Below are 72,089 nucleotides of genomic sequence, written 5' to 3' on the forward strand. Positions count from 1 at the left end.
GGGTGGCTCAGTGGTAAAGAATCCGCCTGCCAGTGCAGGAGACACAGGAGATACGGGTTTGATCCCTGGGTGGGGAAGATCTCCTGGAGGAGAAAATGGCAACCCACTCTAATATTCTTGCCTGGAGAATCCCTGGGTAGAGGAGCCTGGCAGGCTAGGCTATTACTTCTCACCTCTTCTCCTCGGAAGGGTCACTGATTCTGTTTGGAGAGCTTGCCCTTGGGCTATGCTAAGATCACTGGATCATCTTTATGGGACAAATGCAGTTCAGAGATTTTGACTGAGGACTCAGGCATATGGAGATGTGATATTGGCTATATTCAAACTCTTTTCTATGTACTTTTCCACTTATTTACTACTTTAGGCCTCAAGATTTCTCTCTCAGGATATTAGCTCCCACTTAGAAATAGTTTAAATAATTTGCCCCAGGATGGCACAGGTAGAATGGGGTAGGCCTGGGGCTTGAACCCATGCCATTCTTCTGCCTAGCTCCTAAGTACACAGAGATCTATTCCCAGGTTTCCGGGAATTCTTTCATCTCCACCCAGTTCCTATATTCTGATGGAGCATCTTTGTACCTTCCTTCAGGCATGAGTGTCATGATTCCAATCACCTTTGTCTTGTTCTCCCACATGTAAATCATGCCCTGGAAATATTGATTTTACTCCAGACACTTCCTAATTCCTAAGCGTGGTTTCTGAGCTGCTGCTTCAGATAGTTCAGTTGACAAAAGATCTACCATCGCCCAATGCTCAGCCTTCTCTTGTTGAATTCAAAGACCAGATCCAAGACTGATCAAGGAAAGAGAAGATTTAAGCTTTGCCTGCCCCACCACCAAAGATCTAAAATTGTATTGTTTGATTAACATCTCAGTAACCTGACTGAATGTGACATTTTAAAATTCATAATGAATGATTTAATGTTCCTTCTGTGTGTTTTCCTGATTCCAAAATTATCAAAAGGTGCCAAGTTTAATTCTTCATGTTTTGGTCCCAGAATTATTCCTTTATTGTCAACTCTATGGTCAAAAGAAACCCTTGGAAAAATAAAAACTATAAACCCAATAAAAAGGAGGGGAAACACAAATCCAGTAAGATATTAAACAGATTCAAGTCCTGACTGTTCATTTTAAACCAAAAAAAAAAAAAAAAAAAAGATTAGGCTTCCTGTAGTTGCTTTTGACTGACCTTTTTTTGGTAGCCAGAGTCAAAGACAGTCCATGGGCTCCTGTGTTGTCTGATCTCACAAATAAGTACACACAACTATGTCATTGAGCAGGCCATTTTGATTAGGCTTTAGTCGTTCACATTTATTAATTCTGTCCAAATATTTACTGCATTCTTAGTATGGCCAGTGCAGGAGAGTCTCTGCTTGAAGAGTTTGTAGCCCAGCAGTACCACAAGTCAATACCAACCACAATGTAAGGTAACGGTTGAGAAGATTACAAAGAAGGAATTCTTTCTACAGTCTATATCAGTTTATTTATGTAAAAAACTAAAGTATATGGATTACTCAGCTTACGAACAACTGTATCTTAATAGCTCAATTGCAAATTAGCTGTTTGAAACCCTCAATATATTTTCTTCGATCATAGAAATTGCAGCTGAATGACATGTTTTCTCTTCAATGGTCTTGACATTTAAGTCCTGGTGGGCATGAAGAGGAAAATGGTAAGAAAACAAAAAGAAAGGTAAGAAAGAGAATGCAGAAACATGTAACAGTGGCAGTAATGTGGTCTGACTCTGATCCTGAGCAGGTTTCTGTGTCTCTCTGAGTCTCAGTTTCCTCACTGTGCAAGAGAGAATATTTCCTAAGTCTTGTAAGCAAACAGCATCTGGTGTCGTCCAGTCCTCTTTCTTGAGCAGGAACTTTCTGCAGCTGCTCCATTTTCCAGTGCTCTAATTTACAGACATCTCCACATCTCTATCTCCATCAGCCAAAGGGAGCCCATTCCCTCAAATTATCTTTCACCCAAATTACCCGCCTTTCCTTTCCAGCTATTCAAAGCTCTGATTAACTCAGCCTTGTTGCTCTCAGCTGGCTGTTAGGACAAAAAACAATCTGTTTGAATCAACCCACACAAATGCAGGAAGGGCTTGACAGTCTCTGAACTCTCCTAGAGTTAGTGGCATTTAAAAAAAAATTGCTTATTATCCCACAAGCATGTCTCAGTGAGGTGATTTCAGCCAGCCAGCCAAAGTGAAGTCAAAACTCCAGGCACAGTGGGGGAAAGATATTTTTGGGCTGGTGAAGGTCAGCTCGTTCTGTGCACCTGTCCCTGGTCAGCTCCATGCTGAATTTCCTTTTTTCAGTCTCATTCCTTTCTTTACTTCTGAACCTCCAATTTCTCTAAAGCTTTCTGCCTGCCTGGATGGCTTTTTTGGCAATAGCACCAGGGGGTCCAAAGGTGAGGAGACCAGGGAGGAAGGGGCGTTTGCACACGCTGTTGATATTTCTGAGTCTTTTATAGGTAGGGGGTGTCTCTCCTAGCACATCGGTTACCCTTTATGAATCTGAGATAATAGCTCTGGGATTGTTGAGATGTGAGTTTGGAGGGCAATATTCATTGGCCGTGAAAGTACAAATTCATGGAACCTCTAAAGACTCTCTCTTAGGTTTCATAAGACTATTGACTTACCAATATTTTTACCAAACTGCAAACCTTTTATGTTTGAACTGGCCTAGATCTTGGAGATTTCTTTGGTCCAGCTCCTCATTGTAATTTTTTTCAAGAATTTTTGTTTTAATCTGGACCATTTTTAAAGTCTTTATTGAACAGTTAAAATATAGATTCTGTTTTATGTTTTGTTTTTGTTTTTTTTTTGGCTGCAAGGCATGTGGAATCTTAGCTCTCTGACCAGGGATCGAACCCACACCCTCTGCATTGGACAGTGAAATCTTAACCACTGGACAGCTAGGGAAGTCTCCCTAGTTCCTTATTTTAAAGACAAGGAAGCCAAATCACAGAGAGATAAACATGTAATTGCTTCTGCATTATATCCTTTGTGTCTTCTCAGAGTTGTAGGAAATGACAGAGGTGAGGTCTGTCCATAGTAATCAGTTGAAAACAGGTCTCTCCGCATCCCCCACATGTTAAGCCTTAGGAAGAAGCTGATGCGTAAAGGAAAGCAGAAGACCTGACCTATGGCAAGTTGTCTGTGGTGTGAGATGAGGCAGTGTGAAGGGAAACTTCGATATTTCACGCTCAGACGTTAATTGGAGCACATCACTCAGCTCCCTGCCCATGGTTGGAAGTACTGGTTGGGAATGGTCAAAATGGCACTAGAGCAACCCATGGTCTGGGGAGCTCACCCTATTATGTACAGGGCTGGGACTGATGCATCATGCCACAACCCCTGATGTTCCCTGCTCATAATTAAGGACAAAAATTTTAGTTTCATTTTAAAAAAGGTTAAAATTGACCTTGACTCTTTAACTCACAGAGTAGTTGGGAGTATCAACAAGGTCATCTATGTAAACGCAGTTCATAAACTGAAAGTGTACATAAGTGCAAGATGTAATAAAATTTAAAGAAAGAAAGAAAAAGTCATAAGTCAAGTCAAAAAACATAAGTCAAGTCAAAGTCAAGAAAACATAAGTCAAAGCTGGAGAGAAAATAAATCCAAGATTTATTTGGATTTGGTCAGCTCTTCCTCTGCTGACCATCTTACCCATGGCTTTTTACCACATCTTTCCTCCATCAGAATTGATCAAGTTTTCCTTCAGGCTGGCACAAATCTCATGATGTCAATCCACTGGTAGAGGTTCATTTTTCTTTTAATGGCTGGGATTTAAATGCACTGCTGGGAGTGGGGGTTTGGGGAGTGTGAAGGGTCAGGATCAAAGCTCAGTGGATATCTAGTTATCATGGCTCCTTCACATTGCTCAGAAAAGTGAAGGTCAGTGGGCAAATGCTCTAGTGCCTGCTGGGGATATCTGACCCTAACCACCTAACATGGTGAAAAAATTACATTAATATTTGTATTGTACCCCCAGCAAAAACAGTTATAGTCAGCCAAATGTCAGTGTGACTGAAGCTTGCGGTCATCATAGTGATGTGAGGCAAGTTCTTATAGAGCCTGGAGCCTTTCTCTAAATGTTGTAATTATATTACATCATTATTGATCTTCCATGGAAAATGCCATGTCATTTCTCCTAGTTAACGCTTAAATTTCTACCTCTCTCTAGCTTGGCATGTGAATTTAATCAAACACTAATTGTTGCAAAGAAATTCAAGAAAAAAATAATTTTCAAGGTTTTGTCCCTTGGCATATTAGTACTTGATTCTTGCTATCCAAATTTCACATATAAACAATAATTTATTTATTACTTGAAATTTCTCCATTATTAGAGATATATTTCTTCCATTGTTAAATGGATGACATTATTAGATGTATTGATTAACTTCTCCATTATTCGGTGTATGACCTGGCAGGAAGGAGAGGACCCTGAGAATTTCATGTGGGATGTTCATTGTCTCAACTGGGAAGGGCTTAGACCACCTCCCTCTTATTTCAGTGGACTGCTCTCCTCAAGGGGCTGAGACAAGACGAGGATCTTCCACAGGCCCCTAAGGGGAGGAGGAGGGCTGGAGCACCACTGGTACCTTCCCGGGAGTGCCGTGCATTTCACATTTGCTATCTATCTTCTTCATCTTGCTTTGATGTAGTTTTTGGCCTTCGTGTGTGTTTGTAAACCATTTCAAATCTTTCTCATGAAAAGTGCCCGTGGAAAATGACCTCCTAAGATTTTTCCAGGGAAAATTGGATTTGTTCACCGTTTCGCTCTTTCTACTTCCTAGTATTATGTTATTTGAGGATAATTCTTTGACACTTTGAGAATTTACATCCATCGTGCTTTGTTAGTTTCAAGGAGTTTATGCTTGGAGAATGTGATCATCTTCTAGGACTATTTCACCAAAATCTCATCCTCATATTACTTAGTTATTAATACTGTTTACATTTTTGATGGAAGTAAATACTTTCTGGATGTAAAACTTCAATGGGGGAGATTAATCTCCATAGAGCAATGGTGATAATGCACTCTCCCTTAAAACTCTTATGCCAGACACGTGTGTTATTTGTCAAAATCCAGGCTATTTGAACTGTGGCTAGGCACCATGAAAAACAAACAGGCATAAAGCCCTCAAAGAGAACGGGTTGTAGAACATAGACTTGAATACTGCCAACATTAACTAGGAAGTCCTCCAAAGTTCATGATTTCTAAATGGAAGTAATGTGGCTCCCTTTGAAAAGAGCTTCAAAACATCAAATACTTAATCTTATTTTTTAAGAATTGGTCTGTAAACATGCTGATTCTCAGCCCTCTCATTATTTTTGCTTCCATGTGGTCAGTAACAGAAGAGAGTCTTATTACTCAGGATATTTTGAAATTTCAGTTTCAAAACCTTCTGAGAAACAGGCATGGTGATAGCAGATGAAAACAGAGGGCTTTATTGTTGTGAATCGTTTAAAAAGTATTTTCTTTTAATGATAAGAAGGATTTGATCCTGTGTTCGATCTAAAGTTGGGTCCTCATGCTAAAAATCGATGTAAGACGTTAGGTCTTACATGGAAAGGTGGGCCCCACCTCCACATCTTACATCCAAGTTGCACCTCTTTCCACCGATGCCATGCATGCATGCTAAGTTGCTTTGGTCATGTCTGACTCTTTGCGACCCCATGGACTGTTACCTGCCAGGCTCCTCTGTCCATGGGATTCTCCAGGCAAGAATACTGGAGTAGGTTGCCATGCCTTCCTTCAAGTGACCTCCCCTACCCAGGGATGGAACCTGTGTCTCCTGCATTGTGGGCGGATTCCTTACTGCTGAACCACTGGGAAGCTTCTTTCCACTGAGGGGGCCCCACAAACAGAGCAAGGGAGAGGAGGTCTGTTAGAAGAGAGTGACTTACCTATAACTCACCAACCCCCCTTGCCCACAATGCAGTCTGTCTACAGACCTGTTGATTCTGCTTCCAAAGCCTCTCTTAAGTTGCTCTGTCCACCCCGCTCCAAGTCATCTGCCAAGTTCAAGCTCCCCACCGTCCCATTCAATCTGCCTGCCCTCCGAGGAGACAGCTCCGTGGTCCCCTGTGGACCAGAACCAGGCAGTCTCCATCCTGAGGTCTGAGAGATGGAGGAGAGGTACTCACTAGAGATGATTCGCCCTCCCATCCCCACCACTCCCCTCCCGTGACATCTAAGCGCTCTGGTTGCCCATGGGACAGGATATCACATCCTCAGTGGCTGTAGCCAGGCTTGTCCTGTCTCTCTGCCTCCTGTATCCCAGCCCTGCTCCTCCTGTCCCACAAACGAGCCCTTCTGGTTGGGGCCCTTGAGGTCTGTGGCCCAGGGTAAAGAAGAGGAAAGAGAAGGAAGAAAGTGAAAACAACTATTTGAATAAACACTCCATGAGCTAGTGGACCACACACAGTAAAAACTAGAACGTGAACAAAAATATCCTTTCTCGATTTCCACAGAATTTACCTGTTCATCTCGTCAGGGCAGACTGGGTAAGTTAGTCACGATGTGTTTATAATTTGCACAGTTTGGAAACAGGGCAGCTGTGTGGAAAAGGACCTTCGTGACTGAAGGAGAGACTTTTGACTGGGTTCCTGTGTCTAATGTGTTGCTCTAAATTCCTGACCCAGTTTCATAAATCTTCCTTGTCACAGGGACACAACTATCCATTTTTCACTTTAGGTGGCACTCTCAATATCCTGCTCACTGTTTTTAATGCATGCTAAGTCAGGCTAGTTGTTACAAGCCCGGAATTGTGAATCGATCAGTCACTGACCAATTAAACTTTGTTTCTTTAAAAGGTGACCACATCCAGTATTTTTATTTGTGGATCATGCCATTGGGATGATTAATTGGTTGGAAGCAGGAAACCCGGGTCTCACTGTGAAACTGCACTTGCCCGGCAAGCGCGCTGTGTCTTGTGTAGGTTTGATGTTTGCAACGACTTTTCAGGGAGCAGAAGGAAATGACATGTAGACTCAAGCCCTGATCCCAGCCTCAGTTATTGCTTTAACAAAAAGATTAGACATGTCTGCTTCTGTGCATCACTACCCCAGTATCACAACCATTTGTTTTATCTTCTAATTGTTTTATCTTTTGAGGTATGCTTATCTCAGATTGCTGTGCAGTGCTGTCAGCAACTCCTGGGAGGAACTGAGACTCACACCTGCCTCTTTCTGAGCATCTGCTGCCATGTTTTATATCTAGCTGAATCTCGATTAATGTTTTATGGCTGAAATAATGGTTACCTTGTAAAAATATCTACTCAGCATAGACACTTGCTGGTCTTCATGTGCTAGGCCCCGGGTGTCAGAGTCGGAGAGAATCTCAAAAGGGGGATTTAAATAAAGTTTGTTTCTCAATGATCTGATTTTTGGTATTTGATTTTAGGTTTTAGAGTTTATGACAGAAGTCCTAAGGATTAGTTTCAAATTATCCTGAGAGTTGAGAGCTGGAGGGGGCCTTCGGTGATTAGGTCAAGTTTACAGATTCAGAGCTGCGGGACCTGGGAGGGTGAGTCTGGTCCCATGGCCCAGAGCTTGCTGATGTCCAGAAGATTAAGAACTTGGAACCATCACTTCCTTTCTGGGGCTCTTGAGTTACGTGGGAAATAAAAGTGAACCGAGCTGAGTCTCTCTCTTCTCATTTTAGTCCTGGCTCCATGGTGGCTTTTTACTGGAGATAGCTAGAAATATATTTTCAGCTTTGATTGGATTTTAAAAGGATACTAATTAAAACCTTAGATATATGACAAAGTCTCTGGGGGGTAGGGACCTTTATGTCAGTGTATGAATTCAGAGATCAGGAACCTGTTTGTTCTAACATGCCATGTGAAAGAGCCACTGGATCCAACCTGCCTCCTACCTGTGGAGAATAGGAGAGGATACATCTGAAGGAAATATTGAGCTTTGGAAATTAACTTCATTATCCATAATAGGAACAAGGTTACTTATTTGGTACAGTTGGCAATTTAATTCTGTAATTTCTCTCTTTTGCTTCTATCAAAACCAAAAGCCTTTACTAAACAGTTCTTCTGAGGCTTCTGACCACTGCCCTGACTTCCCCACAAGAGCTAGTACTGTTTCCTCAGTAAGACTTGGCAGGTGAGGATGTCTGTCCCCCTGACATGAGTCTTTCTTTGTTTCTTAAATTATTTTGATTGTTTTAGTGTGGCTGACATTGGCAAATGTAAAGCACATTTAGAACTGAGAACTTCTCCCTCCTTAATTTCTTGGTCAGATTTTAGTGTCGAAAAATTCGGAAATGACCTGAAATAATAGATCAGTACGTGGATTCCATGACCTGTGGCAAATATCACCTTCAAAATAAAATGTTAAAAAAATTCTCAGTATGTGTATTTTCCTTTCAACAAACTCTTTATAATCGTAGGTTGGTGTTCGTTTCCATATTTCCTGTCTGCTTTTTGCTACCCTATTTAGAATTCTAGGTTTTAACCTCCCTGTAAGAAATTCTCCAGAGTTCTTTCTGGAAGAACCATGGAAGGGATATGAACACTGGCTTAAATTTCTTCTTTTCTGGGGTTACCGGATTTTTTTCCTACTGTTACCTCTTTGGCAAAATTCAAGCGCTGGGCTAAATTTTCATTATTATTCAAAAAGGATTTTTTTTAATTGATAAAAGCCTAACTTGCCCTCCACAAAATGAGTTTTGCTAATTAAAAGGCTCTGATTCTTAGTCAATGTTAACACCTGTCGAATACCAACCAAACATCTTAGTGCTAAACCCAGGTGGTGGCATATCGGTTGATTGCAGAAATTCTTTATGAGGCATAAACAAGAAGGCAAAAATTAATTATTGCTTACTGGATTTGAATGAATAATTACTCTAGTTTCCATCAGCATCAAATGAGAATGATTTTCAAAGTCAAGCTGTCCAAGAAAGAGTCTCAGTGGTTTGGGGGCAATGATTTTGTAAGAATGTAGAAGGATGCATATTTTTAACATCCATCATTCTACCCATGCCTAAAATTGTGAATATTACTGCTTAAGGCACCAGCCTTTATCTTCTCTGAGAGATAATATTCAGAGGAATAGTAAAAGAGTGGCACATGGGACTTAGAACATTTTCTGAGCCATCCTTCTGACATCTTTATGAACACTTCATCCATATATTTATGTGCGTATTTTATTTATTCTATGTATTTATAGCTCTGCTTATTTCACAAAGGATTTGCTCAAGAATTATTTCAGCATATAATAAAAAATAAAGAGGGACTTCCCTGGTGGTCCAGTGGTTAAGACTTCCTGCTTCCACTGCAGGGAGCAAAGGCTTCATCTCTTGTGGGGAACTAAGATCCCACATGCTGCATGGTGTGGTCAAAAAGAAAAACAAGAAAAGATATGAGAGTGTGAAAAATACTTTAAAAAATAAAGAAATATGGCACATATGTTTTTTTAACTTGGAAAACATTTGCATTCATTTTTACTTTCCCACATCACCAGTCATGGATATGAGTAGCTAAATTTTCTACCCATCAGAAAAATACAACACTCTTGAGTGATGATGTTGTCCTATGGAGAATTCTCAATCTTTGGTTTGACATATGTATTTTAAACTTGAATTTTTTAAGGGAAGAAACATCTGTACTTGCTATTATGTTGGGTAAACCCAACCAATAACTATGAAAATAGGTAATTATTAAGCATAACCCTAAAATGATTGTAAAATACATCTGGGTATTCTTTGCACACTACCTTCAAAACAATGGAGTCTGATTCCTCTCTCCTAACAAGTGCTGAACTCATGACTTGCTTCTAATGATTAGAACATGATGCAAGTGATGCTGTGTGACCTGCGAGCTCCTGAACTTGTGGGGAAACACACTTTGGAAGCCCTGAGTCAACACCCAAGAAGTCCTGCTCCTTTGAACACACCAGGCTGGAGAGAGGTACCCCAGCTGTTTGGGTCTTCCCAGCCCTGACACCAGTCAGATGAGAACTTTGGCCATATCTTAGCCTGAGTGACCACCTGACTGCATCACCAGAGAGGCACCAGAAGCAGGATGGATCAGCCAAGCTGCCCTGGAAGTCTGACTTCCAGAAGCTGAGATGGGGAAATGATGACTGTGTTTTAAACCACCAAGTTTTGGACGATTTGTTGGGCAGTGTAGACACCTGGAACAGCCATCACACTGAGCTGGGTAATTGGAGGGGGTTTTAAAGGCCAAAGTAATAATGTCCCTGTCCTTTAAAGGTTATATCATCAGGAAAATGTCTTTTAAACCCCACTGATCATTCAGTGTGCCTTTGCTAGGGGCTAGAGAGGGCAATGGCACCCTACTCCAGTACTCTTGCCTGGAAAATCCCATGGATGGAGGAGCCTGGTGGGCTGCAGCCCATGGGGTCGCTAAGAGTCGGACACGACTGAGCGACTTCGCTTTCACTTTTCACTTTCATGCATTGGAGAAGGAAATGGCAACCCACTCCAGTGTTCTTGCCTGGAGAATCTCAGGGACGGGGAAGCCTGGTGGGTTGCTGTCTCTGGGGTCTCACAGAGTTGTACACGACTGAAGCAACTTAGCAGCAGCAGCAGCAGCAGCAGCAAAGAACAATTTGGAACACATCCAGTAGAGCGTCTTCAAAGCCTCTGATGACAGCTGTCGGCTGAGTTGGTGTCAACCCTGGCCTGGTTTAATTTTGGAAAATTGGAGCAACTCGTCCTCTGACTTTGGGCCTGGCCAGCACTGAACTCTTGATCAGTGACTCTGTGTGTTTGTATCTCTGTCTGTGTGTTTTGTGTATTTTCTTATTTTATCCAAAGGCATAAGTAATAGTCCTCTGGTTGCTTTATGTACAAAGTATCAAGTTACTAGGGAGAAAGTATTGTTTATCAACTGAGCTTTCAAACAGGTGTGGGATATTTCTGAGAAAAAGAATGAATAAAACAAACAAAAAAAGTGGCCATGCTTCCCCTTTATCACATGAACTTTAAACTAAGTTAAAAATAATATTTAGTGGTCTAAAGGCCTAACTGAAACTTTCTAGAGTAAATTGGTGAGAATTTTCATAATTACTCCTATAACTATAGTATAAACTATAGTTTATACTATAGTTATAGGTTTTATTTAAAAAATAAAATTTAATTAACGATTGCCACCAAATCTCATTTCTTTCCGGGTAGGCTAGTCTGCATTATGCTGCTTTGTTGTTTTAGTTGCTAAGTCGTGTCTGACTCTTTTGCAACCCCATGGGCTATAGCCCACCAGGCTCCTCTGTCCAGGGCTTTCCCAGGCAAGAATACTGAAGCAGGTTGCCATTCCCAACTCCAGGGGAGCTTCTTGACCCAGGGACTGAACCTGTGTCTTCTGCATTGGCAGGCAGATTCTTTACCACTGAGCCACCAGGGAACCTGTTACGCTGCTTTATTCATTCTAAATTAAAAACAAAATCCTATCCCCCAAAGATAAAATTATTTATAGTATGAGTAAAGAGTATTCTATTTCCTGAGTTGTGTGGGATTTCTCTCACACAGTTTTGATGCCTCATGGGAAAAAATCCACAGAGAACGACGGCAGAAATCTTTCCTGGTCCAAACCTCCCCTTCTCATCAGGGAATACACGTGTTCAGGCATCTGTCTCATTGTTTCCTTAGTTGATTCATGTGAGCAAGAAAATGAGCTGCGTTAGAGACTGTGTTAGTGCGTTAACTTAGTTACTTAACATATATGTTAAGACATATATGTTGACTATACTGACCAAGAAATATTTATGTTTCCAAACAATAAAACAAAAATATTATTATTACAATATTATTTTAAGTATGAAGGTGAATACATTCATTATAAACCCTGTATTTCTTAGACACATAGCAAGTTCTGTAGAGAACTGTAGGTATTTGCTAAATACTTGCTGTGGTTGACAAGCTGCCTTTGCACTGAGGATTGACTGTCCTGCCCAAGCATCACTCAGCAAAGTCACCTCCAGAAAAGGTGTAGACTTTGCAATGTTGGGGCCAGGTTGGTGAGGAATTTCATCCCCAGGCACCTTTCTCTACACCCTACTCATTCTGGACAGAGCAGGGTCCCCATTTCCAATTTTCATAATTATATAGAAAGGTTTCATGTTGGCCTCAAAAATCCAATAATTTAAAATCTAACAATTTTGAAATCACATATTGGTGAATTTTGACCTAGAAGAAGTGATCAATAATTAGACTAAAAGAATACTGTCCTCATTAAGTAAATGTTTTCAGAGGTTTGTAAAATATTTGACTAAGACTTTTCACTGCAAGGGACAAAAGAGAGTCATCAGTTTGTTTCACAAAGAGTGAGCATGGCTTTGAGACCAAGGCTGGATAGATTTCAAAATGCTCTCAATGCAGACCCTCACAATGTTTTGAGGGGATAAGACCTGAAATCCAGCATGTGAGTGGTGTGTTCTATTAGAGAGGCTCAGAGAACATGCTTTGTGCATTTCTATTAAAAACAGCTCATCTTTATTGATCTCTGTGCAAAGCATTCATCTAAGAACTTCAGGTTATTCCTTTTGACCCTTATAAAAGCCCTGAGTTTGTTATTCTTATCTCCATTTTATAGATGATGATAACTGAGGTACAGGGAAGTTAAGTGATTTGCTACCCGTCGTAGAGTCACCCAGGAGAGTCAGGATTCCAATCCAGGCAACTGGGCTCCAGACAAAGTCATCATTGTATCTTCCATCTGTGGAGCAGAATAGTTACTTCCAGAGGCAGTGGTGGTTGGGGAGGGAGGAGGTAGTGATTTCATCTAAAATAAAACAGAAGTAGCCTTTCCTCCAGGTAATTTGCGGTCCTTCTTTTATACAGAGGAAATTCATCCTGCTTCTTACATAGAAATAGAGCCTCTGAGTGTGAAGGCATCCTTTACAATCCCAATATAGCAACAGCCTCAAGCTGTTCTGAACTTGAGAATACTGGCTGGCTGACTCAGATTGACAGTGATGAACATATTTTGGCTGACACTTTATCAAAATTTGGGTTATTTATCTCATTAATATTTTTCTCTAGGCGGAATCTATTTGTAATGCTCTTTCTATTTATAAAATGGAAATACTTCCTTTCTTGAGTCAGATGACTCTCTGTAACAGGTAAGCGAGAAGCCGGAGACAGGTGGTTTAGATGCCTTCTTAGCATCATTTAAAAAAAATGCAATCTCTTTGTACAAAGATGTAAGTCTAGTTGGGAGCAGTGCTCCCTGTGTACCATTTTGGTTTTCTGAGCAGAAGTTGCCTGTGCTTCTAAAGCAGGATTTCCTGCTAGGTACACCACTATTCCAAACACAGCTCCTAGGAGCGAGGAGGAGACCAGGCTCTCACACCAGGTTCCTTTCCATTGATCAGGCTTTTCAAGGGGTGATATCAAAGCTAGAAATCCAACCCTGAAACAGAAATTTGGGCTCCTGGTGCTGTAGCTGTTTCTTTCTTTTTTTTTTAACTCCCCTCATGGGCTGCCTTGTTGAGAATCTTATACATGAGCCATATATTGTGACATAGCCCTTCCATCTTGAAGACTGAAATATACTGAAAATCCAAAGATGAACTTTAAATATATCTTTTATAAAGTGTGAATATGGTTTTAAAAAGTATTCTCAGGGCAGACTTATTAGTCAGCCCCAGGTGTGGGCTTGTGCATTCCAGTTGGAGCATGTCCGTGCCTGTGGAAGAAGTTGGAGGAGATGAGTTTTAAACAAGAAAAACAAAACCATTCTTGAAAAAGGAACATTTCTAAAGAGGAAATTCACAGTGAATGCTCCTGAAAAGTTTTGTTGTCAAGATGTCTCATGCAACAAATGTCAAGTCTATCACCATTACCTGGATAAGTTAGCCAGAAGTATTTTGTAGATTTGCAGTTATTACCTCACCTTCACCTTGTTAACAGGTAAATATGTTGATGAACAGAGACCTAGAGAATTGCTGTGCTTAATCACTTCCTTCCCACTCTGCAGCACTATTAGATGGCTTCTCCTTAATTATCATATCCTTGGAGATGTGAAATGCTGTATTATGGGAGGATCTGCAGGGTACTTAAATGATGTGGGTCATGTCTTTGGGGCATTTTAACTCCATTTTAAGTCCAAGAGGAGATGGGTAAACATCCTCAATTTGAGTGTTTGGTCAGGGACTCTGCTGGGCATGTTATGTTCCATCGGTGTGTCCAGTGCTCATTTCTCTGTTGTTCACACACACACACATAATCCTGATCCCAGTCCTGGCTGCACTAGCTTTGGTGGTGTGTCTCCCTATATGGTGGACCAAGTGGGACCATGTTAAGTTTGAAGAGTGAGGTGCTGAGGTTCTGCAGGAGGGAGAAGCAGAGGCTGAGTTCCAGGGCTTGGGAGGGAAGGAGGGAGGAGCTGGAGGCCGAGACACAGATTGGGGGTGAGGCCTTTGCAGGGGGTTCCCAGGGCCACAGTCAGGAGCTGAGGTCTCAGGAGAGTTGTTCAGGGGAAGGGATTGTCAAAGGTCAGAGCACTTGAAGTACTTTAACCACCAGGTTAAAATGTGGTTTTGCTGACAAACCATTAGCCAGACTCATCAAGAAACAAAGGGAGAAAAATCAAATCAATAAAATTAGAAATGAAAATGGAGAGATCACAACAGACAACACAGAAACACAAAGGATCATAAGAGACTACTATCAGCAATTATACGCCAATAGAATGGACAACGTGGAAGAAATGGACAAATTCTTAGAAAAGTACAACTTTCCAAAACTGGACCAGGAAGAAATAGAAAATCTTAACAGACCCATCACAAGCATGGAAATTGAAACTGTAATCAGAAATCTTCCAGCAAACAAAAGCCCAGGTCCAGACGGCTTCACAGCTGAATTCTAACAAAAATTTAGAGAAGAGCTAACACCTATCCTACTCAAACTCTTCCAGAGAATTTCAGAGGAAGGTAAACTTCCAAACTCATTCTATGAGGCCACCACTACCCTAACACCAAACCCTGACAAAGATGACCACAAAAAAAAGAAAACTACAGGCCAATATCACTGATGACTTTAGATGCAAAAATCCTTAACAAAATTCTAGCAATCAGAATCCAACAACACATTTAAAAGATCATACATCATGACCAAGTGGGCTTTATCCCAGGGATGCAAGGATTCTTCAATATCCGCGAATCAATCAATGTAATACACCACATTAACAAATTGAAAAATAAAAGCCATATGATTATCTCAATAGATGCAGATAAAGCCTTTGACAAAATTCAACATCCATTTATGATAAAAACTCTCCAGAAAGCAGGAATAGAAGGAACATACCTCAACATAATAAAAGCTATATATGACAAACCCACAGCAAACATTATCCTCAATGGTGAAAAATTGAAAGCATTTCCCCTAAAGTCAGGAAGAACACAAGGGTGCCCACTCTCACCACTACTATTCAACATAGTTTTGGAAGTTTTGGCCACAGGAATCAGAGCAGAAAAAGAAATAAAAGGAATCCAAATTGGAAAAGAAGAAGTAAAACTCTCACTGCTTGCAGATGACATGATCCTCTACATAGAAGACCCTAAAGACCCCACCAGAAAATTACTAGAGCTAATCAATGAACATAGTAAAGTTACAGGATATAAAATCAACACACAGAAATCCCTTGCATTCTTATACACTAATAATGAGAAAATAGAAAGAGAAATTAAGGATACAATTCCATTCACCATTGCAACAAAAAGAGTAAAATACTTAGGAATATATCTATTTAAAGAAACAAAAGACCTATATATAGAAAACTATAAAACACTGGTGAAAGGAATCAAAGAGGACACTAAGAGATGGAGAAATATACCATGTTCATGGATCGGAAGAATCAATATAGTGAAAATGAGTATACTACCCAAAGCAATTTATCGATTCAATGCAATCCCTATCAAGCTACCAACAGTATTTTTCACAGAACTAGAACAAATAATTTCACAATTTTTATGGAAATACAAAAACCTCAAATAGCCAAAGCAATCTTGAGAAAGAAGAATGGAACTGGAGGAATCAACCTGCCTGACTTCAGGCTCTACTACAAAGCCACAGTCATCAAGACAGTATGGTACTGGCACAAAGACAGAAATATAGATCAATGGAACAAAATAGAAAGCCCAGAGATAAATCCATGTGCCTATGGACACCTTATCTTCTTCAAAGGAGGCAGGAATATACAATGGAGAAAAGACAATCTCTTTAACAAGTGGTGCTGGGAAAACTGGTCAACCACTTGTAAAAGAATGAAACTAGAACACTTTTTAACACCATACACAAAAATAAACTCAAAATGGATTAAAGATCTAGATGTAAGACCAGAAACTATAAAACTCCTAGAGGAGAACATAGGCACAACACTCTCCGACATAAATCACAGCAGGATCCTCTATGACCCACCTCCCAGAATATTGGAAATAAAAACAAAAATAAATAAATGGGACCTAATTAAAATTAAAAGCTTCTGCACAACAAAGGAAACTATAAGCAAAGTGAAAAGACAGCCTTCAGAATGGGAGAAAATAATAGCAAATGAAGCAACTGACAAAGAATTAATCTCAAAAATATACAAGCAACTCCTGCAGCTCAATTCCAGAAAAATAAACAACCCAATCAAAAAAATGGGCCAAAGAACTAAACAGACATTTCTCCAAAGAAGACATACAGATGGCTAACAAACACATGAAAAGATGCTCAACATCACTCATTATCGGAGATATGCAAATCAAAACCACAATGAGGTACCATTTCACGCCAGTCAGAATGGCTGCTATCCAAAAGTCTATAAGCAGTAAGTGCTGGAGAGGGTGTGGAGAAAAGGGAAACCTCTTACACTGTTGGTGGGAATGCAAACTATTACAGCCACTATGGAGAACAGTGTGGAGATTCCTTAAAAAACTGGAAATAGAACTGCTATATGACCCAGCTATCCCACTGCTGGACATACACACTGAGGAAACCAGAATTGAAATAGACACATGTACTCCAATGTTCATCGCAGCACTGTCTATAATAGCCAGGACATGGAAGCAACCTAGACGTCCATCAGCAGATGAATGGATAAGAAAGCTGTGGTACATATACACAATGGATTATTACTCAGCCATTAAAAAGCATGAATTTGAATCAATTCTAATGAGGTGGATGAAACTGGAGCCTATTATACAGAGTGAAGTAAGCCAGAAAGAAAAACGCCAACACAGTATACTAACACATATGTATGGAATTTAGAAAGATGGTAATGATAACCCTGTATGCGAGATAGTAAAAGAGACACAGATGTGTAGAACAGTCTTTTGGACTCTGTGGGAGAGGGCGAGGGTGGGATGATTTGGGAGAATGGCATTGAAACATGTATAATATCATATGTGAAATGAATCGCCGGTCCAGGTTCAATGCATGATACAGCATGCTTGGGGCTCGTACACTGGGATGACCCAGAGGGATGGTATGGAGAGGGAGGTGGGAGGGAGGCTCAGGATGGGGAACACGTGTACACCCGTGGCAGATGCATGTTGATGTATGGCAAAACCAATACAACATGGTAAAGTAATTAGCCTCCAATTAAAATAAATAATTTTTTTTTTTTAAATGTGGTTTTGCAAGCTGGTTAAGTGTATGGCACCATGGAGATCTGACATTGGGCAAGTTAGCTTCACTTCTGCTTCACCTCTAAGTTATATCAGACCCATGGACAGCAGAAATAAATTCCAAATAATAACCAGACAGAGATAACCAACAACGACCTACTGTATAGCATGGAGAACTCTACCCATTAGGCAATAACCTATATGAGAAAAGAATCTGAGAAAGAATGAATATATATGCACTGTCGTTTAGTTGCTAAGTCATGCCCAATTCTTGCAACCCCATGGACGGTAGCCCACCTAGCTTCTCTGTCCATGGGATTTCCCAGGCAAGAATATTGGAGTGGGTTGCTATTTCATTCTCCAGCGGATCACCCCACCCAGGAATCAAACCCGGGTCTCCTGCATTGCAGGCAGATTCTTACCAACTGAGTTAGGAGAGAAGCCTGAATATATATATAACTGATTCACTCTGCTGTATATCTGAAACTAACACAACATTGTAAATCAACTATATTGCAATAATATTTTAAAATATATAAGCAGAGTAACTATAAGAAGAAAAATTCTTATTTCAAAATGGAATAAAAAGAAAATCTTTCTACCATGGTTACAAAGCCTCAAATTTTATAATTCACAAATTCCATTTTAAAATAGGAGGTAGCTTTTCTTTAGCATCCTAAGTAGATGCCAGGCCTGAGCTAAGTGCTTTACATAGATTTTCCTTTGTGGTCACGAAAGTAACTCATTGCATTTATGAAAGCAATGAATTAATCCTATTCACGGAGGCTGAAATGACCAAGCTTTCCTAAGGGGAGGATCCCTGAAGAGCCCCGAGGACAGGGTGATGTGTCTCTTTAGGCCCATTTGACAAAAGCAGTAAATTTTGTTCCTAAGGCTATACTGTGAGCAGTAGAAAAGCCTTTTCACGGCTCAAGGAACCTTGTTGCCTGAAATGAGAGCTGCCTGGGATGGCAAAATATCAACTATTTCTTTCCATTACTTCTTTATATTGAAACACACTGCCAAACAACCCAACCCAACCTACTAGTGTCCCAATAAATATCCTGTGTCTTCATAGTCACATGCAGGAGATGTTCTTTGAAAAGTTATATCAGATTTTACATTCTCTTTGTATCCAAATGTACCAAAGGAAGGTTAAAATTCTAATTAGAAATGTTTTCCATAAAATTCATTCTGAATGTTAAAATGAAGTAACCTTCTTCTTTTCCTAGTCAATTTTCCTTCAAGATCTCACAGAGGTTTTCAAATCTATTGTCTTGAATGTCAAGTTTAAGTCTTTGGTATTGGATTAAAGACAAGATGATAGCAAATTAGAAAAGTATTCAGATAATAACCACCCACAAAAAGGCAAAACTATTGGCTTTGAATTGAAAAGATTAAAGAGACTATACTCATTTAATCCTAAGAAAATGGTTATTTAATGATAATCTTCATATACACATGCATGGTTGCTACACAGCAAATGGCCAGAACTGTTTTCTATTTTTGAAAAAATAGTAGGAAAATATGGGATTTAGCAGCAGCATAAAAGATTGAATTCATACTTTAAAGAGTACCTTGACTGAGGGATTATTAAATATACGGAGGAGACTCAGAGTGTCTTCACTAGAGGTTAAACAAGGGTAAGATGGGCCATTGTTTCGTTACTTATTTTTTATTTTTTTTGGCCTGGCCTTGCAACCTTTAGGCTTCCCTCGTAGTTCAAGTGGTAAGGAGTCTGCTTGCAATGCAGGAGACCTGGGTTCAGTGCCTGGGTCTGGAAGATGCCCTGGAGAAGGGAATGGCAACCCACTCCAGTATTCTTGCCTGGAGAATTCCATGGACGGAGGAGCCTGGCGTGCTATAGTTCAATGGGTCACATAGAGTTGGACACGACTGAGCGACTAACACACATACACATGCACATGCCACCTCTGGCATGTGGGATCCTAGTTCCCCTACCTAGGATCAAACCAGTGCCCCCTGTTTTGGAAGCATAGAGTACTAACCCCTGGACCACGAGAAAAGTCCCTAGTTGCTTATGTGGTCTTATCTGACAGCAATAAGATTAGATAAGTAAATTCAAAGCCTTTGTAAATTACTTAGGCTTCTTATACTTATTCTATTGTATGTTCCTTTGGCATTTCACTTTGTGCAACATAATACTAAAAAGCATTAGAGCATGGGAAATAAATTGTCATTGAGAATTATTAAAAAAATTTTTTTGTATATGACTGGTCTGAAATTGTCTCTTCCATTTACAGGAGTCATGGTAACTTCTGACATAAATGGAATTTTCAGATTTTTCCCTTGAAATTAGTTTTTAAAAAATAATCTCCTAAAAGAAATTGGGAGAAGATGAGTTATTAATAATTAATCAGTGTGATTGACTCCTTAAAAGAAATAATATTTCAAAATATTAGAGTTTTGGATAGTAGTCTTTATTACTACAATGGCAGTCTTGGAATAAAATTTCAAGAGAACATGTAACTAGATGATGTGTGTGCTTAGTTGCTCAGTCATGTCCGACTCTTTGCAACCCCATGGACTGTAGCCCACCAGTCTCCTCTGTCCATGGGGATTATCAAGGCAAGAATACTGGAGTGGGTTGCCATGACCTCCTTCAGGGGATCTTTCCAACCCAAGGACTGAACCCAGGTCTCCTGCATTACAGGCAGATTCTTTACTGTCTGAGCTACCAGGGAAGCCCAAGAATACTGGAGTGGTAGCCTCTCCTTTCTCCAGGCGATCTTCCCAACCCTGGAATCAAACTGTGGTATCCTACATTGCAGGTAGATTCTTTACCAGCTGAGCTACCAGGGAAATTCTCTTTTTAATAACTTTTTAAAGAAGATTTTTATATTTGTTGGGAAATTGTGAAGGTAGCACAGAGAGTCCCCAGTTACCCCAGTCTCCTCCATTAAAAATGTCCTCCACTTGTTGGTACACTTATTAAAATGAAATGTATCCATATTGATATTTACTGTTATCTAAAGTCCATCTCTTATTCAGCTTTTCTCAGTTTTCATCTAATGTTCTATTTCTATCCAAGAATCTCAACCAGGACACTACATCACATCATCATCATATCTTCTTGGGCTCCTCTGGGCTATGACAGTTTCTCATATTTTCTTTGTTTAGATGACCTTGACCGAGTTGAGGAGTAGTGGTTAGATATTTTGTAGAATAAACTTCCAGTGGGGTTTGTCTGTTAGTTTTTCTCAAAATCAGCCTGAGGTTATGGATTTGGGGGAGGAAGGTCACAGAGATAAAATACCGTTTTTACCACTACCCATTCTGGGCCCATACTGTCAACATGACTAATCACTGTTATGTTGACCTTGATCACCTGGCTGAGATTATGTTTGTTAGGTTCGTCCACTGCAAAGTTACTCTTTTTTTTTTCTTTTTTTCTTTTTTTCCCTCTCTAGAGAGAAGTTATAATGTGCAACTCAAACTTCAGGAGGCCACCTCCTTGGGAACAGAGTATCTACATAAATGATTTGGAATTCTTTTGCATAGGAGGTATGTTCCTTCTACATCATTTGTTTTTTCAATCCTATGCTTATATCCCTGGTGGCTCAGATGGTAAATAATCCGCCTGCAATGCGGGAGACCTGAGTTCTATCCCTGGGTTGGGAAGATCCCCTGGACTAAGGCATGGCAATCCACTTCAGTATTCTTGCCTGGAGAATCCCCATGGACAGAGAAGCCTGGCAGGCTACAGCCCATAGACCATCCAAGAGTCAGACATGATTGAATGACTAAGCACACAATACTTTTATCAAAATAGACTCACAGACATTTATTTTATGCTTTGAGTTATTGTAAATCCAGTAGTACATTACTTATTTTTTGTGTAAATTTTTCCAGCTTTGGTAACTGGGAGCTCTGTAGGTTGGATTCTGCGTTCCTTTGACCTACTTCCATCTCTTATTTTATTTTGGACACTCCTTACTTTATGGCACTACCAGATACTTCACTCATGTGTTTCTTGATTCAGTCCACAAACCAGTAATTCCCCCAAGAATCACTTCCTTTTATTGGAAAATGTGTTCACTGCTACGCTGTGTTGTTACTTCTAGGTCCACTGAGATGACAGAGGCCGGAAACATACGTATGTATACTAACTGTTTACACATACATATTTATACATATTTGTACATGTAGCCATATTAAGCTAAATCTGACTTCATGCTTAAGTCTCTGGCTTTGGTTTATTACAACATGGATCATTACAACCTCCTCTCCCCGCTTACCTGTAAACTTTAAATCTTATGGAGAGAAAGCTGACTTCCATCATCACCGTTCATATTCAATCGTGTGTTTGCTTTCAGTAAACATGCATAGCAGCATCAGAATTGTTAACTTGGACCCCTGTGTGAAAGTACTGCATCAACCGGAGTACAGCACTTATGTGTCGTTTCCTTTGCCTTCAGTCTCACGGAGTCCACACATTTCCAGAGTTGCTGAGGTCAGCATCTTTCCCTCTCCACTCCCCTCAGTGAAATTGTTTCATACATTTGTAGAGTTAGATTCTTTTTCTCCCTCATTTTGCATTCTATCCTGTATCTGCCAAACTCCTGAACAATTTTTAAAAATTAGCTGTGTTGGGATCACACTTAGTGCTGTAAATGCATCATGTATCCAAAATTACATCATCATATAGAATAGTTTCACTGGTGTAAAATATCCCCCAAGGTTCACCCTTGCAATGCTTCACCCATTCTCCAAACTCATGGAAACTGCTGAACTATTATCCTATTAAGAGCTTTACTTTTTCTAGAATGCAGTTGGATTGAAATAATATCTTTTTTGTTCTGTTTCTTATTAATACATCGGGTTTACTTTTTTGTTTTGGTTTTTTAACTTTGTTTTATAATCTTGTTTAGTAAACAAACATTTCTAGTTTTTTAGAACCCAGCTTCCTCCTTCCTGATACCCCAGGATCAGAAGCAGAGCCATGCTGGCTAGAGAAGCCCAAGTCATACTCCTGAGTCCATTTGGTTTGCTACTACTCAGTGCCTGGGTCTTGTTAACTTTTCAGTGTTAACTAATCCAGTAAAGTTGTGTTGAATAAGAAAAACAGGCAGGGGGTTCCCTCAGGAGCAACACAGAACTAAGGAAGTGGAATACCACTTCAGCCCCCTCCTGCTCTTAAATGGTGAATTTAAGAGTGATTTCAGAGTTGCTACAAGGCAAACTCACCTCTGCAATTAAACAGAGTCCCAGAATTTGAGCCTAGGAAGTAAAATTTGCTCAAGGCAAAAATCCAAGTTTTCATTCTACTTGAACGGAAGAGCCAGATTCAAAGAGAAAAATGGTGGCATTGAGGACAGAAGACAGAACTCCGTTTCACCTGAGTCTGTTTTAGCAGTTAATTTCTTCTCAAGAGGGACATTAAGTCTTTTTACCTGGCAGACAGACTAGCTGTTTAAACCCAGTGTGGGTCATGGAATGGAGGGAATGATTAGATTTTTGCATTAGTCATAGAAAGACAAGGTGAGTATTATTTTCCCCTGCATTTCATCATGAAATATTGGACTGTCCTTCCACTGAGTATTTGCTTAACCAGGTCATAGGAATTCCTAATGCAGAAAGAGGAAGAAACAGCATCTGAGAACCAGGACCAGCACAGTTTAGACATTTGCAGGTGTTTCTAGACAACAGGAGACACTTGTCTACCTGCCCTGAACTTCACCAGCATCTTTGGTCACTTTGATCAATCATCCTGGCCAGCTCTCACCTTCAGCTCAGAAACGAAGTCTGTGACAAAGAATTACTGTGGATTTTCTGTTTCCCGAAAGAGGCTGTGCATTTATATAGACTATAAATGTGCCATTCATTTGTCTTTAATAAGCTTCAAACATAATAATTCAAATGGTGCTCTGTGAAAATGACTGGAAATAAATCACAATAAATTTTAAGGTTTTGACTTGTATTTGAACTTGTCAAAATTTAATAACTTAAGATTGTGGATTCAAGAAATGTCCTAAAATGTCCTCAACCCTCACTTCCATACTCATTTTTATATATGGAAACACATTTTAATGTTTCTGACACATTATTATGATTGCAGAGCCTTATTGAGAACTTTTGATTTTGTCACTCAGTTTTGCTAGTAATTATTGTCCATTTATATGTGGGTTCAAATTTATGCTGTACCAGAAGAAATACAATGTAGATTCCTGGGGACTAGAAATATCTAGTCTCCATCAAGTCTAAGGCCTGAGTGTAAACCTAGGTATAGAATCGATATAGCCCAGTGCCTAGTCATAGTGCTTAATGCCTAAAAACACATCAGAGCACAGAGAATCATAAGTAGATATTGGTTGAATGATCCTCTCCACCCACTCAGGCCAGAATTCAGTGGAAAAATTGCAACCACTTTCCCCCTACTTAGAGGAAAGGCAGTCTGGCCCACATTCCAGGGAAAGATGTGGAGGAAGGTTTTAGGAAAACAGAGGTGGTACTTTGTAAAATGAGAGCCCATTTTTGCATGTTAGAGGTGAGAAAATAAGTTTCACTGAAAAAGGCAATATTCTGTCTGTATTATAAGTTTTATAGCTAAAAAAATGCAATTCACTTAGTTACAAATATTATGTTAGTACCAAGAGGGCTTTTCTTTTCTTTTTATAAATAAGTCTTTGATGTGGACTATTTTAAAAGTCTTTATTCAGTTTGTTATAACATTGCTTCTGTTTTACATTTTTTGGCTCTGAGGCCTGTGGGGTCTTAGCTCCCCGACCAGGAATTGAACCCTCAGTCCCCACGTTAGAAAACAGAGCCTTAACCACTGGACCGCCAGGGATATTGAATGTATGTAAATCTTGTACCCTTATCATCTGTACCTTTAGGTGGGTTGTTTCTAAATGAAGTTATCAAGAACAAAGAGGTTTTCCAAGGGTCCTTTATTGAAGAAAGATGTTCATCTTAGAAAATTAAGTATACACTGCTATATTTAAAATGGATCACCAATAAGGACCTACTATATAGCACAGGGAACTCTGCTCAATATTATGTAACAACCTAAATAGGAAAACAATTTGAAAAATAGTACATACATCTATTTGTATAACTGAATTACTTTGCTGTACACCTGAAACTAACACAACATTGTTAATTCACTATACTAAAATAAAATATAATATAAAATAAAAATATTTTATAAATAATATAAAAATAAATTTTTCCTCACAAAAAGATAAAATCAGGAAATATCTCCTTTACAGAATGCATGAGCCCATTTTGAGATTTCGAAAGCATTAATGTCTCCATAAAAGTCTACAAAGCATTAAAAGGCAAAACTCTTTTTGGTTAGCAGATTACTGACTCTTGATTTTTTCTATACACCCTCATGAGATATTGCAGTGTGGTTGTTCATCTTGTATCAACACACAACACTTCACTTCATTCCTGCTGGGTCCGTTCACAGCATCCCTCCTTATGACTCAAGACAATTTTGAGACTGAAGTAGTTGGAGTTTCAGTTATGCATGATCAAATAAATAAGATTTTCATATAACGTGTTTCAGGCTGCCTCTTAATTTCCCTCCCAAGGAGGCATGTAGTTTTAAATTTGGCTTCATGTCAATCTTGAAGGGCAGTATTCATAAACGTTCAGTCTATTCTGGCTCCTGACCTTAGCAGGGGATGTCAGAGGAGCCGTGCAATGGAGCGCTTGAGGCAGGGTGGCTTTTCAGAGCATTATTTAATTTTGGTGGTTGGTGCAGCAAGCTCGTCAGAAACTGCTATTTCCAGCTGCACTGCAAGCTGTCCCACAGTTTAATTCTCTGCTTACGTTTTTAGAAATCCTCCAACCAAGCTCTTCAGTCCTGTGCCAAAGTATGGGGATGACTTCACACCTCGGCTGATTCACATCTGCAAGGACAGAAAACCATTTGCAACTGAATCCAGCCTCAGGAATACCACCCAGCAGATTCCTTTTGCTTGTCAGCCACCCCAGAGGACTGCAGCTCAGACTCAGAATTGGCAAGAAAAGTAGATAGGCTTGGATATGCATACACACTATGCTACATATTTATTGATTTGTCTATTGACATTATGTTTAGAGAGAGATTTTATGCAGCTCATGGATTAAGTAAAATCTTGTGCCAAAAAGCACCTCAGTAGAAAGAGGATGCATATTTGACATTTGTGCCGTATGATACAGTCACCCCAAACATGCACGAGATGGAAACATCTTTACTGTCCGTACATTCATCAACCCCTGCCATTGCCATGTCAACTTTTCAAAGACATTATTAGTCTTCGCTAATGTTAGTATTAAATATTTAAAGGTATCCTGAAATAAAATGTCCTGTCAGAAAAATATAAATATTTATCAAGCACTCAATATAGAACAGGGACTTATCTAGACTTTGAAGATATAGCAATAGCAGAGGACAAGTCAAAACAAGCAGAATCTTGGCTTTCACATAGTTTGGATTCCTCTTTGTGTATGTCTGTGTGTGTGTGTGTGTGTGTGTGTGTATGTTAGTAAACTGACAAGTAAATCTTTATGTATAAAATTAGATACTTGGGGTGGGAAGTGGGAAGGAGATTCAACATGGAGGGAACGTATGTATACCTATGGCTGATCCATGTTAACATATGGCAGAAACCAACACAATATTGTAAAGCAATTATCCTCCAATTACAAATTAATTAACTTAAAAAATAAAATTAGATAAGTGCTATCCAGAGAATTCAAATTGGATTATGTGGTGGGGAATAATGCTGTCTACTTTAGATTGGGTGGTCAGGGAAGCAGGCTTTGTAGACACATTTTAGCTCATTCAGACAAGACGGAGCCAAGAGCATGAAGATCTGACTCTGGAAAAACATTCTGAGTGGGAAGGACAACGAGTTTAAAAGTCCCAAGGAAGGAGCAAACTTGGCTTCTTCAAAGAGCAGATGGAAAGAAGTGTCTGGAGAGTAGCAGGTAATGGGGAGAGTGAGGGCTGGAAGAAGAGGAAGCAGGGAACACGATGGAAACATTAAGCAGGCTATGTGTCGGTACCATGATGAGCATTTTGCATCTATGAATCCCTGTTATCTTCATACCAGCCTGTGTTATGGGCACTGGAATGATCCCCATTCAATGTGAAGGTGAGGAAACCAGGATACAGAATGTTTAATACCTGGGTTCTGGGCTTACCATGCAATCTGGCTCTATGTTCTCCACTGGGAGGTGATCGTGATGGTCAAGCACCAAGTCACACAATGAATGCTGGTCTCCATATAGGACCATGGTAAGAGTGCATGCATGTGTGATGGGGTTTGGGGTGTGCTTTGGAACAAACCAAATAAAATTTACTGATGGAACAGTAATCCATGATTAGGGAAGGTAAAGGAAAGAATTGGATAAGGAAGTGACAACCCACTCCAGTATTCTTGCCTGGAGAATCCCATGGGCAGAGGAGCCTGGCTAGCTACAGTCCATGGGGTCACAAGAGTTGGACACGACTTAGTGACTAAACCACCACCACCACCAAGGGAGAGAATCAAAGATAACTATTAGCTGTTAGTTAATAGTTCATCTTCATAGATGAGTATGATGATATTGGGTCGGCCAAAAATTTTGTTCAAGTTTTCTGTAACACCTTATGGAAAACAGAAAAGACCTAATGAACTTTTTAGCCAACCCAACAGTACATGACATTCATATGGTATTGACTGTGTGTGCCCGGCACTGTTTAAAACATCTGTGTATTGAAACTTCCCTGGTGGTCAGAGGTTAAGACTTCACCTTCCAGTGCAGGAGGTGTGGGTTCCATCTCTGGTTAGCAATCGCATATGCTTCCTGGCCAAAAAACTAAAACATAGAACAGAAACAATATTGCAACAAATTCAATAAAGACTTTTAAAATGGTCCACATTAAAAGAAATCTTAAAAAAATAGTAAAACATCTGTTCATATTCTAACTTGAATATCATCACAACTCTGTGAAGGTACTATTATTATTTCTAGTCTTTACAGGTAAGGAAGCTAGGACATTGAGACAGGAAGTAATTTGCCTGAAGTTACACAACTAGCTACAAGATGGGTTTGAACCCAGGCTTCTCAGCCGTGTAATCTGTACACTTCAATGTTGCATTATATGGACTCTCATTTACTGGATCTACTGGCAGAAGATTTGCGCTTTTCTTTGAAAGAGGAGAGGAAATCAGAATCCTGTTGTTGGCTATATTAATTTGGAGACAGCTGCTATACATCTGTAGGAAGATGAAATCAGCTAATTTGAAATATGAATAAAGTTATGAAATATGAATAAAGTTATGCAGAGAGGTAAAGACTAGTACCTGGATTTGGAAGTTATGAGCATAGAGATGACACCTAAGGCCCCCGTGGATCTGAATTATATAACCTATAATAATAATAGCTAACACTTCAATAACACTTTCTGTGTGACAGGCACTGTTTTAAGGGCTTCATATACATTGACTAACTTGACTTTTCATAACAATTGCTTGAGTTAGACTGCCTAACTACAGTCATCTTCATTTGTTTTGTAGACTAGAGAATTGAGGTACCCATTATGCCCAAGGTCCTACAGCCAGGAATGTGAATTTCACTGTGAGAATTAAAAAAGGTAATTTAATATTTAGAATAATAGTAAATATTCAAACATATTAACTATTATTAGCAGTAGTATTTTGTTCAGTTGCTAAGTCATGTCAAGTTCTCTGTGATCCCATGGACTGCAGCACACCACCCTCCTCTGTCTTTCGCTGTCTCCTGGAGTTTGTTCAAGTTTATGTTTGTTGAGGCGGTGATGCTATCTAACCATCTCTATTATGATCTGATTTTTACGGTTATTGTCAGAGCATAGCACTGCTGCTGCTGCTGCTAAGTCGCTTCAGTCGTGTCCGACTCTGTGCGACCCCATAGACGGCAGCCCACCAGGCTCCCCCATCCCTGGGATTCTCCAGCCAAGAACACTGAAGTGGGTTGTCATTTCCTTCTCCAGTGCATGAAAGTGAAAAGTGAAAGTGAAGTCGCTCAGTTGTGTCCAACTCCTAGCGACCCCGTGGACTGCAGCCTACCAGGCTCCTCCGTCCATGGGATTTTCCAGGCAAGAGTACTGGAGTGGGATGCCATCGCCTTCTCCGAGAGCATAGCACAGCACCCTATAAATGAAGTGTAAACTATGTGATTAGGGCTTCCCTTGTGGATAAGCTGGTAAGGAATCTGCCTGCAATATGGAAGACCTGGGTTCTAAACCTGGGTTTGGAAGATCCCCTGGAGAAGGGAAAGGCTACCCACTCCAATATTCTGGCCCAGAGAATTAGCAAAGAGTTGGACACGAATGAGCGACTTTCTCTCAAACTATGTGAAGGTCTCAAGTTGGTGAGAGACAAGCAACTAAAAAGTTCATCCTTCACTATCTATTTGCTGCTTAAAAAAAAAAAAATCAAAGGAAGTGAATCTTAGAAGAAGGATCATCCTGGTATAGAAGAAGCAGAATTTGGTAATAATGACAATTTAGTACTAGATTTTTGCATTGTGGCTCACTGTGTTTGCCTAGTCACACGTAGATGAATTAAATTATTTTCTTGATTTTTGCAGTATGAATCATTTTTTTCATCTTTCTATACAGCCCCAGAAAGTCTTTTTGGATTTAGGGGGTCTGGCTGACTTTTCCTTAAATCCCCATTGTGTCATGACCATCTTGAATGGAGGTGAAATGGCTCAGAATTTAGAATTGGAAAAAATAGTCTCTTACACAGTCGAGGTCTTTTTCATCATGGGAAATGACACCGTGTACTGGTGTCAAAGGATACTTTTTCAGAAACTTGTTTCCCTGTCTCTCTTTTTCTCCCCAAAGGGTCATTTCTGTTTCTCAGTCCATCTGGCCCGTACGTGTGACTGCATCACTGCAGGTGCTCTGTTTCTGACACAGGGTAGATTTCCCTGGGTAGCTGTGCTGAATGACTCCCTGTCCTGACTCATTCAAAACAAGATGGGCCATATAAACCCACTTGAGAATACATCCTGCAGGAAACAAGATTACCTAATCATTTGTTGCATCTTTATTTTCTGCTTCTCCACAAATGGCTGGTAACATGAGCAGTCACAGTTATGGACTCTATTTTTTTTTTTTTTGGTTGACTATATTTATTAAAAAAATTTATTGATATATAATTGTTTTACAGTGTTGTATTAGTTTCTGCTGTACAAAGAAATGCATCAGCTATATATATACATATATACATATATCCCCTGCCTCTACAGCCTCCCACCATTCCCCATTCTCACCCATCTAGGTCATCACAGAGCACAAAGCTGAGCTTCCTGTGCAATACAGCAGGTTCCCACTAGTGATCTATTTTACACATGGTAGTGTATTTATGTCAAACCTAATCTCCCAATTCATCCCATCCTCCTCTTCTCGATCTATGTCCACACACCCATTCTAATGTCTGAATCTCTATTCCTGCCCTGGAACTAGGCTCATCTGTACCATTTTTCTAGACTCCACATACTAATACATATGTGTATATATATCATAGTTAATAATATATTAATACATATATATCATGTATATCATAATGCATATATATCTGTATATATATATAAATAATATATATAAATATATATATATTCTTCCACCTAGCAATACATGTAATAGATACAGACTGCTGTTGCTACTGCTAAGTCGCTTCAGTCATTTCTGACTCTGTGAGACCCTGTAGACAGCAGCCCACAAGGCTCCTCTGTCCCTGGGATTCTCCAGGCAAGAATACTGGAGTGGGTTGCCATTTCCTTCTCCAATGCATGAAAGTGAAAAGGGAAAGTGAAGTCGCTCAGTTGTGTCCGACTCTTAGCGACCCCATGGACTGCAGCCTACCAGGCTCCTCCGTCCATGGGATTTTCCAGGCAAGAGTACTGGGGTGGGGTGCCATTGCCTTCTCTAAGATACAGACTACATATATAATGCTTGGTTTGATTGCTCAAGGAGTGAGAATACTAATACTAATAGCATTAATAATTATAGTAGAAGAAAGAGGAGAAAATAAAGGAGGAAAGGGGAGGAGGAGAAAGAAGAAGGTGGGAAGAGGAGGTTTTGGATAGGTTTTATGGCATAGACTGTGGTGATGGGTCCATGGGTGTTTGCTTACTTCCAAACTCATCAAATTGTGTATATTAAGTATGTACAACTCAAAAAAAGAAAAAGAAAGGAAATATCTTTTAAAATATGCTTTCTCACCAGTCAGAATGGCTGCGATCCAAAAGTCTACAAATAATAAATGTTGGAGAGGGTGTGGAGGAAAGGGAACCCTCTTACACTGTTGGTGGGAATGCAAACTAGTACAGCCACTATGGAGAACAGTGTGGAGATTCCTTAAAAAACTGGAAATAGAACTGCCTTATGATCCAGCAATCCCACTGCTGAGCATACACACTGAGGAAACCAGAAGGGAAAGAGACACGTGTACCCCACTGTTCATCGCAGCACTGTTTATAATAGCCAGGACATGGAAGCAACCTAGATGTCCATCAGCAGATGAATGGAAAAGAAAGCTGTGGTACATATACACAATGGAGTATTACTCAGCCATTAAAAAGAATACATTTGAATCAGTTCTAATGAGGTGGATGAAACTGGAGCCTATTATACAGAGTGAAGTAAGCCAGAAGGAAAAACACCAATACAGTATACTAACGCATATATATGGAATTTAGAAAGATGATAACAATAACCCTGTGTACGAGACAGCAAAAGTGACGCTGATGTATGGAACAGTCTTATGGACTCTGTGGGAGAGGGAGAGGGTGGGAAGATTTGGGAGAATGGCATTGAAACATGTAAAATATCATGTATGAAACGAGATGCCAGTCCAGGTTCAATGCACGATACTGGATGCTTGGGGCTAGTGCACTGGGACGACCCAGAGGGACGGTATGGGGAGGGAGGAGGGAGAAGGGTTCGGGATGGGGAGCACATGTATACCTGTGATGGATTCATTTTGATATTTGGCAAAACTAATACAATTATGTAAAGTTTAAAAATAAAATAAAATAAATATGCTTTCTTATAATAACATTATAATTAAGGGTGAGGGTATGGGTCAGGAAGATTCCCTGGAGGAGGGCAAGGCAACCCACACCAGTAGTCTTACCTGGAGGATCCCACGTACATAGAAGCCTGGTGGGCTACAATCCACAGGGTCATAAAAGGTCAGACACAACTGAAGTGACTTGGCATGCACACATGCATATATTATATTTGGGCTTCCCCAGTGGATCAGTGGTAAAGAATCCGCCTGCAATGCAGGAGACGTGGGAGACATGGGTTCAATTCCTGGATCAGGAAGATCCCCTGGAGGAGGAAATGGAAACCTACTCCAGTATTCTTGCTGGGAAAATCGCATGGACAGAAGAGCCTGGTGGACTACAGTCCATAGGGTCGCAAAGAACTGGACATAACTGAATGACTAAGCACACACGCATACTTTATATACATACATACATACATATATATATATATATAACATATACAATAATAATACATATATTGTTCCAAGATCACTTTCCATTTCATTTTGAGGATATTTCATAGATTTTGCTCATGCTATTTGAGATAGGAAGCATATGAAATATATCATTTTAATCTGTTTAAAAGGCTTCCCTGGTGGTTCAGATGGTAAAGAATCTGCCTGCAACGCAAAAGACCTGGATGAGCGGAATTAAGTTCATGACAAAGTGAAAAGCATTTGCGTGTCATGGTGTTTTGTAACCTTTGTTTCAGTTCAGTTCAGTCGCTCAGTCATGTCCGACTCTATGACCCCATGGACGGCTGCACAGCAGGCTTCCCTGTCGTCACCAACTCCTGGACCTTGCTCAAACTCACGTCCATTGAGTTGGTGATGCCATCCAACCATCTCATCCTTGTTAGTCAGTTCCATAATCTCTTGAAGAAGATATCATTTAGGAATCATTTGAAGAACAGCTCTTTTAAAAAGCTGATACATTTAAATATCTCAAGGTCTGACTTTATAATCAAAATAGAAAGTGTCAAAAAATAGTGGAAAAATAATGACTGTGGTTTTTCATAGCCAGACTGTGGAGGGTACCCCAGGATTTCATCATAGATGACCACATCTGTTCTACAGATTTCAGCAGTTAAAATAATTGTGATAGCTCTAGGAGAATGTCTCTCTATTAGGTTCTTAATGGAAATGAGCCTTTTAAGTACAGATTCTTCTGCTGGAGGAAGATCTCTTCTGACACTCAGAGCTTCAGCTCACAGGCTGCTGGTACCCTTAGCTGCATCCAGGCTCAGAAGCTGTTAAGAGGTGGGGGCTTCAGGGGACACACTTCATCAGATTTCCTAGAATGTATATTTCATGTCATAAAGGACATTTAAAGCAATTCCTTATTATAAAAACATTTCAATTTGGGGGAAAAACAATTTCCCCTTTCTTGTTCAGTAAACTACACAGACTCACCTGCCCTTTGGACTCTAACATTTGATCCAAATGAATGATTCTCATGTCCTAAGCCTCTGATAGTTAGGAATAGTGACTTTTCCTTCTCATTAGTGACCTTTAGGCATACCAGTCCACAGTTCCAATGAATACCAAAACATGTAAGTAGGAAAAAATAACTAGGAAATAGGATTTCATAAATGGTATCAGGATCTCTCTGTAAGAAAGAAAACTGATATTTAGTCAAAGTGAGGAGTAAAAGAGGAGCTGGCATGCTGCAGTCCATGAGGTCGCAAAGAGTCAGGCATGGCTTAGAGACTGAATAATAATAACAACAACAATATGGAGGAGAGAGATGAGGGCGTAGGTAAACAACTATCTTGAGCTTTGTGAAGGGGGGAAGATAAGGCTAGTCAATTTGTAAAAAAAGAAATCTGAGTACATAAATTTAGCATAAAGGGTTAAAAGGAGGTGGATGAATTTTTACAAATATAAAAGGAAAGATATGTCCTATGAAGGAATGCGAGCACTTGCAATTTCACTGGGCTTTTTATCTTCAAAGAATTTTGCATGTTAACTAATTAATCCTTCCAACACTCTTGTGACCTAGACATGACAAACAAGGACAGAAGTGAGTCTAAGATGACTAATCTACCAAGCTCACTGGTTGAGAAAGAATTATGAAAGCATGCCAGTTACTAATGAGGAAGATCCTAGGTGGGGACTTTATACAGGATAGTGTGTGTGTGTGTGTGTGTGTGTGTGTGTGTGTGTGTGTGTGTGTGCTTTCCAAAATCTGTTTACAGAAATATAGAGTAAAGAATAGAATTTGAAAGAATTATCATTAAATTAAAAGATCCTTGCTCCTTGGAAGAAAAGTTATGACCAACCTAGACAGCATATTAAAAAGCAGAGACATTACTTTGCTGACAAATATCCTTATAGTCAAAGCTATGGTTTTTCCAGTACTCATGTATGGCTGTGAGAGTTGGACTATAAGGAAAGCTGAGCGCCAAAGAATTGATGCTTTTGAACTGTGGTGTTGGAGAAGACTCTTGAGAGTCCCTTGGACTGCAAGGAGATCCAACCAGTCCATCCTAAAGGAAATCAGTCCTGAATATTCATTGCAAGGACTGATGCTGAAGCTCAAACTCCAATACTTTGGCCACCTGATGGTAAGAACTGACTCATTTGAAAAGACCCTGATGCTGGGAAAGATTGAAGGCGTAAGGAGAAGGGAACGATAGGATGAGATGATTGGATGGCATCACCAACTCAATGGACATGAGTTTGAGTAAACTCCGGGAGTTGGTGATGAGCAGGGAGGCCTGGCGTGCTGCAGTCCCTAGGGTCTCAAAGAGTCGGACACGACTGAGTGACTGAACTGAACTGAACCGATCATTACTTGAGCTCAGTTCATGCTAGACTAGTGTGCAATTCTTAAATAATCTAAACTTAAACCAGAAATATTAGAAGCAGTTAGGTATTTGCTTTTTATGCATGAAGTTGGTGCATTATTTAAACATGAACACCAACTATCTGAACCTTCAGTGGTTTAAAGGGAGCTACTACACTTATTGGGGGTTTATTTTCTGCCCAATTCCATAACATGTAATCTACATATTCTTTCTTATTATCCAAATGCCAGAGTAAGCATGCAACACTCAATTAAATGAAAGACCTAAGAATTTTCAGCTCTTTTTCACCAACCACTTATTTTTGAAACTTATAACAGAGGCTGTGGTTCATTTTCTCAAGAACTAAGTCTGCTTCTTTTTTCCCTGCCTGACTGTGTAATACTGTGACACCTGTCTACTATTTCCCTGTTGTCACAGCAATATATCTTCCCCAAACTTGCAGAAGAAAATAGCAGAGCTCATGACCACCCTAGAATGATAATCGCAGTGCCGTGCTGTTGGCACCCTGAGGTGATGGTAGCAGGGAGCCACATTATCCACTTACAGCAACAGCCATTCCATTCCAACTTCACAGGATAACAGAGCGAGTCTCACTGATTACAAACCTGCTAACATATGCACTATCCTCCATTCCTTTTCTTGATGATAAATCTCATTGGGGGCATTATTAACCTTACTGTGTTACTCTTAAAATTGTCACTGTGAGCTTGTAAGAAGTATTGATCCACAAGTGGAACTGGCTAAATGTTTCCAAAGGGAAACCTGACTGCCTTTTCTGCACCAGAGCTACAAAGTTTTTTTTCTAACAAATCAGGACTGGAGGGTACAATATGGTTGACCTCTTACCCTTCTCTTGCTTGGTGTTAGTGCCAAAACACTGTGTGAATTTCTATCCCCTCCTTTCCTCCCTTCTTCCCTTCCCCCTAAATAGGCATAGATTTTTCATCTCAGTCTGTCATTTCCTTAAGAGTGTATCTGGGTACTGAAAGTTATCTTGATTAGTGCCCAAGGTTTTCAAATATGGTGCAAAGTTGTAGAGAATATTGATTGAGTCATTCGATTACCAAATATCTCCTGAGTACTTATTTTTTAGTTTTCTCTTGATTGTGATTTCTGGTATGCCAAGCAAATTTTTAATTAAATGATGGTATTGTATGGGTTCTGGGGGATATTATCTTTTTTTTTCCTAAGAAGGTTTGCTCTAGCCTTTGCTAGAACCATACAGTAGGGTCAGGTGACATTAACCTGATCAGGAATTGGATGTACTCAAAGAGTGGGTTGCAGTTTTTGATGACTAAGTCAACTTCTGGTTGTTCCACACTCCTAGAATATAAACTTTCACCATTCTCACTGAGATTCTATTTGCTAGAGTCCTTCTCCACTGTTATTTCCAGACTCTAGTTTCTGTATCTTAAGCAGGGTGCTATTTCTTCAGTGGATAAACAGAATATCCTAAAATTATAAAATCCTTTGTCCCTGGGAGTGTCCTTATCAGGATTCCATATGGGGTAGATAAAGGGAGACCAAGTAGGAAGTTACAGTAATAGTTTGGTTATGAGCTCATGGAGCCTGACACGGGGAGTTGGCAGTTAGGAATATGTATATGAAAGGATGTATATGGGAGCCCTTGTGAAAGGAGAATGGGTGAGGAAGCTTGTTGGTTAATGTGAACGGTGATGTATTCAAACTTCCTTAAGATTTTGAGTCTACAGAACTGAGATATAGTCGGTGGACCACAGGAAAAATGAAATTGTAATAAAGAGAATTTTGAGACAGAAATACTCACTTGAGGGTAATACACACACGCGTAGGAGATGATTACAGATTTGGTGAAGAACATAGAGAGGGAGTCTTCCCTAGTGGTAGAGTAGTCAGGAATCTGGTTTGCAATGCAGGGAGCACAAGTTCTATCCCTGCTTGGGGAACTAAGGTCCCACCTGCCATGGGGAAACTAAGCCCGGATGCCCCAACTACTGAGCCCATGCTCCTCAACCAGAGAATCCAAGAGATGGAACGAAAGATCCCACGTGACACGACTAAGACCTGACACAGCCAAATACATGAATAAATCCAAAAGAAAAATAGATTTAAAAATAGATTAAAAATAAAAAAGAACATACAGAGGATGTGGAACCGAAGCAACAGTGGTCACATGCTGTGGGGGATGAACCTGGTGACAAATGAATTCTTGTTTCTCTTAACCAAGATGTGCTTCTTACTATTTAAGGCACAATTGCATCAACTGAAAGCACTTTGCATTAAGTATAGGTGGAGCTTAATATTCTTAGTGGACTGGAGATGAAGTAAAACATGAAATAATTTTAAGATTTCTAGTCTTTAACTCCTCTTTTGTGCCAGATGAACTAAAAACTCTATCATGTTTCTATAGACTCTCAGTCCTTAATTATTAATGAAACATATAGTTAGCTCTTTATCCCTTTCAGGGTTGACATTACAAAAGTAACTTGTTGAGAAGTATACATGGGGTTCATAAATCTGGGAGAGTTTATGGCACATGAAGAGAGCTAGGGGAATGTTGTCGGTGTTGAAAGTAAATATAGTCTGTATCAAAATGCACTGTGGAGCCAGTGGTATGCGATAAGATATGGATGCTGGCTTTGGAACTCTCCTTATAAGTGTTAGGATTGGGGTTTTAATAACATAACAATTCTTCAGGCTTTCTGACGAGGAAGATGTGAAAGCATGCAGCACTGCAGCCTGTTTATCAGTCAACTTCCAGGACAAATACAGAAAAAATGGTTCTATGTTCATCTTCAGGCAATTCATTGTTAGGAAAAAACAACAGAAAAACTACAATTACAGAAAAAACCCAATCTTAGTGATCTTGGTAACTTTTAGTAATTTAAGTGCATACTGGAGTTGAAGGAGCCCATACTTTGAATTAAAAGCAGTGAATTTGCTTGGATCTCTTGGTCTATTTTCAGAATTCTGTAGCTGATGCTGATAGGTAATGTTTTGGCAGACAAAACAACAATGGGGAAGTATGTACTTGAAATATATACTTTGTGACTTCTATCTGTACCCTGTAAATGTAAATATATATGTCTCCATATAGTTTTAATCCCTCGATAAGAGCAGAGATTTATGGGTGTTTAACTTTCCTTAACAGTTGCGTCCATAAAACTCAGTCTGACAAAGTTCATAGGCTACTATATTTGAAGATGTAGACTTCCTGTTAAAAAAATTATTGAAGTATAGTTGATTTACAGTGTTGTGCTAATTTTTGCTGTGCAGCAAAGTAACTCAGTTATATATATATTCTTTTTCATATTCTTTTCCATCATGGTTTATCACAGGATGTTAAACATAGTTCCCTGGGCTATACATAGGACCTTGTTGTTTATCTATTCGAAATGTAATAGTTTGCATCTGCAAGCCTCAGATTCCCAATCCATCCCTCTTCCGCCTCCCTCCCTCTTGGCAATGACAAGTTTGATCTCTATGTCTGTGAGTCTTTCTCTGTTTTGTTCATTTGTGCCACGTTTTAGATTCCACACATAAGTGCTATTATATGGTACTTGTTCTCTTTCTGACTCACTTCACTTAACACCATATCTAGGTCCACCCACGTTGGTGCAGATGGCATGATTTCATTCTTTTTGATGGCTGAGTAATATTCCATTATATATAAGTATATGTGCACTTGATGAATATGTAGACTTTTCAAAAATCTTCTCATCTTCACTATTTCTCAGCTCTTCATGTGTCTCCCATCCTCAGCTAAATGTGAATGTTCTTATACATTCTAAAGCAGGAAGGGGAAAAAGCAGCCCCAAAGCTTGCACTACCCTGAATGACAGCCTGGAAGCATGAGCTCCGTTTTCATCTTTTGTTTTTGTGATCACAGATTGGCAGGTCAGACCAATCAGTCTAGAGCAGTGATTCTCGCCTTGGCAGCCGTAATTCACTGTGGAGTTTTAAAATGTGCAGATGCCTGTGTCCCACCCAGAGGTTCTGGTTTAATCAGTCTGAGCTGCAACCTGGATTTTTAAAACTCCCCAGATAGTTATAAAGCACAAACCTCAGGAAATTCAATTCCCCAAAGTGACTCTTATAATTAACTTCTTAGAAAACCTTGCCTGGATTTTCATCTCATAAATAATATTTAATCTTTATGGTTCTATACACAGGTATTGGCTAAACTTATTCAAATATGAATTCAGGGTGCTTTGGGGAGTGGGCATATAAAAAACACATACCCTATTTCATAGGTATCACAGGTAAATTTGCCAGATTTAGCAAATAAAAACAATACAAAATTATACCTGAATTTTGGATAAACAGTGAACAATTTTTTGTATAAGTATGAAGGAAATGGCAACCCACTCCAGTGTTCTTGCCTGGAGAATCCCAGGGATGGGGGAGCCTGGTGAGCTGCCGTCTAGGGGGTTGCACAGAGTCGGACACAACTGAAGCGACGCAGCAGCAGCAGCAGCATGCTGCAAGCAATATTTAGGATGTGCTTACGCTAAAGAATTATTTTCTGTTTATATGAAATTCAAATGAAACTGCCATCCTGCTTTTTTGTTTAGCAGCCCTCATTACAGGACATGCAGAAAATGTTTAGCTATTCCATTTTAATCGAGGCATTTTTGTTGACTGGTAACCAATCACCTATGAAACCATTTTATATTGGTCTAATCACAGTTAAGACACACAGAACAAGCAATCTAGCCAGTGTGGCTGAACCATTTAAGCCAATTCACCAAGGCTCTCGGCCTACTTATTCATTTAAAAAACTCACTTTGTCTACGATATTTATAGAAGAGATCAATTTTAATTTCCTTTACCTCTTGAATACACAGTTGGTAATTCCTCCAGCAGAGATTTATCAGCTTTCTAATACAGTTCTGGGGTAAAACCTGGTTGCCGAGGGGGTTCACTTCTACTTCAGCCTAAATTGTCTGAACTGTCTTAATCTGTAGACCAATTTTCTCTACAGCCCCCTAAGGAAGGAACTTGTTGATTTTGGCAGTGTTTACCTTTCCTACAAACAAATTCAACATTTTCCAGACCGGCTGGCTCTTAAAAATCACATGAGAGCTGGGAAAAAAATTGCCTTTAGTCTCCTTCAGAATTCCCCTCTCCCCCCATTTTCTAGGAAAAGCTTTGTGTTGCTCACAGCTGCTGGAAGATAATTTGTGGCGTCAGGATTATTTAGAATCTGTGGAGAAGGCTGTAGAGTTCCCTGAGTTCAGCGCTTTTCTAGAAAGAGAGTAGAAGCATCTGTCAGATAAAAAGATGAAATGTTCCAGCCTTCAGGAGTAATTATATGGACTTTTATATGGAGAAGAGGGAAAGAACTGATTTCATGTTTGCTTTCTCATCAAAGTGAAATGTTTCACGGTGTCAGGTTCCATGGAGAACAATCACATGTAGTATGTCGTGTGCTTGAGTGTTATTGGCTTTCACCGAGTGTTGTTACTCAGCTTTGCTTTGGGCAACTTGAATGGTACAGTGTTGTGTCTTTGCCTCTTTTTCATGACCATCATCACCTTCTCTCCACCTTCCTACGCATCTCCAACCACCCTCCAACCCTACTCCCACCCTCCCTACCCCCAGCATCCCTCCCACCCCACCCCCGTCTATCAGACCAAAACCCGTTTTCACTAGGAGCTCTGCTAAGTGTTGTAGGGCAGCCTTGATGGAAGGGGAGTGTGAGGAAGAATGGATACATGTATATGTATGCCTGAGTCCCTTTGCTGTTCACCTGAAACAATCACAACTTTGTTAACCAGCTATACTCCAACACAAAGTTAAAAACGTTCTTTTTGTTGTTGTTTTTTTAAGAAAAACTTTTTGCATCATGCATCAGCAGAAGTAAACCTTCTTCCATGAAGGAGTCTTCCTTTGCAGGCACTAAGTGGAGTCTGGTGTCACTACAATCAAAGGAATCCAACCTATGTTTTGCAAAAAGAAAGTGCATTTGAATTTCCTCACATCTACCTTTCTAAAAAAATTAATTTATTTTTATAAAAATTCTCATATTTAGTTGAATAGTCTTCGAAGTCTGTGAGTGATGTGCCAGAGACTGTAATTCTGTTTATTAAAATTATCTTGATCTGGAAAGTGTAATTTATATATTTTTCTCCCCTTGATATATTTCCATGTCATCTGTGGTGAATTGAGAGTTATTTAACAAACTTTTTGTTTTTTATTTAACAAACTTTTGTTTTTTTTTCTCCCAGTAGTAACTTCATTGTTCTCAATGTTGAAAAACCAAGGAGTGAATGTTTCCGGCTTTCAGAGTTTTGTTTTTTTTTTAATCACCCCTGCCACAGATGCCATCTCAGTCAGCGCCTACCATCAGGGATCTCTCCTGTGAGCTTCCACTTCCAGTGTCCTGCTGGAATGCACCTTTGCCCCAATTTGTTTCTTGTCTCTTCTGTTTTCTCTTCCTCCATTCACTTTTTTTCAAGTTCAGACCCGCCTATCAAATGTCTCTTACAATGGAGACTTACTTTGGGGTGTGTTAAGATTTCCTCCCATTTTTTCCCTAATCCTCCTCTTTCTCTCTAATTTTGCACTGCAATGGCTGTTTCTTTTCTCTTCCATACATCTTCTTTGTTGGATGAATTTCTTCCCTCCTTCAATACCTCCTCCCTGCTCAAAAGAGTTGTTAACAATGAAATTTACTGTTCTAATTCTTTGGCTTATTTTCTGCCATTCAGGCCAGGTCCTGGCACGATTCCGCTTCTGTCACCTAGATTAGATTGATTACAGGGGGAGGAAGGTGACTGATTCGCAATTCACTACTTGGGCTGTTCTCAACGTTGGAACCAAGCCTGCAACACTTTGATTTAATGCTTCAGAATGAACTTGAATCTTGGCCAAACTCACCAATTATTTGGCTTCCATGCACAAACCTGAGCTGCATTTAGCCTCCACTGCTGTCCCCTGGGTCCTGGAGTGGAATCTCTGGGTGAAAGCAGAGTTGGTCTGTGCTTGGGGCTCAGTGTGGCTGCTTGTCATGTTGCAGTAAATGCAGAGGAGGGAGATGGGGGAGGAAATGTGTTCCGTCTCCTCGGATGCTTTCATACAATCCCTTATCCCGTTCTTCTTAAACAAAGCCTCATCAGCACTGACAGGTTCAGATTTTTAGTTTTCAATTATTGGTGGTGGAAGTTAGGTCAGCTCTTTAGTTCACTCCATGTTTTTGGGCCATTTTTGGAAACATAGTACTCAATATGGGTTTGAACTTTTGTGCTTGTTTCATATTAAATTCTTCAATATCACACAGATTGAAATGAAAGTGATGTTTCCCTTGCCACTCCTGAAAGCTGTACTGTGGCCCTCTCCTACATTACTATGAAAGTGAAAGTGAAGTTGCTCAGTCCTGTCCGATTCTTTGCAACCCCATGGACGGTAGCCTACCAGGCTCCGCGATCCATGGGATTTTCCAGGCAAGAATACTGGAGTGGGCTGCCATTTCCTTCTCTAGGGGATCTTCCCAACCCAAGGATCGAACCCCAGTCTCCTGTGTTATAGACAGACGCTTTACCGTCTGAGCCTAGGGAAGCCCTACGTTACTATAGGAACCTAGAATTTATAATCAGTCCTCCAGTCCCACATCATCTCTAACTTCAAATACTGTCATGGTGTTTTCTCTCTCTCTCTCTTTTTTTCCAAATGATGAGGATTTTTATTTAAACATTTTAAAAATATTTTTTTGGATGTGGATCATTTTTAAATTCTTTATTGAATTTATTACACTATTGCTTCTGTTTTATGTTTTGGTTTTTTGCCTGCGAAGGGTATGGGATCTTAGTTCCTCAACCAGGGACTGAATCCACACTTGAATTGAAAGGAAAAGTCTTCATCACTGGATTACCTGCGAAGTCCCCTGTCACAGTGTTTTTTGTAACTACTCTTTTCCCCCATGGAAAACACACTGGGAGGACTCTATCATAGATCTGTCTCAGGAGACAACCATCAGGTCCCTGGAAACTCAGGGTGCCTGCCTTCTTGTTGGTGCTTGTCTGGCCATAAATCTGCTTGCTGCCAAATAAGTCAGTGGGGACATCCTGGCAGCTTGGCAGTGATTTTTATGTGGAAGGATATTAAGAGCTTCCCAGACACAATTAAATCAGACCAGGAACCATATTAGACAATTCTGCCAAATTTAAAGTAAATTAGGTGGTTGTTCATTCCTTATAATTATTTTTGTAAACACTTGATCTAAACCAAGGATTTAAGAAAAAAGTTTGCCACTTCTTTCCCCCTCCAACCTTCATGGCCTTTGTTCCCCCAAAATGGCATTGATTTAGGATCCATTAGGCTAACCCATCGGAGAAGGCAATGGCAATCCACTCCAGTACTCTTGCCTGGAAAATCCCATGGATAGAGGAGCCTGGTAGGCTGTAGTCCACAGAGTCGGACACGACTGAGTGACTTCCCTTTCACTTTTCACTTTCATGCATTGGAGAAGGAAATGGCAACCTACTCCAGTGTTCTTGCCTGGAGAATCTCAGGGATGGGGGGGCCTGGTGGGCTGCTGTCTCTGGGGTTGCACAGAGTTGGACACGACTGAAGTGACTTAGCAGCAGCAGCAGCAGGCTAACCCAGTGCTTCTCAGTCAAATGAAAAATAATCCTGAACCACAGACTTCCCTGATGGTTCACTGGTTAAAACCCTGCACTTCCAAAGCAGAGGGCATGGGTTCAATCCCTGATAGGGAAATTAAGATTCCCACAGGCTGCAGGGCAACTAAGCTCCTATACTACAAGCTACAGAGCCCATGCACTCTGGAGCCCATGCTCCACAACCAGAGAGAAGCCTGAACATCAAATTAAGATCCGACAGCAACCAAAAACAAGATAAAAAGGCAATTAATACTTTTTTTTTTTTTGAAATCCTGAGCTGATTTTTACAATCTGTTGGTTTCCAAGCAAGTTTGACAAAACCCATGAATTTCCATAGGAAACTCAACTTCTCTATGTAGATCCTTTGACCTGTATATAGAAGCTGGCTCCTTGTAACCAATAGCCTTATATTTTGAAGATTTAAATAGTCAGATCAAATTGGGGAAAAGTTAAGCATCAATTAAAAAAAAACTCATGAAAATTTTGAGCTCAGTTTTTAAAAAGATATCTTGAGCACAAGATAAAGAAACCTTTATGTACTATATACAAAATACTAAAATCCTGTAAGGTACAGGTAGAAATTTATGCATCAAGAATTTTGATTTATTTGCTAGGACACCAAGGAGATCAAATGAGTCAATCCTAAAGGAAATCAATCATGAGCATTCATTGGAAGGACTGATGCTGAAGCTGAAGCCCTAATACTTTGGCCACCTGATACGAAGAACTGACTCACGGAAAAGACCTTGATGCTGGGGAAGATTGAGGGCAAGAGGAGAAAGGGACGACAGAAAATGAGATGGTTGTAGAGCATGACTGACCCAATGGGCAAACTCAGGCAAATAGTGAAGGATGTGAAGCCTGATGCGCTGCAGTTCATGGGTCGCAAAGAGTTGGACATGACTTAGGGACTGAACAACAAGAAAACTATCAACGATTATGAGTATAATCAGAAAATATATAAATTGTGGTGTCTTTCACAGAAGAATATTTTCAGCTATAAGCAACAACATGGATAAATATTAGTGTCATTACATTAAAACAATAAACATGTCTCAAAAAATGACATACAGCTTGATGTCTGTAGGTCATTCATTTTGCAGAAGAGTAAAAATAGTTGATGCTTATATGCCTTCATTTTTTTTTGAAACTCAAAACTAGGTAACTGCTGCTGCTGCTGCTGCTAAGTCGCTTCAGTCGTGTCCGACTCTGTGTGACCCCATAGACGGCAGCCCACCAGGCTCCCCCGTCCCTGGGATTCTCCAGGCAAGAACACTGGAGTGGGTTGCCATTTCCTCCTCCAATGCATGAAAGTGAAAAGTGAAAGTGAAGTCGCCCAGTCGTGTCCAACTCCTAGCGACCCCATGGACTGCAGCCTACCAGGCTCCTCTGTCCATGGGATTTTCCAGGCAAGAGTACTGGAGTGGGTTGCCATTGCCTTCTCCGAAACTAGGTAACACTAAACAGTATATTTTTAGGCCTCAAATACATGCAGAGATTCACCTACACTAGAAAAAAATCTCAATACATGCAGTGATTCACTTACACTAGAAAAAATCTCAAAGGGGTAACCAGTATAAAATCATGTGGGACAAATTAGGAATTTGGGATTAACATATGCACATTACTACATATAGAACAGATAACCTATACTCGGTAGAAACTATACTCAGTATTTTGAATTAACCTCTAAGGGAAAAGAATCTGAAAAAGTACATATATATATAAATGGAATCACTGTGCTGTACACCTAAAATTAACACATTGTAAATCAATTATACTTCCATCAAAAACAATATGGAAAATCATGTGTTTATTATTTTAAAGAGAAGGCAGGAATATAGGCTTGGAAGTACTCAGGAAAACATGAGTTTTGGGTAATATTCTAGGTATTGGGTTAGATGGTACTTTGAGGGTACTAACTATATATAGAGTTATATATATGTATAATTATGGCTGATTTGCATTGTTGTAGGGCTGAAGTCAATACAAAACTGTAAAACAATTTTCCTCCAATTAAAATAAGTTAAAAAATAAAATAAAATTTATTTGTTATGAAAAAAAGGTATGTACTTTAGAATGTAAATAAATCAATCAGGCTTCCCTGATGGCTCAGGGGGTAAAGAATCTGCCTGCAATGCAGGAGACACAGGAGACACAGTTTTGATTCCTAGGTTGGGAAGATTCCCTGGAGAAGGAAATGACAATCCACTCCAGTATTCTTGCCTAGAAAACCTCATGGACAGAGGAGCCTGGTGGGCTATCATCCAAGGGGTCACGAAGAGTCAGACACGACTGAACCCAACTAAGTACTTGACTGAGTCCAACTAAATGCTTGACTTAGTCAAACACAAGCATACACATAAAATGACTGGTGTACTGAAAGGATAATGATTAACTCATAAGCTCTGGTTGCTGCTGCTGCTGCTGCTAAGTCACTTCAGTCGTGTCCGACTCTGTGCGACCCCACAGATGGCAGCCCACCAGGCTCCCCCGTCCCTGGGATTCTCCAGGCAAGAACAGTGGAGTGGGTGGCCATTTCCTTCTCCAATGCATGAAAGTGAAAAGTGAAAGTGAAGTCGCTCAGTCATGTCCGACTCTAGTGACCCCATGGACTGCAGCCCACCAGGTTCCTCCGTCCATGGGATTTTCCAGGCAAGAGTACTGGAGTGGGGTGCCATTGCCTTTTCCAAGCTCCAGTTAAGTAAGTAAAAATCAAATGATAAACATTTATCTAGGAAAGTGTTCTGACAGAAGGACAGTTCTGTGTTCAGAATGCCTGCTGGAAGCTCTACTTGGATGGGTCCTCCTGGTTCTTTGTGAACAGGACTGAGCAGTGGAGGTGAGCCTAGCACTGGAGGCACTGACTATTCTGCAAACGGAAGGATTTCCACGGATCTGTGTGATCAAACATTACATTCAGATAGGGTAGCCATGACTCTGTGTTTAGGTAAATGGACCTTGTTATTTCAGTTATCCATATTTGTATGTGAATCATTTTGCCTAAGATTTCAGTTAAAATGACCAATAACTAAATAATATGAACCTGTAAGCTTTATCTCTCTTTCATGATTGTCAAATAAAATTTGAGATTGACTTGATAGATGATACCTATATAAGACAGTGAAAAGCATGTACACACACACACAGACATAAATACACACAAGCACTCACACTGGGTACTCAAGGTGGGGATTCTTTTAAATCAAGTAGTCAGTAAAATTCATGTAAATAAGGCAAGAAAAACAATTGAAGCCTTAATGTTGAATCGAATTGTGATTATATTTTAAAATTGATGTTAGCTTAGCTATTAGAGTATAAGAAAGTAGGTAACTGAGAAAGACATAATTATAATCAGATTCCAGATAAACCTATGTCGACAAAGAATGGAGTAAGTAAAGATTATATTGTATAAACTATATATTAGGAATTATTTCAGTACAGATTCTAGAGTTTATGTCTTCCTTTGGTGGGAGCCTATCAAAAAAATCTTGGGGCCAGGAGACGAGTTCTTTTAATGTTGATCAAATGACAGTAAATACACTTTGATTTATTCTCTGAAGTGGCACAGAGTTTTATTATAGGACTCCCTTACACGGTAATGCAATTTCACATTGTTCATCTTCAGAAGACAAAATACAAAACAAATTCCTCCATTGGATAATGAATGAAAAATGGCTGATTTGAATTAAAATTTATTTAAATGTCTTTTTTAAAAGGCAATGCATTTCAGTACAAATCTTATTTGCAATTTCCTCGTACCTTATTACATAGAGATAGTTGTGAGTAATGAGATAACACCCAGGCCGATTTGGTCTCATTTTGACATCACATGTTGTAAGGACCCTGATACACTTAATAGGGACACAAATGGCATTTTCTGATACTTTCTAAAGTCAGAATAATAACTGAGGAGAGATACCCCAAAATCAGCCAGGCAAGGGCCCATACTGGAGTGGGGCTGGGAGACCACTTTCCAATGACCTGAGGACAAAATTCTGCCTCATCCCCACAAGGGGAAAATAAAAGCCTTCAGACAGGCATTCTCTCTGCTTCCTAGGCTCACTAATTTATGTTACCCTGAGGGCGTTTAAGGTTTGTGCCTCTTGGTGTTCCAGGCGACAGCTGAGGAGATTCATTAACTGTGTCTCTTAGGTCTCCTGAGATTACAGCTGACCATAGGGTCTCTGGGGCTTCCCAAGTGGCTCAAGTGCTAAAGAATCCACCTGCCAATGCAGGAGACTCAGGTTAGGGATGTTGGTTCGATTTCTGGGTCAGAAAGATCCCCTGGAGGAGGAAATGGCAACCCACTCCAGTATTCTTGCTTGGGAAATACCACAGATAGAGGAGCCTGGCGGGCTATAGTCCATTGGGTCACAAAGGGTTGGAGACGACTTAGTGACTGAGCACACACAACAGGGGTCTCTACTGCAAGCATCTTTGATAACATTGGTGAGAATCTATTATGGTGTCTGGGAAACACTCATTCACAGTCTTTCTATTGATAAAGATCTTTTATTGCTTTTTAAAAACTTTACCACAGATACTTAGCATGCATCAGATGAAGAGCCTCTAATGATTCATAATCTCCAAGGTCAAATTTTTTCACCCAACTTTATTTTCACTATAGCAATCTTCATGAGAAGTTGAGACGTGTGTAAGTTTGCCTTGACTTAGGGCACTGATTTAAGAAGACATGTGGCAAATGAGCCAACCCTAGGTCAACAAACACATTTGCCAGGACTCAGCCTTTTTGAAAGTATTTCATTACCTTCCCCAAATCTCATAAAGGGAAAAAAAAAAAGTCAAGAATCTGAGTTCAAAAAATCTGGTCAGCATGTCCCCCTGACGACCAGGATAGATCTATGTAGTACATTTCCATTTTAATTCAGATTTTCTAGAGAACATATATTCAAACTAGCATTTTTTATAGTTGCAAGATCATTCAGCATTTTTCCCACCCCAAAGGATAAACTGAAAATGTCATGAGTGATGTTCTGAGAAGGTGCTCTTGCTGAGTGATACGTGTGGTGGCTCCTGGCAAAAACGGGGTGTCCGTGAGCTTGATGTACAATGAATCGTGCCTTTAACCACTTGTAGGTTGTTCTCTAGCCATGCAAAGTAAATAGTACTAGATTGACAAGTAAATAGTACTATCCATCCTTCAAGTAAGTAGTACTAGATTGACAAACAATTCCCATTTGTATGCTTCTTATAAAAATTCTAAAAAATAAAAAAGTGGACATATGTATAATAATTTACTTTGCTCTACACCTGAAACTAATACAATATTATGAATCAACTATACTCCAATTGAACAATTTTAAAAAGAAAATGAGACAAATTTTAACGAATATACGTTCATTATAAACATCATGAAAATATAATATGCATTCATTACCTAAGAACTCCAAATCTCTCAACCAATTCAATTGGGCTTGAGGAGCACTTGAAACTACTTTATTTGTCAATGTGGTAAGAGGAAAGTAATTTTTTCTTTAGCTTTGCTATCTCTTTTCATCAAAAGGTGATATTTTTTCATCTCTGTTAAAATAGAATTTTGCCTAATTTTCTCTTATTACATAAACATCATCTTTTAAGGTAATTCTGCAATTGGTTATCAAACAAACCTCAAGCATGAAAGGCATTTTTGTTTGATTGTGTTCTTTTTAAATTGATTTTAGCCAAGACTTCTCTCTTGTTTAGCTGTAAATAATTTAATGATTTTCATTCAAACTGCCCATGATTTTTTTTCCTTAAAAAATGACTATTTCATAGAGTTATGGCTCAGGACAACTCATTTCCCCCCTCACAATAACGTACCATATTTCACATAAGCCTGGAAGCTTACCTGACCTCCTCACACCCAGCTGGTGGCTGCATTTTCCTTGCAGGGCCTTGTGGTCACTGTCTCACTTTGCTGACCCAGATGTCTTACTTTCTCAGTATCAGCACTACACTTAAAACTTGCCATCTTGATATGTCAATTCCAGTCTCAGTTGAAACTATGTTTTTCAAATTATTTCACTTGAAAGTTGTCAAGTGAAGCATGACACAAAAATCACAAACCTTAGAATTTTCCATAGTTTTCAGTTACTGAGGGTCAGCCTAGGGTAAGAAGTGAACTTAATCCAGTCAATACATATTTGGTTGATCAGTTCTAAGGGCTTCCCAGGTGGCGCTAGTGGTAAAGAACCCACCTGCTAATGCAGGAGATGTAAGAGACACAAATTCAATCCCTGAGTCGGGAAGATCCCCTAGAGGAGGGCATGGCACACCACTCCAGTATTCTTGCCTGGAGAATCTCATGAACAGAAGAGTCTGATGGGGTACAGTTCATGGGGTTGCAAAGAGTCAGACACGACTGAAGTGACTTAGCACGTGCATGATCAGTTCTAAAGGTGACTAGATTTGTGGGATCTGGTGTTTTATGAAATGTACTAAAAGGCATTAAAAGTAAGAACACTTATTTTTTCAAACTTTTTATTTTGTACTGAAGTATAGCCGATTCACAATGCTGTGATAGTTTCAGGTGGACAGCAAAGGGACTCAGCCATACATATACATGTACCCATTCTCCCCCAAACTCCCTCCCATCCAGGCTGCCACGTAACATTGAGCAGAGTTCCATGTGATATAAAGTAGATCCTTTCTGGTTGTCCATTTTAAATATAGCAGCGTGTACATGTCCATTCCAACTCCCTAACTATCCCATTACCCCATGCCCTCTCCCACCCCCGCATTAAAAAGAATGAATGAATGCCATTTGCAGCAATAGAGGGACCTAGAGATTGTCAATTACTGAGTGAAGTAAGCCAGACAGATTAGGAGAAATATTGTATGACATCACTTATATGCAGACTCCAAAAAGAAATTATACAAACACCCTTATCTGCAAAAGAGGAACACATTTTAAACTCCAATTTGCGATTCACCACACCATACAACAGCTATGCAAGTCAACCACCAAATCCTCAAATCCCTCACTACATACAAAATGTTTTTGCTTTCCCAACTTTTACAAGGAAAAAGACAAACATTCATACTGGCTGAAATGAAAAAGTAGGAATTTGCAGAAATGCATTTGATAGAGTATCTCAAAATTTCAAACACTGAAAATGCTGCTTTCCTAGAACTACAATGAAACGTTGGGAAGTTGCAGCCCATTCAACCTGATTGACATGCGCCCTGGCCTATGAGCAGACACTTCATTGAGCATGTGTCCTTCCCTGAGAGAGTGAGCTTTAGAGGAGAGTGTAACCTTTAGAATGATGCTAAGGAAAGTCTGAATTCTGGCTGAGCTGCTTTCTTGTTATGTGACTGTAGGTAACACACTTCAGCTGTCTGGCCTAATGTTATTATCTTTTCAAAATTGAATGAGACAACATATGTGAAGTAGGGAATAATTTTTCTGGCATAAAGTAGGTGTTTAATAAATTTAAGTGATCTGTTATTATGTAATATATGTGTTCTGGAAGAATCCCTTTTTAATATCTTCCTGATCCCTCAATACATTTCTATTGTTTTTTCCTTATGTGAGCAAATTGTTTGAAATGGGCTATTCTTTGAAAAATTAAATTTAATTGCCATGTTCTAATATAACCCATTACATGCTATATGCATGAGTGCTCAGACATTCAGTCATGCACGACTCTTTGTGACTCTATGGACTGTAGCCAGCCAGGCTCCTCTGTCCATGGAATTTTCCAGGCAAGAATACTGGAATGGGTTGCCATGCCCTGCTCCAGGAGATATTCCCTGACCCAGGGATTGAACCTGTGCTTCCTGCATTGGCAGGTGGGTTCTATCCCACTGATCCACCTATGTTGGTGTCACTATTAGGACACAGAACTGATGGCATCAGGTTTTGGGTTTGAGTTGGTGGCTTTCTTTGTCTAGGATTGCAACAGTTTCTAAGTTACACCCACCTATTCACAGCATCATGGACCCATTGGTAGGGAAGTAGCATGGTTCTCTTGCAAGAAGTGAAGTTTTGCAGCTTGTGAAATCCCCCAGTAAGAACTGCTGACAGCTTGAGTGGGCAAAGGAAAAGCCTATGTGAAAAGGCGACTGTTTGATTTGACCGTGGCATCTTCCCTCCTGGAAGCGCCATGACAGACAAATGATGGGATATCTGCTCTCTGGTTTTGTTGCATCCTGTCTTACAAGTGACATAAAATGACATCTCTAATCCGTGTGCACTTTGGGTTACAGCCCCAGATGTCAAAATAAAAGCCAGCAGGGGAGGTTAGGGAGCCTTACTAAACATCCTCTTTCTCTGATCCACCCTCCCTGTAGTCTGGCTGGTCCACACCTGTGGCAGCTCCATTCTGAGAGGTAGGAGCAGCTGGTTCCCAGCACGGGTAAGCCCAGCTCAGGCTGGTATGGATCCTTAATGAGCTGTCAAGAGCCACAAGAGCATTTCAGGAAAAAAGAAATACATGTGAATGTCATATGTTTTGTGAATCTTAATACTATAATAACATATTGAAACTTTCGTGATTTGTCACAGGCAAGTGAGGGGAATAAGTTTTCTCTTGTCCTTTTTGTTATCCACAGAATCAAACAGAACAGTATAGAGATAATTCCAAAGAGTGCTTAATACCAATGTTATCTTCACTTGGCTTGGGAATGTGGTTTGTGGTTTTCTTTGGGCAGTAGATTTTTTTTCCAGGTCAGATTTTTTTTTTTTTTTTTAAAGAGATTGTATCCATTTTCTGAGCTTGGCTACTGCCCTGGGTTGGTCCATAATGGCAAATCGGTCTGCCAAAAAGAAAACTTTCAAAGGCAAACCTGCCTTTAATGATAATGATGTTGGTGATAATGCCAGCAGCCAGTCTATTGATCCCCCACCAAGAGCCTGGACTTGATAGATCTTCGGTTTTCTCATTTGTCAAATGAGCAGGATAATAGTATCTACCTCTAGGGTTTCCTGTGGAAATTAAATGAGTAACATAGGAAGGCATGTTTGGTGTTCTTTATTTTTATGCGGACCATTTTTAAAGTCTTTATTAAATTTGTTACTATATTGCTTCTGTTGTATGTTTTGGCTTTTTGGCCATGAGGCATGAGGGATCTTAGTTCTTGGATCAGGGTTTGAACCCTTACTCTCTGCATTGGAAGGTGAAGTCTTAACCACTGGGCAACCAGAGAAGTCCCACATTAGCTGGTTTTACTGTGTGTGAGCTCATGTCATCATTGCAATTCTGTAGGGTTGGTGTCATCATCGACGTGGTCTCTCATGTGAAGAAACTGAAGGGTGGATAAAGAGAATTTGCCCAAAGTCACAACATAAGTGGCAGAGTCATGAGTAGAATCAAGGTAGTCTGACCCTCAACTATGGTTTGAGCTTCTCTGTTTTTTTTTTTTTTTTCATGGTTAAGAATGAGTTCATTATAAAATTATAAAAGAGAAAGATCAGATCAGATCACTTGCTCAGTCGTGTCCGACTCTGCGACCCCATGAATCGCAGCACGCCAGGCCTCCCTGTCCATCACCAACTCCCGAAGTTCACTCAGACTCACGTCCATCAAGTCAGTGATGCCATCCAGCCATCTCATCCTCTGTCATCCCCTTCTCCTCTTGCCCCCAATCCCTCCCAGCATCAGAGTCTTTTCGAATGAGTCAATTCTTCGCAGGAGGTGGCCAAAGTACTGGAGTTTCAGCTTTAGCATCATTCCTTCCAAAGAAATCCCAGGGCTGATCTCCTTCAGAATGGACGGGTTGGATCTCCTTGCAGTCCAAGGGACTCTCAAGAGTCTTCTCCAACACCACAGTTCAAAGGCATCAATTGTTCGGCACTCAGCCTTCTTCACAGTCCAACTCTCACATCCATACATGACTACAGGAAAAACCAGAGCCTTGACTAGACGAAGCTTTGTTGGCAAAGTAATGTCTCTGCTTTTGAATATGCTATCTAGGTTGGTCATAACTTTCCTTCCAAGGAGTAAGTGTCTTTTAATTTCGTGGCTGCAGTCACCATCTGTAGTGATTTTGGAGCCCAGAAAACTAAAGTCTGACACTGTTTCCACTGTTTCCCCATCTATTTGCCATGAAGTGATGGGACCTGATGCCATGATCTTCGTTTTCTGAATGTTGAACTTAAAGCCAACTTTTTTGCTCTCTACTTTCACTTTCATCAAGAGGCTTTTGAGTTCCTCTTCACTTTCTGCCATAAGGGTGGTGTCATCTGCATATCTGAGGTTATTGATACTTCTCCCGGCAATCTTGATTCCAGCTTGTGCTTCTTCCAACCCAGCATTTCTCATGATGTACTCTGCATAGAAGTTAAATAAACAGGGTGACAATATACAGCCTTGACGTACTCCTTTTCCTATTTGGAACCAGTCTGTTGTTCCATGTCCAGTTCTAACTGTTGCTTCCTGACCTGTATATGGGTTTCTCAAGAGGCAGGTCAAGTGGTCTGGTATTCCCATCTCTTTTAGAATTTTCCACAGTTTATTGTGATCCACACAGTCAAAGGCTTTGGCATACTCAATAAAGCAGAAATAGATGTTTTTCTGGAACTCTCTTGCTTTTTCCATGATCCAGCAGATGTTGGCAATTTGAGCTTGAACATCAGGAAGTTCACGGTTCAGGTATTGCTGAAGCCTGGCTTGGAGAATTTTGAGCATTACTTTACTAGAATGTGAGATGAGTGCAATTGTGTGGTAGTTTGAGCATTCTTTGGCATTGCCTTTCTTTGGGATTGGAATGAAAACTGGCCTTTTCCAGTCCTGTGGCCACTGCTGAGTTTTCCAAACTTGCTGGCATATTGAGTACAACACTTTCACAGCATCATCTTTCAGGATTTGGAATAGTTCAACTGGAATTCCATCACCTCCACTAGCTTTGTTTGTAGTGATGCTTTCTAAGGCCCACTTGACTTCACATTCCAGGATGTCTGGCTCTAGGTCAGCGATCACACCATCGTGATTATCTAGGTCGTGAAGATCTTTTTTGTACAGTTATTCTATGTATTCTTGCCATCTCTTCTTAATATCTTCTGCTTCTGTTAGGTCCATACCATTTTTGTCCTTTATCGAGCCCATCTTTGCATGAAATGTTTCTTTGGTATCTCTAATTTTCTTGAAGACATCCCTAGTCTTTCCCATTCTGTTGTTTTCCTCTATTTCTTTGCACTGATCGCTGAAGAAGGCTTTCTTATTTCTTCTTGCTATTCTTTGGAACTCTGCATTCAGATGTTTATATCTTTCCGTTTCTCCTTTGCTTTTCTCTCCTCTTCTTTTCACAGCTATTTGTAAGGCCTCCCCTCACAGCCATTTTGCTTTTTTGCATTTCTTTTCCATGGGGATGGTCTTGATCCCTGTCTCCTGTACAATGTCACGAACCTCATTCCATAGTTCATCAGGCACTCTATCTATCAGATCTAGGCCCTTAAATCTATTTCTCACTTCCACTGTATAAATCATAAGGGATTTGATTTAGGTCATACCTGAATGGTCTAGTGGTTTTCCCTACTTTCTTCAATTTAAGTCTGAATTTGGCAATAAGGAGTTCATGGTCTGAGCCACAGTCAGCTCCCAGTCTTGTTTTTGCTGACTGTATAGAGCTTCTCCATCTTTGGCTGCAAAGGATATAATCAATCTAATCTCGGTGTTGACCATCTGGTGATGTCCATGTATAGAGTCTTCTCTTGTGTTGTTGGAAGAGGGTGTTTGCTATGACCAGTGCATTTTCTTGGCAAAACTCTATTAGTCTTTGCCCTGCTTCATTCCGTATTCCAAGGCCAAATTTGCCTGTTACTCCAGGTGTTTCTTGACTTCCTACTTTTGCATTCCAGTCCCCTATAATGAAAAGAACATCTTTTTTTGGGTGTTAGTTCTAAAAGGTCTTGTAGGTCTTCATAGAACTATTCAACTTCAGCTTCTTCAGCGTTACTGGTTGGGGCATAGACTTGGATTATTGTGATATTGAATGGTTTGCCTTGGAAATGAACAGAGATCATTCTGTCGTTTTTGAGATTGCATCCAAGTACTGCATTTTGGACTCTTGTTGACCATGATGGCTACTCCATTTCTTCTGAGGGATTCCTGCTCGCAGTAGTAGATATAATGGTCATCTGAGTTAAATTTACCCATTCCAGTCCATTTCATTTCGCTGATTCCTAGAATGTCGACATTTACTCTTGCCATCTCCTGTTTGACCACTTCCAATTTGCCTTGATTCATGGACCTGACATTCCAGGTTCCTATGCAATATTGCTCTTACAGCATCGGACCTTGCTTCTATCACCAGTCACATCCACAGCTGGGTATTCTTTTTGCTTTGGCTCCATCCCTTCATTATTTCTGGAGTTATTTCTCCACTGATCACCAGTAGCATATTGGGCACCTATTGACCTGGGGAGTTTTTCTTTCAGTATCCTATCATTTTGCCTTTTCGTACTGTTCATGGGGTTCTCAAGGCAAGAATACTGAAGTGGTTTGCCATTCCCTTCTCCAGTGGACCACATTCTGTCAGATCTCTCCACCATGACCTGCCCATCTTGGGTTGCCCCATGGCCATGGCTTAGTTTCATTGAGTTAGACAAAGCTGTGGTCCTAGTGTGATTAGATTGACTAGTTTTCTGTGAGTATGGTTTCAGTGTGTTTGCCGTCTGATGCCCTCTTGCAACACCAACCGTCTTACTTGGGTTTCTCTTACCTTGGGCATGGGGTATCTCTTCACCGCTGCTCCAGCAAAGCGCAGCCATTGCTCCTTACCTTGGAGGAGGGGTATATCTCCTCACCGCTGCCCTTCCTGACCTTCAATGTGGGATAGCTCCTCTAGGTCCTCCTGTGCCGGTGCAGCCAGGGCTCCTTGGACATGGGGTTGGTCCTCCCAGCCACCACCCATGGCCTCGGGCGTGGGTTGCTCCTCCTGGCCGCCACCCCTGGCCTCGGGCTTAGGGTTGTGGGGTAGCTCCTCCCAGCCGCCGCCCCTAACCTCGGACGCGGGGTAGCTCCTCTCGGCTGTTCCTGCGCTGTCACAGTCTGGTACTCTCAGCCGCTGCCCCTGGCCTCAGACGTGGGGTAACTCCTCTTGGCCACCACCCTTCGGGCTTGGGGTCCTCCTGGCTTCTGCCCCTGACCTCGGACACGGGGCGGCTCCTCTCCGCCGCGCTTAGCCGCCTGCGCTTAGCGCGCCGGTCGCAGCCCAAAGCTTTGAAATTTTGTACAGCAAAAGATACGAACAAAATCAACAAACCATAAAATAAAGAGGGTAATTATACTGTATATTATAAATAATACTTTTTTAAGGTGGTAAATTTTTTTTGTTTTGCTATGCTGTATAGCACACAGGATCTTAGTTCCTAGACGAGGAATCAAACCCTTGCCCCCTGTAGTGAAAGCGCAGTCTTCATCACTAGACCACCAGGGAAGTTCCATAAAGAATTCGTGAAACCTGGTAAGGCAGATATGAACAACAATAGAAAAATAGGCAATTAGGTAACTATTTACATAAGAGAAATTCAAACGACTGGGGGAGGGAGAATTTGAATTAATGCTACAGTTGAATTAAAGCTAAAACTCAGAGATTTGTAAATTAAAGTACCAGTAACATATCATTTTACACCTATTAGACTGGCAAACACCTAAACAACAGATTACAGCTATTATCAATGTGAAAAAGTGAAGGTTGCTCAATTGTTTCTGACTCTTTGTGACCCAGGGACTGTATAGTCCATGGCCTAGAATTTTCCAGGCCAGAATACTGGAGTGGGTAGCCATTCCCTTCTCCAGGATATCTTCCCAACCCTGGATCAAAGCCAGGTCTCCCACATTGCAGGCAGATTATTTACCAGCTGAGGTACCAGGGAAGCCCGTTGTAAACCAGTCCAAAAGTGTATTCTCAAACATTTCTAGGAAAAATGGTAAAAAGTGAGACATAGTTAAAACAAAGGGGCCTCCCTGGTGGCTCAGAGGGTAAAGAATCTGCCTGTAATGCAGGAAACCCAGGTTCAATCCCTGGGTCAGGAAGATACCCTGGAGAAGGGAATGGTAACCCACTCCAGTACTGTTGCCTAGAAAATTCCATGGACAGAGGAACCTGGAAGGCTACAGACCATGGGGTCACAAAGAGTCAGACACAACTGAGTGACTCACACTTTCATTTAAAACAAACACCAACATTTTGGTAAAATACACATGTTAAATGTTAAAAATAGATTTATTGATAACTACCCATGCATATTATCACTGACTATCTTCAAGTTTCTCTATTTTCCTGGGCAGCCTCATAATTCTAGAAATGAAGGACATGGAATTATTTGTATGGCATCTGATTGAAGCTCATGGGGATCTATGATTAACTACTGTGTGGATTTGGTCAAGTCACTAGAATCCCTTGCATTTTAATTCCCAGCTGCAAAGTGAGAGAGAAGAACTGAATGATCTAGGAGGATCTTCCAGACCCTGTGAACATTCTAGAAACCTAAGAAGTTTACACTCTCTCAAGCAATTCACCTGGTTTCACTCAACCTCCAGACAAGGGGAAATTGGTTGAAATGGTACCAGAAGGATCTTTTTTCGGTAAGAAATATTTTCCTGGTGATAAAGTAATGAGCACTGTAAAGAGAAGTTTTTCAAGCTCCTCTCCTAAAGCTCCTTGAGAAGAAAGTGGTCTCCATCATTTGGAGCTGTCAGTGGCTCTAACTATCCAGACGTTAAGCAGTGTCTAGGTTATGGGTTTCTTGTAGCTAAATTGTTCTGTTTTTCAATGGAGTTAACTCCACAGTGGGCTGCCCAGGTGGCGCTAGTGGTAAAGAACCCGCTTGCCAATGCAGGAGATGTAAGAGACTAGTTCGATCCCTGGGTTGGGAAAAGCCCCTGGAGGAGGGCATGGCAACCACTTCAGTACTCTTGCCTGGAGAATCCCATGGACAGAGGAGTCTAGTGGACTACAGTCCATGGGGGTCACAAAAAGTCGGACACAACTTAGCAACCAAACAAAAACAGAAGCTCTATAGCTATAATATTCTGAGATCATTTTGGCTTCTGGCATGGATTACCGAATCATCTGAACATTTGAATCTATTCAGTCCTGAAACCAAATCCTTGAATATTTGTATCAGAGCAGATGTGATTTTGGGAGGTGACCTAGAAATGGTGCAGCCTCTTAGGAGACCTTTAAGCTTGTTTCTCGTGACTCTCTTGTTATTGCTAGGATGTGTTACTTAACAATAAGTAAGTAACTTCGTATCTTCTTTTAACCCCCGTCCCCAAATACCAGCTTGTCTCCCGTGAGCTGAGCCCAAACCGAGTGACTGCTTAATATAAACCATGATTTTACTGACCTTTTGCCTTTCTAAATCGGTTGTGATGTAGATGGCCTTCCTGTTATTTGTGTTTTCATTGATTTGCCTCCAAAATACCATTAATCCTATCATTATGAATATTATCAGGTGATGTTGAGTTGAAAAATCTAGGTAGTTTGTGTAGTGTCTGGAAATATTCTGTTATTAAGGGCCAGGTTATGTGATCATCTAAACCTGAAGACTTTATGGCATTCACTGCAGATATTTTAATGATAAGATATTTGTTTACAATTATTTCATAAAAGTCAAAATGTTCTCACTTACTGATTCTGTACAGAATGGTTTATCTAGATAGTTGTAAGAGTAGAATGGATAATGAAACATATGGTTGTTGCTTTCTTAATTGTGTCTGTGTCATTAATATTTTATATATTACTCTTTCCTCAGGAAACCCTGTAAAATTTCCATACTTATCTCTCCAAAGATATCTTGAAGGGCATGGTAAGGATCCCAGGAGAGAGAGGTGTTGAGGAGGACATCCACAGTAATAAATAAACAAAGTAATAATAAAACAAAACAAAATCCAGGAAATTGGATTGATTTGGTGGCTAAGACTCCATGCTCCCAATGCCAAGGACACAGGTTCAATCCCCGGGTCAAGGCACTCGATCCCACATGCTGCAACTAAGAGCCTACACAGCCTACACAGCTTAGACAAGTGAAGCCAAATGAAAACAGAAAGAAAGAAAAGCTAATGCTGGATTCTTCCCAGTCATTCTGGCCTGGCCACCTTGTGTCACACATGTTAGTTCCATAAACAGCAGCTCTCTAGGACCCCTAGACAGTGCAAATACACACAGTATTCTTTCACTTTAAGAAAGTGCACTTCTTTCATACCTATTTAAGGGAGTTGATATCTGGTTAAAATAAGGCATATTTGTCCCCATGATTTAAAACATAAATCATAGCATTTGAAAATTTCTCCTTTTTCCCTTTGTGTCTATTTCCTTCTTCCCATGCCTTCTGTGTGGTTAGTCAGAGGCATTTATTTCTCTCAGCAGCACTATAAACATGCCTTGTCTACATGAACTGTTCAGGAAATTGGAAAAATGTAAGAATCATGAAAAATAATTTTCTTTTCTTGAAGGAATCACAGGCTGGAAACACCAAAAAACAAAACAAAACAAAAACCCCAATCTTATCATTATGATGCCCCATTTTGTGGGTTTTAATGATTGCAGCTTGTTGTCCAGAGTCCTCTGCAAAGGGCCTTACCAAGGTCAAGACCACTGAGATCACCCAGGCAACCAGCCTTCAGAAAAGAGATACTCAAGAGGGCAATTTGCTAATGGAGCAGAAGCTGGTGACGGGTAAGAGAGGAAAAGCAGAAAGTGAGTCCTAGTCCCCGACTCACTGGCTGGAGAAGTGAAAATGGAGACGAGAACCTTAATTAGCAGTAAATCTAGCAGGAGATTGAGTTGGGTCCTGGAGTAATTAGCCTTTTGCTCTAAATCCACTCTTCCGGCCTCATATTGGCCATGCTGCACTGCCCGGCTAATGAATTCTGCTGACCTTCTGCCAGATTCCTTTTTCATTCCCAACAGACTAAGAAATACCCCTTCTATATCTGCAACGTTCCCAAGCCTATTGGGTTTCCTTGAGCTGCCTCGACTTTGACCGACCTGGGCAAGGAGATAGGAGGGCAGAGGTGTAGCTCTTAGTGTTACAGCTGACCCTTTGCTGGAACCCTCCAGAGAGGACTGCCCCCTACTCTGAGGGAACAGGCAGAGGTAAACACACCAGGAGAAAAAAAAAGAAAAGATGTGTGGTCGTATTTCCTGCCCATTTTGGAATTATCATATGCATTGGAGAAGGAAATGGCAACCCACTCCAGTATTCTTGCCTGGAGAATCCCAGGGACAGAGGAGCCTAGTGGGCTGTGCGACTCTGTGGGTCGCACAGAGTCGGACACGACTGAAGTGACTTAGCAGCAGCAGCAGCAGCATGCTTGTTTGGAAATTCTTTTTAGTGGTCTCAGAGTACTGAAGATAGGATTCAACAAAATCTAGGGTTTTCTTTCTGGGACTTGATTTGAGATGAGTGGATACTATCTGAATTATCCATGGGAAAATAGCATTCTATATATATGGGAGAAAACAAGAAAGAAACAGGATTCTAAGATCAATCAATTATTTTTAGGATCAATTTGTTGATATTTGTTGAATACATATAGTTCTTGGACTAGTTTATGTTCAGAAATAATTGTTTTAGTAATGCATCTGGCTAGACAAAGCCTGAAGCCCTTCAGTCATAGATGCTAAAAAGAATGTTCCATTGTGATTATGTATTTTTTCAATAGCTCTTTGTGAATTTTTCTAGCTGTCTGTAAGAATTCTACTTACAGGGAAGGTTTATCTTAGACATAAAGCAGATATGTTGCCAATAAATCTGTTCAAAATTCTCAGTTATTCCTTCGTTAAGAAGCTGTTAAATTCTTAACCATTCCTGGTGAAAAGTGGGAAAGCCCGGATCTGAAGCTTCTTTGAGACAAAGGGGTGAGTTTTGAGACAAAGAAGCAAGTTCATGTAAACCCCACATTTTACCACCTCATTCCTCTCCGTTCTCTTTCTGCGCAGAATTTAATAAAATGCAAGTGCTTAAATTAACAAGTCTAGTTCATCCTAGAACTTGGCTTGGATACTAACAATGGGTATATTTTTACCAGAAAGGGAGCAGGCAGATGAAAAGGAGTCTGCAAGTGCTGATGGCCATGAACAGAGCTATGTGCGATTTTGTGCTCAGTGGACATATGGACCACGATGATGACAGAGCCCAGAGAAGTCAAATGTAGCATCTAGTGTTGGCTGGGATCTCACCACTATGTATAAGACCAGACAGCACCCCTTAGCTTTCTAGACTTTGGTTGGGTCTGAATATCTGTCTATTGAAGATAAAGAAATATAATCCAGGGACTTTCCTGGCGATCCAGTGGTTAGGACTTAGGGCTTCCAAGGCAGAAGGTATGGATTTGATCCCTGATTGGGGAATTAAGATCCTGCATGACATTTGATGCAGCCAAAAAAGTGAAATAAATAAATAAAAACAAAAGAATAAATAATTTCCTTACCAAAAAAAAAGGAACTATACTCCTCCATTATTACACAGGAATTAGAAGGACATTGCCGAATTATTCTACTACCACGTAATATCAGGGAGTTTTTCTTAGAAATAGTCCTATTGAGAGTTTATTATTATATTGAAAAATAATTTTGATTTATAAATAGATTCTTCTTTCCTCTAAGGCAATAAAATATATATGATCTTTCTATGGTATAAACCTAAGGTTGGCAAACTATGGCCTATATTCTTAATATGGATCCCTACCTGTTTTTTTTTTAATATATAATTTTATTTAGTTATTTATGTTTTGGCTGCCCTGGGTCTTCATTCCTGTAAGAACTTTTCTCTAGTTGCGGTGAGTGGATGCTCCTCTCCAGTTGCCAGTGCTCAGGCTTCTCTTGTTACAGAGCACAGGCTCTAGGAAATGTGGGCTTCAGAAGTTGCAGTTCCCAGGCTCTAGAGTACCGACTCAACAGTTATGGTATACTGGCTTAGTTGCTCCAGGCATGTGGGATCAGGGATTGAACCTGTGTCTCCTGAGTTAGTATACGGATTCTCTATCACTGAGCCACTTGAGAAGCCCCTAGATGGTTTTATAAATAAAGTTTTATCGGAACACAGACCCACTTATTTATTAACATACCATCTATGGTAGTCTCTGTACTGCAATAGTGGAGTAGGTGTGATAGATCTTACGACCCACAGAGTCTAACATATTTACCATCTGGTCCTTTACAGAAAAAGTGTGCTGACTCTTGCTTGTGAGTGATTTGGAGAAAATAGATTAGATTTATTTGCTTCTCATAAAACATGATTTTTTTGAATACAATGTCTTTAACATCTCAAACTACAGAAGAAGGCATGATGGTTTTTGAAAAATAGAAAATCAAAGACTCTGCAAATGTTTTCAGAATTTGTTGTTTCATGGACTTTTTTCTCTGTATGTCCTAAACTACTCTTTAGCACTTATTTTTATGACAGGATATCTTGCTGATAGTTTAAAGCCTTGGATGATGAGAATGAATTCACTAGTATTCCATTCTTAACTTCCATTTTCTTGCTGAATGAACACAAATTAGGAACCAGACTGAGCTGATCAGCTGTAGATTCTGCAGCTTTTAACTAGGAAATTTCCTGCTGAGGTTCCCTTCTGAATGGCGATCAGGATCACACATCACTAGATTCAAGAGGACACCACTAGGACTTTCCTAGTAGTCAGGGGGTTAAGAATCCCTGCCAATGCAGGGCACATGAGTTCAATCCCTGGTCCAGGAAGATTCCTCCCCATGTGCTACGACTACTGAAGCCCGTGTTCTAGAGCCCATGCTCCACAACAAAAGAAACTACTGCAGTGAGAAGCCCTAGCACGGGAACCGGAGAGGAGCACCCACTTGCCACAACTAGAGAAAGCCTGTTTGTAGCAACCAAGACCCAGTACAGCACCCCCAGCCCCCCCAAAAAGACACGTAGCCTATGAGGCAGTTGGTGAGCTCTTCCCTGCCCTGTCAGGTCCCTAGGCTAACAGTGTTCACAGCTGGCTGCTGATACCTCATTCCTCCCCACTCCAAAGTTTAACATATGGCTACAGTGCGGTTCTCAAACCAGAAGGCCTCTTTAAAAGGAATAATGACAATGCCTCCTCAGAGGGTGAGTACAAAAAATCCAGCACAGTGTCTGGAACATACCAAGTGTGAACTCTTACCACTACTATCCTCTAAATGACATATCAACGGCAAGTCAGGGTCTTCCTCTGTCTGTGGGATTCTCCAGGCAAGAATTCGCGAATGAGTTGCCGTTTCCTCCTCCAGGGATCTTCCCAACCCAGGGACCAAACCTGTGTCTCCTGCATTGGCAGGTGGATTCTTTATGCCTGAGCCACCTGGGAAGCCCTTGCAAAGTAATAAAATCATTTAATTTTTTTTAAAAAAGAATTATTCATATTTCCATAGAAATTATCACAAATGCATTAGTATATTCTTAGAGAAATGACTTGAATACACCACTTCTTCTCAGAGCAGAGCATTTCTTTCTCTCATATTTAGATACTTAGGAAATAGAAGAGGTTGTGAAGGTAATGGGGAGTCTTCATGCACTGTCTGAGCTTCAGCAATGTCTGCCTCGTTTTCTTCAAATTCACAGAGATTGATTCCCCAACAAAAGCAGGGGATTTAGTGGGTCAAATGCTGCTGCAGAAACTTGGCTGAGGCTACCCTGTTGACAAACACATGTGTTCTTAACCTGTATCATCTCTCTGAAGACCTGCAGGACCATACACTTGACCATGGCTTTGGGTAATATAAATAGATAAAAGAGCAGTTCACTCAAGATTAAAGGAACCATTGCAGTACACATAGGAACCAGGTTGTTTTGGTTTTTTTCTCAAATGCTTTATTTTATCTGGTATAACATATAACACTTTTATTGTGGAAATGAAAGACAAGTGTGAAAAGGGTCAAAGTCAGGCAACCAGAGAGAAAGAGAGGGCTGGGTCTTTAAGCATCACTCAGAGGGGCCTCCCCAATGTTTTATTTCCCCAAAAAATAGTTTTGATCTGCAAATGTAAATTCTGCAGGAAGCATCAAACCTCAAGGCCAGGGTATAACTTTAAATTGACCCACAATTTAAATATGCAATGATGGAGTTCCCAGCTGGGAAAATGAATAGTGGAACGAAAAACCAATTTTGAGGATCCATTTTGCAGGAAACACCAACAACCTGTTTTTAAAGACACTTCCTGCAGTTTTTGTCTTTCCTCTTACATTACAGTGACTTTCTTTTCTCACAGTGGGATTTTAAATTAATTTATAATTATACACACTTGCAGGGGATGAGAGAGAAATGACCTAATTATAGACCAAATGGATACCCTTTGGCCATCCTGCAATTAGAGAGACTGGGGCCGTGGATGAGCTTTATCCTCTTGAGTGGATTCTGTGGTTAACCTGGCAGGGAGTATGGAAAGTAGCCCATGTGGCCCAGAGCATCACGTCAAAACCTGTGCAAATTATTTGGAAAAATAAACAGATAAAACTAAACTAAAAAAGCAATTGTAGACTGAAACTTCCCCTGCCTCGGACAGGCAGAGGCCCAAACTGTGACCATCAAGGGAGAAAAAAACAAGCAGAGCGTTTTAATACTGTCTCCATGTCTCACTAGATTCTAATTAGTTACAATTAGGCTGCCAGGGAATAACAGCTACAGTGACACTGCAGAAGAAAATGCCCAGTTCCAACGTAATTCCCACCATTTCACTAGATTTCTCTTTTTTCGCTGAGATTTTGTTAGAAACAGTAGAGGAAGCTAGAGGTCTTAACAGGTGTCTAACGGGGTCACTGAAGCAGCAAACTCCTTTTTAGTAATTCTCTGGCCTTCCTGCTTTTTGTCCCTGTACACTCTGCAGTGCGGGTGATATTTGCTTGTGTAATGTGGACTCAATTCTGTTCCCTTCTCCCAGCCAAGAGGCCCTTCTCTGCCCATTCTCTCTGTAGAAACCAGGATATCTAATCTAACCTGCAATTTGAAAAGAGCCCTGTGATTTGTCCAGGTAAAAAAAAAAAAAAAAACAACTATTCTGGCTAATTGGGAGCTCCTAAAACTCATATGAAACCATTAGAAAATGATATAAATGACATGTAATTGGATGGGAAGAGAGAGAGTGCCAATAATACACTTTTTAGGCATTGGGAGAAAATCAGCAGATTTTTTCAATATTCAGTATTGTCCTGGTGTGTTCAATGGCTGCACAAAATGTATCAATGAGGAAAAGAGATACTGACCCAGGAGGTGTACTGACTGAGACGAACTATGATGACATGGGACTGCAGAAGGCAATTAAACTACTTCAAGTAACTGATTATTTGTGCCCTATCATTTTTTATATGTGCAATGAGATTACCTAGAGTTGAAGAACAGCCAGTATTAAAGGAATAAGTAGTTTTATACAATCATTGGTACGTTTACATGGTTTTGTGAAACAAAACTATGGAACATTCTTTTAATGAAATTATACATGTTTTAGTGAGAGCTGCTGGTTAAAAAATAATTTGCCTCTATATATTCTTTTTCAGATTATTTTTCATTATGCTGCTGCTGCTAAGTTGCTTCAGTTGTGTGCAACTCTGTGTGACCCCATAGACGGCAACCCACCAGGCTCCCCAGTCCCTGGGATTCTCCAGGCAAGAATACTGGAGTGGGTTGCCATTTCCTTCTCCCATGCATGAAAGTGAAAAGTGAAAGTGAAGTCACTCAGTCGTGCCTGACTCCTAGTGACCCCATGGATTACAGCCTACCAGGCTCCTCCATCCATGGGATTTTCCAGGCAAGAGTACTGGAGTGGGGTGCCATCGCCTTCTCTGACTTTTCCATTATAGATTATTACAAAATATTGAATATAGTTCTCTGTGCTATACAGTAAATCCTTTTTGTTTACCTATTTTATATACAGTAATATGAATACGTTAATTCCAAACTCCCTAATTTATCCCTCTCCTTTTCCCCTTTGATTTTTTTCCCTATGTCTGTGAGTCTGTTTCTGTTTTGTAAATAAGCTCATTTGTACCATTTTTTTTTTAGATTTCACATACAAGTGATATCATATGATATTTGTCTCTCTATATACATATATCAGAGAAGGCAATGGCATCCCACTCCAGTACTCTTGCCTGGAGAATCCCAGGAACCGGGGAGCCCATTGGGCTGCCGTCTATGGGGTCACACAGAGTCGGACACAACTGAAGCGACTTAGCAGCAGCAGCATACATGTATAACTGAATCACTTTGCTGTGTACCTGAAGCTACTGAAACTAGCACACTGTAAATTAACTATACAAAAAAAGGGGGAAAAGGGCTTCCTTGGTGACTCAGATAGTAAGGAATCTGCCTGCAATGCAGGAGACCCAGGTTCAGTCCCTGGGTCGGGAAGATCCCCTGGAGAAGGAAATGGCAACCCACTCCAGGATTCTTGCTGGAGAATCCCATGGACAGAGGAGCCTAGTGGGCAGTTCATCTGGTCGCAAAGAGTCGGCCACAACTGAGCGACTAACATTTTCACTTTTTCAAACTGAAAAAAAAAAATTGTCTAGCTCTTCCAACTGTAATTCATGTGGTACTGTTTGCTTTTGAATAACAAAAATATTTCAAATATTTACCAAAATCTCACAACTTGAAATCATGAGCTATTCTGTTCTCAGATTTCTATCTAAAGGATATATTCTAAAGAGAGGGACCATTCAAACAAAGCAGAAATATAGTTACTTACTGCATGAAATGGGACAAATATTGAGAATCAAATGGTACTTCTAATTGTAACAAGATAGAGTGACCTGAAAATGTGAAACAGTACAAGGAAATTAAAACATATTCAAGGAATTAAGCAACTCAATAGAAGTAATGAAGAAAAAGTTAGGTATTTCAGAAAACCAGAGAGTAAATCTAATGAAACATTCACAATTATTTGTTATAAACAAATTATTTGTTGGGAGAAAGAGCTTAAAATCTACAGGGTGAGCTGGCTCCAGACTCTTCCAACACTCACGGAAATAAAGAGAGTGAAGGAAATTAGAAGATAATAAACACAGACTCTGTTTTCATTTTTCTGTTGCTAAACGTAAGTGCCAATAGGTTTAAAAATGTGGCATAAATTAGAGAGTGATCTTCCTAGTTAGAGAGCCCAGGAATCAGACCCATTCCCTAGAATCAGACCCATTCATTCTCATTTATTTTCTCCATCATTGTGAACTACTCACTGTATATGGGCTCTGAATTTTGGGGGGCATCAGTTTTTTCCTCTTTAAGATGGGTATAATAATGGTAACTTACCTGTCACAAATATTAAATATGTAAAACATTTGGGACCATACCTCTCTTACTCTTTTACTAAATGTTGGGTATTACTGTTATAGTTATCATTACATGGAAGACAAATTGACTGGGCAAGAAAATATTACTGGTGCTTTTAAGAACTATTTCAAATGATTTAATGAATATGGAAAAGCATAAGAAAGTAAACATGACATTTTAATAAAGAAAAACATGAAAAGGTTGAAAAGAACAACACAATTATGAAAACAGTTGTAAATAGAATATATTACACTATTAAAACACAGGAACCTTTATATTAATAGAAAAATTTCAGATATATTTTGTTTACAAGACAGGGCTCTTCAAACAAAATTAGAAAAGTCATGCTATCCCATGCCATGAAAATCAACAGAAAGCAGGTAAGCAAGACCAACATTAGACAAAGAACAATTCAAAATAAACATAGCAACTGGGAGAAGAGAATATTATCTTACGGTAGAAGTTATGATTTGCAATAAAGATGAACAGATACATACCACTTTGAACCTAAAGTTTTATATCATATTTATTAAAGGAATAACTCCTATAAATACAAGGAAAAATGAAGAAATCTCACAATCAGAAGACACAAAACATGTCTTATATTTTACCAATCAAGTAACCCCAAATGATTATTAAGTGGTGATTCTTACAGTTTTAAAAATCAATTATCCCTTTTGGTAAACATAACAATCTCACACCCTCTTGAAACTTTATTAAAAATTTCATTGAAATTTTTAAAAATTACATTTTTAATTTTTAAAATGCATTGAAAGTGAGAGTCGCTCAGTTGTGTCTAACTCTTTGTGACCCCCTGGACTATACAGTCCATGGAATTCTCCAGGCCAGAATACTGGAGTGGGTAGACTTTTCCTTCTCCAGGGGATCTTCCTAACCCATGGATCAAACCCAGGTCTCCCACACTGCAGGCAGATTCTTTACCGGCTGAGCTATCAGGGAAGCCCCAAAATACATTGGATTATTATTAAAATAAATTGAATTATACAGAGTGAAGCAAGCCAGAAAGAAAAACACCAATACAGTATACTAATGCATATATATGGAATTTAGAAAGATGGTAACAATAACCCTGTATGGGAGACAGCAAAAGAGACACAGATATGTAGAACAGTCTTTTGGACTCTGTGGGAGAGGGATGGGGGATGATTTGGGAGAATGGCATTGAAACATGTATAATATCATATAAGAAATGAATTGCCAGTCCAGGTTCGATGCAGGATACAGGAAGCTTGGAGCTAGTGCACTGGGATGACCCAGAGGGATGGTATGGGGAGGGAGTGGGGGGGGTTCAGGATTGGGAACACGTGTACACCCGTGGCGGATTCATGTTGATGTATGGCAAAACCAATACAATATTGTAAAGTAATTAGCCTCCAATTAAAATAAATAAATTTAATTTAAAAAATGAATTGATGTTAATATAACCATTTCAAATTATAGACATTGTACAGTTTGATATACAAAGCAAGGGTTGATGACCACAAGTTGAAATATCACTGTTATGTAGTATCTGAATAATGCAGTCAATTAAACATACAGATAGTCTATTTCACCAAGAAAACACATGCTGTTTCAACATATTTATGACACATTTACAAAAATTAGGAAGAAGGATAACTGAACACGTTCCCCAAAGTATAGTTTGAAACATACAAAACTGCACAAAGTAATTTCACATAGACCTAACCAGAAGAGCCCAGACTAGTGTTCTCTAACTATTGCAACAGAGCTGTAAATTCAATTAAAGGTTAAAATACATTTTCCCTTAGCAAATCATTTTAAACCAATACCCTGTAAGAGTATATCTGTTCAGTGAGAAAACAGAAACTAACATTTCAATCCATTTAGCTATTCATGGCAATGGGTGAAGTGCATAATATGCTCCCTGGTATTTGTTTTCAATCTGTGCTGTCTTTGACTCTACATCTGCTCCAGTCTATTTTTTGTTCCTGCACATCCCTATCTTTTTTCCTCTTGCATTAAAGTTCTTGATAACATTCTGTTTTAATGAAAAGTTCCACTACTAAGAATCAACTCCCAAACCTAGAGAGAACAATTTGTTAATTTAAAAAGGAATGAAACAGTAAATATAGAAAATTAATCAAAAAAGGAGACCAGAGTAGAATATACAACTGAAATCCAGAGCTATAGGATCTAACAAGAAAGCCAAGTGAAAATTCACGTCCCAACAACATTAGGAGTTAGACTATCTGGAAATCATTAATAGACAGCAAAAATGAGCTTTTGGGCCAATATGTTTGTGTGGGTGTATTGTGTGTATGGGAGAAGGCAATGGCACCCCACTCCAGTACTCTTGCCTGGAAAATCCCATGGATGGAGGAGCCTGGTAGGCTGCAGTCCATGGGGTCGCCAAGAGTCAGACATGACTGAGCGACTTCACTTTTACTTTTCACTTTCATGCACTGGAGAAGGAAATGGCAACCCACTCCAGTGTTCTTGCCTGGAGAATCCTAGGGACGGGGGAGCCTGGTGGGCTGCCATCTATGGGGTCGCACAGAGTCGGACACGACTGAAGTGACTTAGCAGCAGCAGTAGCATTGTGTGTATGCAACATGCATCACTAAAAGTGAAGCAATAAGAGTTAAAGAGAAAACCCTCCAACAAAACAAACCATACCAAAAGAAAACACTCCTGGATAGAATAAAAAGTATAAAAAACGAGAAAATTCATGAAAGAACTACCCCAAAACTTTGGTTTTAAAAGTGAGTTCTGTCAAGCCCTCAGGAACAGATAAATCCTATGATATTAGAATGATATTGAAAGCTTTTCAATTTCCTGAGGCTTGATATTTCTAAACATCACTCAGATAGCATAGAAAAGAAAACATAAACTACCCTCCCATAAGAATACAGATGAAACATTTTGAAAAATCATTAGCATGTTCAGTCAGAGAGTGTGTTTGAAGAAGAGTACATAATGCAGGTCAGGGTGGTGGCTGATTTGGTGGAACACAGACAGGTGACTGACATATATGAGGGAAGACATAAGATACTGGAAATGTCCTTCATCCTGGGTGGAGATTTGAGAGTTTTTTCTGAAGTTATGTTCTATAACTTACAGAAAAATTACTTATGTTCCCTTGTATGTAATAAATATTACCTTAATATACTTAAAATGTAATCAAATATATAGTAATATATTCCTTAATCTTTCTTTTTAATAGAATAAAAAAAGTAAAGAAGGTTGCACATATTAGAATTTACTCAGTCTAAGAATGTTAGGGTCAGAAAACACTGGCCAATACAGTTCACTGTGACAAACTAAAAACAAGCAGACCAACATTAGATATAATGCAGCATCCATGCTTATACACATTAAAAAAAAAAAAAAATTCATGGAAAACTAGGAATAGCTCTGTGATGAGATGTTTCGTCTGAGCCAGTAGCTAGAATCACGCTGAATGGAGATGGGCTTGAGGACTTCCTGTTAATGAAAGAGCAGAAAATAATACATTGCACAATGTCAGTAGGGGTTATTTCTAGAAATTAATTTTATTTTTTAGTGTATTTTTCTAGATATTTATAATCAGCATGTGTTTTTATAAGAACAAGAATAGTCATTTTAATTTGAAAAAAAAGAAAAACAGTTTTCAATTGATTCTGTTTTAATATTTATTTTTATTTATTGATTTGTCTGTTCTGGGTCTTAGCTGGGGCACATAGGATCTTTGACCTTTTAGTTGTGACATTCGGGATCTCTAGTTGCAGCATATGGGATCTATTTCCCTGACCAGGGATAGAACTTGGGCCCCTACATTGGGAACTTGGAGTCTTAGACACTAAACTACCAGGGAAGTCCCGGGTTCTTTTTTTTTTTTAATAATTTCTAGTTCATGCCTCATGCATAGAAAAGGCACAAGAAAAATGTATTGATTAAAACAAAGAATGGATTATCTGAATCGACAGATTTGTTTTTGGTAAATGACTCAAAACACACAGACCTTCATGAGACAGCATCCTCAGATTCTAGTCCTGGATGTTCAGGCTCTATTTTTGCAGTGTCCCTCCACCTCTTACCAGAAGGCGGATATGTAGGAGCACTATTTCAACCTTAAGTCTGTTTATCCCTATTTTCCTTTAGAGTAATTTCAGTTCTTCACTGGTTACAGATTCTATTTTTAGGCTTGATTGTCATCCTTTTATTTAATTTTTTCCCCCCTTACTTCTGATTTGTCTTCTTTTCTGGCCTTGCATTTCAGTCGGTCCCTGGGTGGGCTTCTGAATCGGTTCTGACCGGCAGGTTCCTCTTGGTGTGGTCCATCATATCCCCGTTTCCAGCTCTGAAGCCACCAGGGCATATTGACAAGTGGGAATGGATAGAGCCCCAGCATCTGACACAGATAAAGCTATCAAAAACACCCTGCAGGGGCAGGCCCCAGGTCCAAATAGGTCTTGTTAGATCTGTGGAGACACTTCACAGCCCTCTCTCAGAACACACATTTAATCATTGCACAGATGCAAGCCATTTTCCCCCTAAACTCTGGATTCCGAGACCACAAATCTGTACCTCCTGCAGGCATATATCTTTTATTAATGGAAACATCAAAATTCTGGTGTAGCTTTGGCAACTCAGTTTGCAGAGAATTATTAAGCTCTTTTGAGAGCTCCAGAAAAGTAAGATGCATATCTAGCATAAAAAATACTGAGCTGAGGATGGAAATCTAATCAAATGTATTTTAAAGGAAGGAACAAATAGCCTTTGCTTTTTATGCAATTAGTGCAAATACTTCATAGAAGCAAATTGTGCTGTGTGTGATAGAGACATTACCCATTCATAGCTCCTGG

This window comes from Bos indicus, chromosome 13, assembly GCF_029378745.1.
Source record: "Bos indicus isolate NIAB-ARS_2022 breed Sahiwal x Tharparkar chromosome 13, NIAB-ARS_B.indTharparkar_mat_pri_1.0, whole genome shotgun sequence".
NCBI lineage: Eukaryota > Metazoa > Chordata > Mammalia > Artiodactyla > Bovidae > Bos > Bos indicus.